We start from the raw sequence: 72,089 nt of genomic DNA on the forward strand, positions 1-72,089 counted from the left end.
CAAATAAAACAGAGTGGGGATCTTGGGTTTAACTTGTGTGGCTCTATTGCATCATTACCTGAGCTGTGGCAGGGCTACAATTATCCCCCAAATACCCTGGCGTAACTAGAATAGCATCTACGAATCCGATTACCCCTCCCCCCTCCCCTTCAACCACACCTCCAACCCCCGCACCCTCTCTTCCTCAGGTGTCTGATGGCACTGGCTGATAATGACGGTGCTCTCATTTGCAGAAAGGACAGTGAGTTGAAATGGGGTCGAGGCTGTCTATGAACAGGATACGGTGGAACAGTACAGAGCTCATACCTGTCACTTTACTGGGCTGTATCAGTTCTTATTATTTATATTCCCAGGAGGCACAAGGGCAGGTGCTATAACTTCTCATTATTTCATCATCTTAACATTTTGACCTGAGTTGTCTTACATGTACAGTATGACAGTTTGTGGCAATTAGTTTGTCTGACCATCCAAGGAAATATCAAAACACCCCCTGAAATGGAAATATAACACAATTGTACTGCAGGTGTGTATAAAATATATTTGTCCACCTCCCTATAGACTTTCCTCATCCAGAGGACTTAAAAATGGATGTTCTCCAATTATAAATGAGAGCTGTGTGTGGGAGAACTAATCCAAGGGTTTTGATAAATGAGTTGTAAAGGCCTCAGTTGTGGCCTGCTGAACTGCATGATCAAGTTTCAAGTCAATTCCTCTTTGTCTGCTCCTAGAACTCAACTAAAAAAAATAGTCATTTTGACTGAAAGACACTCTCTTTCATATAAACACCCATCCGCACGCACGCACGCACGCACGCACGCACGCACGCACGCACGCACGCACGCACACACACACACACACACACACACACACACACACACACACACACACACAAATGTCTCTGGAGAGGCTGTCAAACACTATCAATAAAAATCCAATTTGATATGAGGGAAAATGCTTGATTTGTGGGAGACATTGGATCTCCAAACTATGTGATTTTAGCTCAAATCCTGAACAGAGCTTCCACAATATAATTGAGGGTAGAAATCAATAAAAGCAGCTGGATATGGCAGGCGGTGAGCTGTGGTGTGCACAGGCGCATCCATATTGAGAGTTGTTGGCTGTTCGATCTGTGTCTGGGATAGGCTCAGCTTCACTAGCCTAATCACACATGGCGCCGGTCGATGCCAGGACTTAGCCATTGGCGCTCTCCATTGGCATATGTTAAACACGACTCTCCCTCTCCCTTCCCGGTTTAAAAAGCTACACCTGAGATCCTTGACCATTTAAAGCCAAAAAACAGGGATTATTTTAAACATAGCCCGAGGTGAGGGTGAAATTCTCTGCTCCGGTGACCTGGGTGTGTGCTGGGTCGGGCAGCGTAGGAGAGAGGGACACACAGGATATTTATGGTATTGATTTTTCAAAGTAGATACAATTCTCAAGAAGGGAAGTAGGAGGGAGGTTCAGAGGCATTCATCTGCAAAGCTGTGCTATGTTGTGGAATGAGGCCTCAATGTATATCAGAAGAATCATTAAGCCAGGGTCAAGATGGAGCTGCTGCTCCTCAGCTTAGCCTCTGCTATCTAGGTGGTCGTAGTCTGTGTCAGATAGGAAAGTGGAGGTGAGAACTGACAAGAGTTCTCAGTGATGTAGAGATGGTGATTTCTCCTTTTTCGTTTGGCGTGAGCAAATAGAATGAGCATCTTGCAGCCTGATCGTGGAATATTGTTGTGTACTAACTCATATTTCATGTCCAGACAGTGCTCATACTCATTCACCGGATTGACCTGCTATCCTCTCTGTGAATGTAAGCTTACAAAGGATGCACTTATTTATTGATAGAAGAAATGATGCGCTGTTCAGGTTAGACATAATTCAAATCTTTTCACCTTCTATCTGTATCCCTAGTCCACTGGATACAGTAGGACTATTTGTCCTACCTCCACCGAGCAACACAGTCCCTGCTCCCCAGCTGGTTGAGGTGTGGCAGACAACCATCGGGGTCGATTCCCTGCCATGACTCCTCACCCTCCAGTCACGACTCATGACTCAGGAGCCATATTTAGAAATGATGGGTGATCTCATAGGCGCTGGGCGGTGCCATTGTAATTGTCCTTTGGAGTGCCCCAATTATGCCATTAAGGGCCCCTCAGTGATGAGGCTAATGGCGGGAGACCTCGTTTGCATAGCATTCTCTTAATTGAGCCTGAGGCCTGGCGTGAAAACAAGACTCCGATTATGTTACTGATGGAAAGGGAGGACGTTGGTCTGACCTCCGGCAATAATTTCCCTGACAGCTATATTAATTAACAGCTATTCCGTTACATGGGCTTTAGGAGGGATAAATAAGTGGGCATGGTGACGAGGTGTGTGTGTGTGCCCTTGTGTAAGGCCCTGAACTAGGGCTGTGTCTGAAATGGCATCCTATTCCCTATAGAGTGCACCATAGTGGCCATAAGCCTCTGGTCTAAAGTAGGACGCTATATAGGGAATAGGATGCCATTTTCGAGCCAGCCAGTTGTTCTAATGGAGAAGCCACAGTCCTATATGAGGGATTGAAGGCCAAAGAGGGCTTGACACATAGGATGGATCCTCTTACCCATCATTCCCTAAAGGAGGTAACCCGGCCTGTGCCAGCCGGTTAATAAATCACCACACAAAGCCTCCACTAATACTTTTAATTGTGAATGAATTAGACTGTTTTATCTGGAGAAGCTACTGTATCAATGTATTGGTATGACCCAACAACCGGGTCTTAGTTTACTCGTGCCCGCGCTGTGCCCTTTCCATACAAAGCAGTTTTGATATTAGATTGAGATACTGTTAGCTATTGTACAGGAACCATATAGTTATTGTTTAGAATACATATGTAGATTTCCTATTTAATTAAGACAGCCTCTCTCTCTCTCTCTCTCTCTCACACACACACACACCTCTTGTCTCTCTCTGTGTGTGTGTGTGTGTGTGTGTGTGTGTGTGTGTGTGTGTGTGTGTGTGTGTGTGTGTGTGTGTGTGTGTGTGTGTGTGTGTGTGTGTGTGTGTGTGTGTGTGTGTGTGTGTGTGTGTGTGTGTGTGTGTGTGTGTGTGTGTGTGTGTGTGTGTGTGTGTGTGTGTGTGTGTGTGTGTGTGTGTGTGTGTGTCAGGATGTAGCTTATCTGAAACAGGTGAGCCAGGCAGCTCTTTTGTTATGTAAAGAGGTGCCATGTGATCCTGTAGTATAAAATAGGAGAGGAAAAGAAACCGTTCAGATACACTTCTCTCATCAGATAATTAACCATGCCTTTGCTCCATTTTCCCATCCTTTACATAAGTGTCTGATCGACCTTCAAAAAGCTGATCGGCCAGAGAGAGAGAAACTCCTCAGAGATGTCCTCCGGGACTCCAGCAGAATGCTAGAATGCTGTTAGCTCACTACAAAGTTACAGTAGGGGGCCGCTGCTGGTGGGTGGCACACATTTACAAATACTTTCAGAAAAATCTATTATGGCATGGAGTTGTTGGAATTGATGTTTCAGAAACTCTTTGTCTTGTACCATATTAAAAATACTCAACTATTGATGTCCACGTGGAAGCCAACGAGAGAAAATATTTTGATAAAATACATTATATGTCCATGTCTAGAGTTTGGAGGCAACACTTTTGTTCAACATGTAGGCCTAATTTTCTGATGCCATCTTGGCATCAAGTGTCTATACTACATTCAAAAAGGCCATTTGACAATGTGTTTTTTTTCTCAAAATCTGCACAAAATTCATGGTCTTCCTTCCATGGTTGCTGTAATTCAGTAAGTTTATGTAATTAAAACTAGTAATGACAGCTGCGTATTTTCCACATGGTTAAGCTGAAGTATGTTTCTCATACATTTGTCCCCTTTCCTCCCTGTCAAAACTTCCCCTGCACCTGTCACAATTCGAGTTTTGTATAGCCCCCATGCTTGCCCCATGCCCCTTCACAGCTCCCCTGCTGCCAGTTTTTAACTACACTCCACTCTGGCCTCTGCTCTACTTGTTACAGACCCAACATGAGTGCAAACAATCAAAGTGTTTGGGAACGCTGAAAAATGCATGGCTATCCGTGACAGACAGATAAAGCAGGGCAATTAGCCACGTAATCCTAGAGCATCGTACTGAATCATCAGCCTCAGCTGTCCCTTCTCTCTCTCTCTCCCTCCGCTCCTCTATCTCTTTCTCTCTATTAGATAAATGTACTCTGTGTCGTCTCCCCATCAAATCAAGTAACACTTCCCCTAATTGGCTTATAAATAATACAGCAGGACCTTCATTATAATTTCATCAGTGGTAAACATTGCGGGGGCAGTTGGTAAAGAACCTATCCCTCATTAATTTCTTAATTTGGGTAGATGGAATGAAGGGGAAGTGATGGAGAGATTGAGAAAGGTAGGAATGAGAGAAAGAATGCGAGAGATGTGGAGATCGGGTGAACAGAGACTCGTATCACCTCAGGCAGAGGAGGAGGGAGTGAGGGAGGGATGGTTGAAAAAACAGGAAGGAAGATGCTATTGCTGCTGCTTTTGTTAATAGATGTCAGATATTCAATCCAAGGGTTTTGTCAGTAGCTCTCTGCTCGATAAGCGATGTGGGCCTACCTCCCCTTTAAAAAAAAAACACACACACACACAACCTCGCTCCCTAGTCTTGGTCCTTGTTCTTTTTATACCAACGTAATGAATATTTCATATAAAAAAACATAAATATTCATTTTAACGGTTTCGCACAGTAGTTATTGCCGGTATTTCTTACAATAAATAAAAAATACTCATTATAAATTCTGCATAACCAATCCCCGAAATAATCTCATACATCCTCAGACACTTAAACACACACACTAACTAACACTGCTAACAAACTAATTTATAATCAGAACAATAGTAAGCCAATGCCTTATCTCCTCTGTTGATTATCTGTCCAGAGCTACTACAGTATCATTACTATGGCGAAGAGAACTCCTCAACCTGTGATGTGAGAGATATAATAGACATCGTTGTGTCTCGTTGTATTTACTTGCATGATAAAAAGACACAGAATTCGCTAACACTGACAATTGCTGTAGAAGTCTGTTTAGCAAAGACGATGACTAAGTTTCCCTTGTCAGATAAAGTCATGGGAAGCAGCCATTATGATTCCATAATACTGTTTAAGGGACTTTTACATGAGGTATGAGGTGGATGAATATGACACGCTCTGATCTCTGAAAGACTGATATTAAAGAAATCGCTCAAATGAGCCATTTCCAGTCCTCTTCCTGTTGAAATGTTGGAATATAAAAAGGCACAATGAGCCCTTCAGCCGTCAAAAAGAGAGGAAAGTATCCTTGGTACGATTCTGGATCCAGTCAGACACCTGAAGGCAATCTCTCTTAGCTGTAACTCAACACTGTCACTATTATCGAAAGCTGCCACCTCAGTGGTGTCATAACTGATAGGTAGAGACATCCTAAAAAGGAGAGTGTCAAGATTTACAACTACAACACATGTACTATGTGTCTCACACAAAGAAGAAACAAGCTGAATAAAGCCAGGTATAAGTTAGACTTCTCTTTTCACTTGACCTCTGACTCATCTGGACTGATCCAGGAAAGGACTCACTGACCAATGACTCCGCCATTCACATCAACTCCATATCATACAAATCCTTTTAGCTAAGAAGGACATTCTGGTCGCTAAGTCGAGCCAACATGAAAACACACAGAGCTGCCCAATGACGTGAACCTACCAGAAGAGCTAAATGCCTTCTATGCTTGCTTTGAGGCAAGCAACACTGAACCATGCATGAGAGCACCAGCTGTTCCGGACGACTGCGTGATCATGCTCTCCGTAGCTGATGTGAGTAAGAGCTTTAAACAGGTTAACATTCACAAGGTCGCATGGCCAGGCGGATTACCAGGACGCGTACTCAGTGGTGGTGAGTGGTCAGACTTCAGCCACCCAAGTCATAGACTGTTCTCTCTGCTACCACACGGCAAGTGGTACCAATGCAACAGGTTTAGAACCAACAGGACCCTGAACAGCTTCTACCCCCAAGCGATAAGACTGCTAAATAGTTAGTTAAATAGTTAACAATAGGGGTCTCATCACATAAACTGCTGCTACTATTTACTATCTATCCTGTTGCCTAGTCACTTTATTCCTAGTTATATGTACATATCTACCTCAATTACCTTGTACCCCTGCACACCGACTCGGTACTGGTACCCCGTGTATATAGCCAAGTTATTGTTACGCATTGTGTATTTATTATTACTTTTCTATTATTTCTCTATTCTTTCTCTCTGCATTGTCGGGAAGGGCCTATAAATAAGCATTTCACTGTTAGTCTACACCTGTTGTTTACGAAGCATATTTACAAATAAAATTGGATTTGACACACCCCCTCAGACTTATTTAACTCTGGCTGAGACTGGCCGACACCATGTTGAGAATGAGCTTAATTAATGTAGCAGTAAAACACAAGCCTCCCTGCTCATGCCCTTTGTACTGCTACTTCTCATTATTAGTTCCACTCCAGCGGCCTCATGCTCAAGAACAAGCAGCGTCTCTAATGATGGACATGTCCCCCTCCTCCTCTCCACACAGCCCCACCACTGGTCTCGGGTCAGTGCCCCAGCCCCTCTGGGGACAGAGAGGAGGAGTCTACACGTTAAAGGACCATGTTAAGTCTGCTTTAAAACAAACCCCCCAGACTCACTTCATTAGCAGGAACAAGTTAGTTAGAGGATGTGCCTCAGTTTGGAGTAGTTTAAAACCTGAGGAGAGAAAAGTATTATCTCGGGAGTTGTGAGCGGAGTGAAGTGACTTCAGAAAAACCATATGTTCTCCCTAATGTTTCTTGTGTGTTTATTTTTGGGGTGCAAACATTGCAGACAGTCGTGTTTACCTTAGGGAGTTAGGGAACTGTCTGTTACCTACGTAAACAAACAATGTTTAGGGTAATAAAATGACTATGGAAGATTCACTTTTCCATATTAGACTAATTCAATGGAAAAATACTCAAAAATGTACAAAGACTTAAAAAAGTTTATTTACACATCAGGAAAATATCATCCAATGAACTCTTGTTTACAGATCAGGGTCATGGAAAAGTCCTGATGACCCAATGAAATACGATAGAGACACGAAAGTTGTGAAACAGCACAGTGACAAGGACAAAAAGGATTTACAGCACTTGATAAAGGAGGTGTGAGTGCTGTCATATTTGGGTACTATAGGGATCAGCATCTCTGGCTTTACAGCACTCTGTTAGTTGACATGAGATTGCCAAATAGGACAGAAGATTGGGTAGTCCAGGTGAGACAGAGGTAAGAAGTCAACATGAACACAAAAAAACACTTAAACACCAGATGATCCCATAAGACTTTCCAGTGTAATGAAGCAGCTGCAGTGTACATGGATGGAGAGATATTTGGGTTCTGCAAAGTGCATCTGTATCAGAGGCTAATGGGAGGAGCTATAGGATGATAGGCTCGTTGTAATGGCTGGAATGGAATGAAAGGAACAGGGTCAAATACGTGGTTTCTATATGTTTGATACCGTTCCATTTATTCCATTACAATGAGCCTATCCTCCTATAGCTCCTCCCACCAGCCTCCACTGAGTTCTGTATACATAAGAGCATAGGACATATCAAATTCTAACTAGATAAACAAACAAAAGGAATAGCATATTAAATAAAAGCGTGAAAAGGTGTTTTGAAGGTTTTACGCGATCCAGCCATTGACATGAAGGCTATAAATATTGTATGCATAGAGAAGAATCCTCCTTTTGAAGTCTTTTGAGAGCTAAGACAGAGGAAGAAAGGGAGGGGAGACGGTAATTACTGGTGGAAATGCTCTTTGACAGATTATTCTATTAAAGTAGGAGGTTGTTCAAACAAACACAGCTAACCTCCAACAGCACTGGTCTCCACCTATCAATGACAAGAACATTCTCACCTGTAGAAACACTTCCCCTTGACAAACAAGACACTTACTGGGAGCCAATCACATGATGGGAAAACCTGTATGCTCCTTATAATGCAAGTTTGTCTATGAAAACGTTTATGCTCCGTATAACGCTACAGAGTTGGTCTAAGAAAAAGACTGGTCATTTTGAACGAGAGAATATTGAATGGTAATAATTCGCAAAGTGCTAGTTTCTAATGAATGATTCAAAACCTGAAGACGTATTTTCAGTGTGGATCGTCAAAATAGCGCCACAGAAAACAGGCAAATTATCCAAATTTACTCAACTACTAATCTCTGAACATGTCTACTGATGACAATGGGCTGAGGATTCTGGGTAAAACTCTGGCTCTCTCATCAAGTGTTGAGAGCTGCGAGCCGGGCAGCTTCCTCACGCAGGGCTAGCCCCAGGGCAGCCTATCATCTCCAGTGACACCAGAGGGAGGGTGGAACCTCACCCCTCTGCCTGGCCAGGGCTGTGCATGGGGATGTAAGGGATGAGACGACAAGATGGAGAGCAGTGCTGTTACTAGCCCAGTCTACTAGGTCCAACTCCATCTTTGATCACTGGCCACTGACCTCCATGTTTCCGAGATATGGGGAAGGAGTGGGAGGGGGGGAGCGGGGAGAGCACATCAAGTACACATCCTTCCCAAAGTAAAACAGGGTTAATTGTATTTAACAATATGCACTCTTAACCCCCCCTGATTAGAACGAGCATCACATCTGCCTGCCGCCCGGCTCTGTTCCTCATTACTGTGGAATCTCATTACAATCAGCACCCATGGGAGACACAGCTTCAGTTTTAAACACTTTCTATCCCTCTCTTCCTACCTCACACTCCTCTCTCTTTCTCTCAGTCTACAATATCGGAAGTCCTCATCTAAGAGTCATTTTTTTCTCCCACATGCAGCATGGAAATTGCTTTACACTGCCAATTAAAATAACATACATTTAGATCGTTTCCCCTCAGTCAGTGAGGATATGTATGTGTTGCTCTCTAATGGCAGAAGTAGACCTAAAATAAGGCTGACAGAATAACACACACGTGTTTGGAAATGTAGTAAAAAATGAGGAAAATAAGGAGGTTAACTTATGGGTCTGTGAACTCAGAGAAAAGGTTAGATCCATCTCCACACACTCAACTTTCTCTCTTAATAAACCATATTCATATCAGTGGGGTTTCAAATGTATATTCAAAACCTTTATTTTTTTTAATTAAAAGGTTGTGGTATAATTCATTTAAACATATAAATAATGCTTGGCAATAAGTAACAAGTAAAAATAAAGAAAATTGTCCATCTAGTCCAAGCAGGCGCACAAGTGTTGCAGGCAATGTAACCCCGGCTCTCCACAAGCCTGTCCTATAGTCCTAAAGGAGGGGGGAGTCGCAGAATGTACAAGGACCCTGCAGTATCCTCTTGATCCAGTCTGGGTCTGCAGTGAGGAGGGTGGAGGGACACAGGGGAGGGGGCACACTAAATAATGAAGCTAACATTGAGTATTTTATCAGATTCATCTGTTCAACCACAAATCACCTGCTCCACTATTTGAGCAGTAAACAGACAACAGATTGATCACTCAGCAATGTTAGGCTTATTTAAAATCATATATGCTGACAGTCTGACAACTAGTAAAAACTAAGCCTGAGAAAAATGTAAGTACATTCTCAAGTACTTTCTTATATTGTGTCAACGCTGAATAAGAAGATATGCTGATCAGAGAGCAGGATGAGAGTGAGCTGCCAGTTAATACCAGCCCTGGAGAGAGAAAGAGGAGGACGGAGTGAGTGTCAGAGAGGTAGAGAGATGGAAAGTGACTAGCTGCTTACCCTCAGGCACTGGCAGTCTGGCGATGCTATCCTGCAGCAGGCAGCGTCTGTACGCGAGTGTCTGGCACGCCTGGTAGGACAACACACACCTAAAAGAAACGGGCATACTTGAGCACTAACACTGTAGGAGGGATATCTAAATAGTGGTTTCCTCTCCTTGTCTCCTTCCCTTCATTTGCAATGACTGGGAGGGAAAAAAACAGAATAGGTGAACGCAAATTCCTGGCTGACATCCTTACTCAACACATCCCTAGGAGATGGGGAGAGGAAACCACTTTAGACTATTGAAATGTGCTGTGGGACATGGAGGCTGCAGACTGTCCCAAACTGTCCACCAGGGGCAGCATATCCCATCCAACTACTGAGAGGTATGGTGGGATAGAGGAGGACAGGAGCATATCAAAAGGTGGTTCTGTGATAATAAACAAACAGTCAAAAAAAAGCATTTAGCTGCTGTGTGTGGAGTCACTCGTCAGTGTCAGCCCAGTGTCTGTGGACCTTTGGAGACTTCTCCTTCTGCTTAGTATTGTTCAGAATTCAGAGGCTTATGCACCCTAGTTTATACCGAGGAAATCTCAGAAACTGTGATACGGTGGCATTCATCAGTAAATGCAATTGACTAATGACTAATTTTTAATTATGAAAATAATATGGAATGTCTAAGAATTAGAAACCCTGGATTTAGATGACAGGAATCAGGTGATTGGTGGTTGAAATATTGAAGAAAGGGTTGATGGCAATTACCTGAGCCACATATGTCCGTTGGAGCAGACAGCCTGCTTGCGGTCTGTGAAAGGCAGCACCTCCTTACACAGACTACAGTACTCAGGGAATGTCTGCTTGTTCATCTTCTTCTGGATGTGACCTATCAGGACCTGGGGGTGCAGAGAGCAAGACGTGTTGAATCATGCACAACAACAGGGTACGGCGAATGTTCAAACAGTCGTCTATTGCTCAGGCTTATAGCTCTGGAACAGGACAACTGAAGAGCTAACCTGGGCAGCCCTGTCCTCATACGTGGGGTCGCTGGTGAGGAAGTCACAGACACCCCGCGTGGGGATGCTGGTGTTCTCAGTGATCCAGGTGTGAAGGTACACCTCCCCCAGAACCCTCTTCATGTGCTCCCTGGTCAGGTGGGCCTCCACTGCCTCGATCCAAGCTATCACCTCCCCCGTCTGCTCCTCCAACGCCCGGGCCTCTGGGTCCTGCAGCTTCGACACCACCTCCTCTTCCCCTCCTCCACCCTCTCCCACGACACCCCCCTCCTCATCCTTCACAAACACCTTGGAATCCTCATGTGTGGGGCGCCAACGTGCCTCCACAGGGGCCTTCTGCAGGGACTGGTAGAGCACGCGCACCAGGAAGAGTTTTAACCTCCACAAGTAGGGGGAGCCTGTGTTGTGTACCTTGTCGTCCAACTCCTCCTGCAGCAGGGCCGGGATGCGTTTGTCCCTCAGCACCCTCCAGCGCACCAGGTCCAGCAGGTCAGTCTGTTTGAACAGGCTCTGGACCGGGGACTCCAGCAACTCTGCCGCCGCGTCATTGGGTGTCTTCAGGGTCACAAACTGGACCTGGTAGGGCCTAGAGACCGGGTGCTGACCGTTGGTCATCCCCTCAGTACTGACCAGGGCCAAGTATGCCCCGTGGGGGCTGACCGCGATGCCGTGTATCCTCCGACCTGCCAAACCCTCTGGCAGCACGATCTCCTCCTGCTTAAAGGCCACGGCCATATCGGTAAAGATGGGCGTGAGCTTCTTGACTGTCCCGTCCATGGAACAGGTGTAGATGGAGCTGCCCTGGCGGCTGGCTGTCATGGAGACGATTGGGGTGGAGTGCAGGCCCGTGACGTGTGAGTTGTGCACGTTGAGGCCTGCCTTAGAGATGAGCAGCAGGCACCAGAAGAGGTAGGAGCCCCTGGCCGCCACCACCAGGCTACAGTTACAGTTCTGTTTGGGGTGGAACAGGGAGATACACTTGATGTTGTGTACAGGGATCTGGTCTGACTCCTGCCAGAGGACCACTGGCTGGCGCAGGGTGAAGTAGCCCTTCACCGCCTTCAAGTTGACGGGCAGGATCTTGACGGGCCCTAACTTGCTGCCCACGATCAGGCCGCTCATCTTGCGCCCGCTGTGCTCGTACTCCCACCAAGCCAGCACGCTGGGGGACAACACCCCAGACTGGATGGTGTTACAGGACAACACAGAGTCCTTCCCCAGAATGGGCAGGCAAAACTGCCACACCACCAGGTCTCCGTTCTCCATCAGCACGGCCAGCAGCACCGTTCCCACGTCTTTACACTCGTTGTTGGTCTGGACGTGCTGCGTGGTGCACACACTGGACCACTCCATCCGTACAGGGGTCTGCATGCGGTAGCGCCTCTGAAGCTCAGCCAGGTCCAGGAGGTTAGCCTTGGAGGGCTGCCCACCCGGCACGGAGTAGCCTCTGATCTCCAGGCTCTCTCCATACAGCTGGGTCAGGTCAGCCACCACAGTCCACTGTAGACGCTTGGTGCTGCTGTGGATGGTCAGCCGGTGGTCCAGGGTGAGGGAGGCTAGGAGGCACCGGCCATTGGCGTCACAGCCCAGGGGGGACCAGCTGGTGTACAGGATGCCCTTGTGGACGCCCACGGTGGGGTTGAGCACTCTGTCCAGCATGAAGGACTGGCTCATCGCAGGGTCACTGGAGCTGGAGAACTTGTCTTTGGCCCTCAACAGCTCTTCTGCTGGACCTACCTGGTGGACAAACAAATGTTAGTCATAAGTAATCTCATTTGATGGGGAGAAAATAAAAGCAACTTCTAGATAATATCTAAAATCCAAAACTTTTTGCATCAACATCAACCTAGATTGCTAGCTTAGATTGCTAGCCTGTCCAATATATAGTATGTTTGGCAATGGGATAAATTGTTAATTGCAGGCATCAGTCAAAAAGTAAACACATCAGGCAGATGCTAGATACTTTTGGTCATGTAGTGCATGTGGACACCTGCTCGTCAAATATCTCATTCCAAAATCATTGGCATGAATATGGAGTTGGTCCCCCTTTGCTACTATAACAGCTTCTGTATGGACCTCAGTTTGTGCATGTGTAACAGTATAAGTTTAGATCGTCCCCTCGCCCATACCCGGGCGCGAACTAGGGACCTTCTGCACACATCGACAACTGACACCCTCGAAGCATCGTTACCCATCGCTCCACAAAAGCCACGGCCCTTGCAGAGCAAGGGGAACTACTACTTCAAGGTCTCAGAGCAAGTGACGTCACCGATTGAAACGCTATTTAGCGCACACTGCTAACTAAGCTAGCCGTTTCACATCCGTTACACTCACCCCCCTTTTGACCTTCCTCCTTTTTTTCCGCAGCAACCAGTAATCCGGGTCACGGCACCAATGTAACAGTATAAGTTTAGACCGTCCCCTCGCCCATACCCGGGCGCGAACTAGGGACCTTCTGCACACATCAACAACTGACACCCTCGAAGCATCGTTACCCATCGCTCCACAAAAGCAAGGGGAACTACTACTTCAAGGTCTCAGAGCAAGTGACGTCACCGATTGAAACGCTATTTAGCGCACACTGCTAACTAAGCTAGCCGTTTCACATCCGTTACACATGGGGGCATTGTCATGCTGAAACAGGAAAGGGCCTTCCCCAACTGGTGCCACAAAGTTGGAAGCACAGAATCGTCTAGAATGTCATTCCATGCTAGCGTTAAGATTTCCCTTCACTGGAATTAAGGGACCTAGCCCGAACCATGAAAAACAGCCCAAGACCATTATTCCTCATCCACCAAACTTTACAGTTGGGCAGGTAGCGTTCTCCTGGCATCCTCCAAACCCAGACTGCCAGATGGTGAAGAGCAATTCATCACTACAGAGAACGCGTTTCTACTGCTTCAGAATCCAATGGCGGTGAGCTTTACACCACACCAGCCGACACTTGGCATTGCGCTTGGTGATCTTATGTGCAGCTGCTCGGCCATGGAAACCCATTACATGAAGCTCCTGACAGTTATTGTGCCGACGTTGCTTCCTGATGCAGTTTGGAACTCGGTAATGAGTTTTGCAACCGATGACAAACTATTTTTACGCACTACATGCTTCAGTACTCGGCAGTCTCGTTCTGTGAGCTTGTGTGGCCTACCACTTCGCGGCTGAGACGTTGTTGCTCCAAGATGTTTCCACTTCACAATAACAGCACTTACAGTTGACAGTTCTAGTCGGGCAGAAATTTGACGAAATTATTTGTAAAAAACAACAGAAAGGTGACATCCTATGACGGTGCCACGTTGAAAGTCACTGAGCTATTCAGTAAGGCCATTCTACTGCCAATGTTTGTCTATGGAGATTGGCTGTGTGTTTAATTTATACACCTGTCAGCAACTGGTGTGACTGAAATTGCCAAATCCACTAATTTGAAGGGGTGTCCACATACTTTTGTATATGTAGTGTGTATATTCTGACTCTGTCCCTGTGATAGAGAACTAAACTCCACTGAAGTGAAGGAAGTTTCTATTGACTCCACGAACGGAGTGGAGAAGAGACTAGGCTTTGTGGAATCTAGCTCAGACTACATCGATTCGCATATGTTTGTCGTCTGTGTTTGTGCCTTTATTTGTTTGGTATTTTGACGATCACACTATTTAATGTACATCCCACCACCTACAGGATTTCCCAAATTATATATAATATATTTTAATAAACTAAATCAAACAACGTTCCTGTTAAAAAACAGATCTGATCCCTAATTTATTTTTTAAATGATACAGTTGGATAAACACTCCAAAATAGCCCTACCCGACCACTCAGACGTTGCCACATTTTGAATGTGTCCACAGTCCAATGATAAAACTGGGGGGGGGGTCAAATGCAATTTCAGAATCCCCAGTGAAAGTTGCACCCCTTTTAGGAGATAGATTCCACAAAGCCTGGTCTCTGCTCCACTCCGTTGGTGAAGTCATCAGAAACGTCATTCACCAAGGAGTGGAGTTCAGTCCTCTACCCCTGTGAATGAACTCAGCTGGAGGCCCTCCTATGAGACAGGTAAAAACAACTTCACAACAAATTTTGGTAATGCACGGTTTTGAGGTATGGAATGAACGCAAAGGCAAGCTTGCTAGCTAGCTACATGGGTGAAAGATTCACCTTCAGTTCACAGACTTGGTCCGGCACGGGAATGGAGGTCCGGTGCAACACCAAGTCTTGCTTATTGCCGTGAACATCGCACACTACCTCCATCAAAGAAATACCACTTGTGCTAGAGGCCGAGATTCGGTGGTCCTCAGACCACGTGAGCGGCTCCAGGCCGCTGACCGGACTCAGTAGCTTTATCACCGGATCCCTCTTCACGACTGGCCCGAGTGCTGCCCAGGGATCATTCTCCCGTTCGGCTTCGGTAAGTTGTCCTACCTCTACCCTATCCGGAGCGCGATTTGGGCTGCAAGCCGCCATTTTCCATGTGAAACATAAAACAACGCGTCACCACAGAGTTTCTGAACCGTCACTACGGCGAGGAGGAGGGACATCTCATACCACTAGGAAAAAGATCCGCAAAGCTTCAGTGTAGAGATCGGTTGCAGTGCAGAGATCACTAATGTATTATGCCTAAATTAAGGTAGAGTAAGCTAGATAACATCAGCAAGTTTGATATCCAGCCATGAGTATGTATCTGTCTTCATTTAGTTAACGAGGAAGGAATATTGTTTATGGTAGAATATGAAGTATTACAATGTATCATACAACACAGTGATAAAGGTTGAGATAACCGCATGACTGTCTCTGGATGGTATTTGGTATTTATTAGGATCCCCGTTAGAAAAATAAATAAACATTTTTTATTACCCTACCAACTAACCCTATACTCATTAAAAACCCACCACCTTATTCCATTACTAACCCAATCTGATTCTACCCCAGGCCAACAGCCTGAGAGGAATTTGTGCATTTTTATTAGGATCCCTATTAGCTAACGCCGTAACGTTAGCTAATCTTCCTGGAGTCCAACACTAATTAGTAAGACATTACAAACAATTACAAATTAAGACTTTACAAACATTTAACAAGTAGACAATACAGACAATTAAAATACCTGACAGGGAAACACATTTAACATTCAGTTGATGCGTTCTATTTCCTGTCCAGTCATTTGGTCTATCACATTAGATGCGCTTTTATTTTTTTCTTGAAGGTGGATTTACTTTTTGCCTGAGAAATATGGATTGGTAAAGAGTTCCATTCAGCTATGACTCTATATAAAACTGTAGATATAAGGCGATTTGTCCTTGTCTTGGGTTGTCTTAGATGCCCTGAATGTACCTGTCTGGTTTGGTGGTTATGCGTGTTGCTAGTATGAACTAACTGGCCTGAAAAATACTGTGGTTTTTTGATAGATATAACATCCCTAAAGAAAATCAGAAGAATGGATAGTCATTTGTTTTCAACGTGAAGCCATGAGAGATTCTGATGCATTTGAATAATATTCATACGGTTAGAGCAATGAAGAGATAATCTGACTGCCCTGTTTTGAGCTTTTTTAAATATCTTTCTTTGCTGCAGATGACCATATAACTGGACAGTACTCTAAGTGTGATAGGACCAGGGATTGACCATATAACTGGGCAGTACTCTAAGTGTGATAGGACCAGGGATTGAATCACCTGATTCAGAGTGCTAGATGTTACATACTCTGAACATTTTCTTGTAACAGCAATTAATTAATCAAATCAAATGTATTTGTCACATGCGCCGAATACAAGAGGTGTAGATCTTACAGTGAAATGCTTACTTACAACCCCTTAACCATGCAGTTTTAAGAAAATACCACAAAAAAAGTGATAGATAAGAATAACATCTATGTGTTCTGACCATGATACAGCTGTGTCCAACATTTTTTTTTACCTTTATTTAACTAGGCAAGTCAGTTAAGAACAAATTCTTATTTTCAATGATGGCCTAGGAACAGCGGGTTAACTGCCTGTTCAGGGGCAGAACGACAGATTTGTACCTTGTCAGCTCAGGGATTTGAACTTGCAACCTTCCGGCAACTCTCTAACCACTAGGCTACCCTGCCGCCCCGACATGACACCTAGTAGTTTTGTTTTTTTCACTTGCTCTACATGCGTTCTATTCATCAACAAATTACATTGGGTATCATCAGCAAGCAACCTGGGGCGGCAGGTAATATAGTGGTTAGAACGTTGCAAGATCGAATCCCCAAGCTGACAAGGTAAAACATCTGTCGTTCTGCCCCTGAACAAGGCAGTTAACCCACTGTTCCTAGGCCGTCATTGAAAATAAGAATTTGTTCTTAACTGACTTGCCTAGTTAAATAAAGGTAAAATAAATAAAAATAGATGTATCTTGAACCAAATACAATACATTTCATTTTAGAAATGTTCAACACCATTTTGTTCATATCAACCCATTCAGACACCATTCTCAGTTCACTACTCAGTACATCTGTCAGCTCATTACATTCTGATGCTGCGCTATACATTGTAGAGTCATCAACATACATTGCCACTCTTGCTTTGTTCATAACTGAAGGTAAATCATTAGTAAAGATAGAGTACAGCAGTGGGCCTAGGCAGCTTCCTTGAGGAACACCAAAGTGTATATCTTTACTGTTTGAAAAGCTGCCATTAAAGAACACATTTTGCCTTCTCCTGGATAGATAGCTTTCCATCCAGGATAGAGCTGCAGACTTAAAACCATAACATTTGAGTTGACCTAGTAACAGTTCATGATCAATTACATCAAAAACAGCACTGAAGAGACACTACCACTCAACACACCCTGTAACTCTTCTGAAGTCAAATATTGTACCCACAAGTACTTCTCTGCAGCTGCCACCACAACATCTATTTTCTGTGACTTGCATACCATCTCTGCAGTACAGTTGATAACCATTGCTATGAATGCTAAGAAGCCAACCTTACTGAAAAATACTGTATATCACTCATTGGCATATCCCTCTGTTCTGGAACAGATCTACTATTCACAGGGATCCTCTCAGAATCCCTCACCCTTGATCCACCCTCCTACTTTCTTCACTGCCTCAGAATACGACACCTGCCTCTCTGACCCTGGCCACCTCAACCTGCCTCTCTGACCCTGGCCACCTCAACCTGCCTCTCTGACCCTGGCCACCTCAACCTGCCTCTCTGACCCTGGCCACCTCAACCTGCCTCTCTGACCCTGGCCACCTCAACCTGCCTCTCTGACCCTGGCCACCTCAACCTGCCTCTCTGACCCTGGCCACCTCAACCTGCCTCTCTGACCCTGGCCACCTCAATCTGCCTCTCTGACCCTGGCCACCTCAACCTGCCTGTCTGACCCTGGCCACCTCAACCTGCCTCTCTGACCCTGGCCACCTCAACCTGCCTCTCTGACCCTGGCCACCTCAACCTGCCTCTCTGACCCTGGCCACCTCAACCTGCCTCTCTGACCCTGGCCACCTGAACCTGCCGCCTCTTTTACTGGGCAACTCAGATCCCCAGAAACTTGGGCACCCCTGCAGTTGACAATGTTTTCCACCAAAATTACACATTCCTCTGTTCCGTGTGTTCCTGCACACTTCCCACATCTTGGAATCTCCCTCCTACACACTGCTGCAACATGCCCATAAACGTGACACCTGTAACTCTGCAGTGGATTCGGCACAAAACCTCTAACAGAATAACTCATATATCTTAACATTACTTTGTCAGGTAAAGACCCTGAATCAAAGCTCAAAAGAACAGACTGTGTCACCTCTGTTTCACCACACTACTGTAGAAATGTGCTGTATCACTTGCAAAGATAAAACACTGGGCCCGATGGCAGGCATTCTAGTGACATACTCTTAATAAATAATGAGTTATTCCTTACCTGACAAGCGAGACATCAGTCATTTAATCTGCCTAGTGGGCTTTGCGAAGGACACCTAGTGGGATCATTAATTGTGAAAATATGAAAACTCTCCTGTACTCTGCTGTAGATGTGGACTCTGGTTCATGTTTCTCTGAGACCACTCAGTATGTGTTGTGAGATGAGACACTGAACACTCCTGGACAGGGCAAAGGGCAAACTGCTGTGGTCTCCTGAAGTGCAGAGAGCTACAGAGACAGACCGTGATTTGTTGCAGCCCTACAGTCTCTCATCAGAGCCACAGCCTAACTCTCACTGAGGTGACAGTGGGATTTCACCAAGCACAGTTATTTGTCACAAAACAAATTGTTACAAATCTGTGAGACAAATATAGAATAGCGCACCGACCGTGTCTTAATCTCAATTTTTCTGTCTTTTGTTTCGATAATCGAAATTAATAAATAAATTCACGGACCTTGGTATGTTTCATTCGTAATAAAGCGTGTAGCATATGAATATTGCAGACACCTGCTGTGTGTCTTTGGTGGGTTTTGACTTGGGATGATCCCAGCTAGGGATGTATGCGAATGTCGAATTAAACATTTATCGAACGCTGTCACATTAACTCACTTCACTTTCTGTCATCACATGTGGCGGAAGCCTGGTCCAGATGGGACAAAGCCCTCATCCTTCCTTCCTTTTTTGTTTGATAGTGAGTTTATTCCAAAGACTATATGGTATTCATTTACTGTATATGTTATATATAGTGTGAGGCTTAAGGTTACGGACATGGATGGGGTCAGCAAAGGTCAATTCACACCATTGCCAATTTCCACCTGCTGTTATTGTATCCTGTAGTTTTTACCTTTAAACCCCCCAAACCCTCAGTAGACTACAATCCCGTGTTATGTGGTTGTGTACAGCATCAGTGGAGGTGGTTGCCTGTACGTTGTCGGAACCCCACAGGGATGTTTTGACGCATGGTTCATCATACGTGTTTTAATCATTCAGTCTCACAGTCACCTCCCAGGGGGGAGCTGCTGCAGCGCATTACCAGCTACACACAATCACGGCTGTAATCATCATGACGATAATGAAACATATTTAGAGCACATCAGCGTGGGTCATTCGGCTCAGGAGACCGAGGAGATGTTAGTTAGTGGGACGGCAGCCGTGAGGCGGCTCGATCGGGTGCTCAGGACCCTGCCGGTATCCCAGTGGAGACTGGCACGTCGGAGATTAGCGGTCATAGCGGTGGGCTTTGCTCACCTTGAGTGCCGTCAACTGTGAACGTCTTACCTGACAGGTGTTGCTCTCAATCAGTGCTCCTCTGCCCCCCATGCTGTCCTTGGGGGGAAGTTGGGGACCAGGCAAGCCACCCCATCCTTTCCCTGACGTCATGGTAGGTAGGCCACTGAAACACACTGGGAGACCCTTGGTACCTACTATAAATCCCCTTTCAATGAGAAGTCAAGGATTTCTCATCTGTGGGGACCAGAACCACAACACTCAGTCTGGTTATTTTGAGTTGTTAAGTCACCCCAAAAGAGGGCAAGGTGACACAGTGTCATGATTTGTTGTAGGCCTATTTCACCTGTGAGCCTGATTTTGAATGAGTGTGTAAAATGTGAAAAACCTTCATGATAAAGTTGTTGGCTGTAACAATAATATTTTGTCTGCTATGCATGACTTCTCTCATTCAGCCAGCAGGTTTCATATTCCCTTACCTTACATCTAGAAACAATGTACACCTAGAAACTTTACAGCTAGCCATGGATTAGGCCTAGTTGCAGTTGATATTTGTGTCGTTTGGGAATGTATCTTTGAAGCATACAGTACCAGTCAAAAGTTTGGACACACCTACTCAAGGGTTTTTCTTTATTTTTTACTATTTTCTAGTCATTTTTTTTCTAGTAGTGAAGACATAAAAATGATCAAATAACACATATGGAATCATGTAGTAATCCAAAAAGTGTTAAAAGCAGCCAACAAGTGCTCAGCATATGTGGGAACTCCTTCAAGACTGTTGGAAAGGCATACCTCACAAAACTGGTTGAGAGAATGCCAAGAGTGTGCAAAGTAGTCATCAAGGCAAACTGTGGCTACTTTGATGTATCTCAAATATAAAATATATTTTGATTTGTTTCACACTTTTTTGGTTACTTCATGATTCCATATGTGTTATTTTATAGTTTTGATGTCTTCACTATAATTCTACAATGTAGAAAATAGTAAAAATAAAGAAAAATCCTTGAATGAGTAGGTGTGTCTAAACGTTTGACTGGTACTGTAGATAACTATAGACGTTTGATGATGAGTTATATATGCTCTGCAAGAGCTATTATTGTGTAGTGTGTTTGTATCTCTCACTAGAAACTGTAGCTTAAAGGAAACATGAAAATTGATTGGAAAAATAGTTCCTGGGAGACTAACGAGCAATTCTATATATCCACAGTGATAATGGCTGAATTATTCATTGTGTGTAATGATTAATTAAAAAAGGCCTCAGGTCTTGTGGCAGGTACAGGCTGCTGAGGCACACACTGGCATTCCCAGACAATGTGCTAAACATCTCTCTCCTCTCTGTCTCCCCTTCTCCTTCTCTCCCTCTCTCTCTCTGTTCTCCCTCTTGGTTCTCTACCCCTCATGCCTTCCTTCAGTGACTGCAGACCTAAATTCAAATCATTGCACCCTTACTGCAAAACATGAGTCATTTTAATTGCAATAATCTACTTAATCGTCTCACTTTTAATCGTCTGTCTATTATAATTCCTTTATAGGCTTCCAAGTAAATTAACACTGTTAACTCCAATCATTTTTCTTACATGCTGGACAGCATGAATTTGGGCCAGTGTCTTTATTGTCATGTTTATCACATCTCTATGACTGCACACATTGTTCAGTTTCTTTTTTGTCTGTCCAATAATCCTATCTCAATTGTGTCCCAGTGTTTTCAGAGCCTGGTGGCTTGTTGTTCGTTGCTGACAGGGCCAGGCGTGACGTGGCTGTGGCTGTCCTGTGGCCTTTCCCCTGCCCTGGTCTTGGCAGCTGGTGGTAGGCAGGCCATGCCCAGTGGCTATGCAAGGGGAGGGCCAGGAGGGCCGGGGTCCAGGCCTCTGTTTGGGCCCTGCTAATGGAATGGGACTGTACCGCCCATATGGCACTTGTGGGAACACTGGGGCTCTGGAGGTTGGCACACAGAGCCACCAGTCTCCCGTTAGATATTGAACAGGACAAGGCCAGACCCGTGGGCTCGCCCATTACCCGCCCAGCATTATGGATCTGTTTGGTGATGGAGAGTAGAGATAACAAAGATAGAGGCCTGTGCATGCCTACTCTAAGAACCCTCTGAAGAAGTCAATATACTTGTACAGAAGCTGCTACAAGCACAATTAAAGGACAAATGTCGTCATTTGTTTGCCATTTTTGTAATGCGTTCACTGACCATGCTCCTCTAACTTACAATTTAGTTGGGAATCCATGTAAACCCAAACCATCAGGTTCAGTGAAACAACAACTGAGAGGATGACCTTTAGTTGGAGGTCAAGGAAAAGTTGGTCTGCCAGGATCCATGAGAGGCTAACCTAATGTACAGACTAGAGAACAGCCAGGCTCTGTGATGGGAAGGCAATGAGATGGACAGGAGGAGAGCAGTACCCCACCACCATCCCACTCTGGCACGGGCCCTTTCTGGCTCTGATCTGTGCATCGTATGACTAGGCCGGGTTGGGGGGAGAAAAGCCACATGGGATGGGAGGAAAGAGGAAGGAGGGACGGTGTGTGTGTGACGGGGCTACAGTACAGTCAGAATGACTGCCCCGAGCTAATGCTTACCCTCTAGATGACCTTTGTGCTCCTTACTGTACCACACATGCAGTTGAAAACAGATCTAAAATGATCTCTTCAGGGTGACACCTGCAATTTGCAACGCAGACCTAAAACAGAGAACTAGAAGAGGTAATTCATATGAAGTCAGCAGAAGCATACAGCTTGACCCAATCCTGCCCTTGTTTCCTCCTAATATATACCATTAAAAAGTGAGGCCAGACTTTTAAACACTTCACTCACTGAACTCTTCTCCTCCTCCTCCTCCTGCACCAACCACCTCCCTGGAACTGGAACAAAAGCCACCGCCACCTCCCCATCTCCCGCTTTTCCGTTTTATTGGTGACAGCTGCCGCGAAACAAACTGGGGAGAGAGAGAAATGATGTGTCAGTGGAAGGTCCTTTAGCCCGCGCTGCTAATCTGTCACATGCCGTTTGTTGTTTACCATTCCTCACTGCTCGCTCGCCGACTGGCCGGCAGTGCGCACGCCGCCGTAATGGCGACAGATGCTGACCCGCAGAAGTGTGAATCTTGCCGATTTCTCCCTGCTGTCAACCTGTAAATTACAGCTATCGGGAGTAATTAGACCCAATAAAAGCCTTCCAAGGTTCACCCCCCTAGCCCTGCCACACACACACACACACATCTGACACACCACACCACACACACACTGTTGGCCTGACAGTGACCTGAGAGTGAGGGATTATGGGATGGACTGCAGGCACTGACCAGTCACTAAATGACACACCATGTGTCACTCCTCTGATTTTTCTAGACATTTGTCTGGCAAAATGGTTAGGAAGGTCAATGCCCTTGTATAAATAGTAGCCAACAGTGTTTACGATACAATCATTCCAAAAGATTTGAAAGATTGTGCTTAAAACCTAGTACTGTACTGTAAGTCGATGTTGAAATGATGAAGTTCCATGGATCTTGTAAGTAGCCTCTTAGCAGGGATCTTCAGTAGAACTCTGTCTGGTCTTCCAGTGCCTTAGTACCAGTAATAGCAGACCTGACAACTAAAAAGTTTTACCTAACCTTGCAGAGGTGAATCTGACTTTGTCTACAGTTTGAACCTCTACCAACACTCTGTGCTTGTTGATCTGAGTGAGGCCTGTATACACAGATCAGTCCATGGACAGTGACTGTTCCTCTCAAGTCCATCCTCTCAGACTGTAGTTCCCAGTGCCCTCTCCTTGCCCTGGCATCCATGTACAAGCCGGCCTCACCACAGTTCCCACCACTACCAAGCATGCTCTTAAAAGCAGGGGCGGTGCCCCTTTAAGTAAAACACCTAATATGAAAGGTCACACAGCCAGGTCTTGTCATCCTCTCCCTGCTTCTCTGTCCTCCTTCTCCTCTTCCCCCTCCTCCCTTTGCTATCCCTCAGCGCCCACTTCCTGACCATCAGAGCCAATCGCTTTCCAGCCTCACCTCCTCCGCTACCAATCTGTCACCCGGGCACGGGGGGATGCCACCCCGCCGGCCGCCTTCCGTACACTGCAGTAATGGCTTCTGGCAGCCCCAGAAAGATAAGTAACCGGCAGAAAAACGACAGAGAGAGAGGGAGGGAAAGGGAGGGATGGGTAAGGGGCAGTTAGTTGAAGACCCACTCTCACTTTCAAACGGCCCCCTCCTCCTCTGCCATTATTCGACCCCCGTCCCCCTCGTCTCACCCTGCTTTGGCCCAGTCGCTTTGCGCGATACTTCAGTGAATAAATGAGTCGTTTTAATCCGACTGACAAGCTGGCATTCCCCAGCCCTGGCCTCCATCTGTACTGGCGGCCAGCACAGCAGCAGGCCCCAGGCAGCCCGGTGTGCCAATCCAACACACAGCTTATCCTGGCTGTAGCTTCAGGGACAGAAGGGTTGGAGCTCCATGCGGCAGCTACACTCTCCACCAAAGAGCTATTTATATAAGAAAGGGATTAGCCGCCACAAGCTTTGATAGACTGGAAAATAGAAATACCATTAGAGCTGTTTACTCATTGTCTCCTGCAAAGCTTCTGTTATCGTTACAGTAAAGATACTGTAAAAGTCAAGGTTATATATTTTTCTAAAGGAAGCACATACATTCAAAAGGGCTGTTTGTCTGATGTATTTCACAAGGTCACAAATTCATTGTGGTATGTAAATGTCCTAAGTCAATAATATGTCAGTGATGCATTCGACTTTGTTAAATGTGAAAATCCTTCTCAGGTCATAGTCTTTGGCAAGTCCACCGACGCGAACTGTGGCAACACCATGGAGAGTTTCATATCATTTTTTGTTGTTGTTGACCCTGACATTATGGATTCGGCTAATCAACTGATATATTAGAGATTATCATATATTATGATAATTATATAATGCCTCAACCCCGGATTCCATTCTTCCCAGCACTGAGGGGTTAATTTTGCCCTGTCATCTTTGGCACAGCTTCAGACCACATGTACCATCGTTCCCTCCATCCTTCATCCTCCCAGAAACCCAGAGAGAAGGGAAAAAAACTGGCCATAGGAGGTGCTAAACCCTGTTTCCATTTCCTCTCTCCTCACACACTGCTCTATTCCCTCCATGGGACTTCTCTCTCTCTTTCCCTCTGCCATGTGTCACCTCGAGAATCGTTGGGAAGGGACCGATAGCATTTGAGTGCCCAATTAAGCGCAGGAGCTTAGCTCGCCACCCTCCCGTGGCCCGTTCAGGCACGTCACAGGTGAGAGGTGTGCCATCTCCACTCGGAGGCATCGCTGCAGCCTCCCCCTCACACTCCTGCCACCTCACTCCTCTCTGCTGACTTCCCGTTGTCTGTTTTCCCCCTTCTCTCTTCCCTGTTTAAAGGTCCCCCATAGATTTGATTGCAGCTTATCCCTGGAACAGGAGGTGATGACTGTTTGATCCATAGCTGCTGAAGCCTGTGCCAGTGATACACTGGGGTTGGGATGGATACAGATTATTAGTAGGAGAGATACTCTGACAGTCTTTTGCTGCCTTTGGTGAAAGATTTAACACTGTTGCCTTATATTAGCCTGGTAAATACATAAATTAAATATTGTTTGTAAGCAAGGTCAACATGTACTCAATATCACTAGGATTCAATAATGGCTTGGTTTAAGATAAAATTACAAGACTGACTTCATGAAACAGCGAGGAACGTTTGAAGTATAAAAGGAGTAGTTTATTCCCTTTACAGTGGCATCCAACCAAAGTCCTTAGAACGAAGGAACGCTATAGTGGATTATTTAGGTTAGCTAGACCGTGACAGCTGGGCAGCATTGAACACCAACCAAATTGACTTAAATCACACTTTTTTTTAAGTATATTTTGTGTAAGTAAGTTAATATCTCAGAATGGTGTTTCATGTATTATTGAACACCAGGGCAGAGACAGTGTAAAGGGACGGCAAATGTTTTGAATGTGGATTGGAGGGGGGGGGTAGAAGGGGACTAGGGGTGGGCAGGGTTTGGCATCTCCCTGTGGCCACAGAGGAGCATGGGCCCTGTTAAGGACTTTGTGAACGATACCCGCCTCTCGAGCCATTCCATATTAACCAAGTGCTTTGTAAGTGTGCCATCATTACTATTCATCACAAATAAATACTTTAGCACAGAGCTTAGCGTCCCGCTGTTTTACAGTTATCCATTATTTCTGTCGACCGGCTGTCTGGTCTGGTCTGGTCTGGTCTGGTCCCTTCCCTCTCACGGCTTGCTGCCTCCTCTGTCACTGTTCGTTCCCATGCCCTTCAGCCCAGTGGCCAAGCTTCCCTCCCTGCCCAGTGGCCAAGCTTCTCTCCCAGCCCAGTGGCCAAGCTTCCCTCCCTGCCCAGTGGCCAAGCTTCTCTCCCAGCCCAGTGGCCAAGCTTCCCTCCCTGCCCAGTGGCCAAGCTTCCCTCCCTGCCCAGTGGCCAAGCTTCCCTCCCTGCCCAGTGGCCAAGCTTCCCTCCCTGCCCAGTGGCCCACATTCTCTGCCCTCAACTGAGCTCTAGTGCCCACAGGACAAGGGGGACAATGGCCTGCCCTGCCTGCCCTGCTGTCTGCATGCTCACCAGATATTGTCCTTCACTATCCCTGTTTCAGTCTTCTTTCTCTCTGCTTTCTCTCTATCTATCCTTCTCAAGCTATTTCATTTCCCTCGTTATCTTTCTACTATTTCTCTCTCTCTCTCTCTCTCTCTCTCTCTCTCTCTCTCTCTCTCTCTCTCTCTCTCTCTCTCTCTCTCTCTCTCTCTCTCTCTCTCTCTCTCTCTCTCTCTCTCTCTCTCTCTCTCTCTCTCTCTCTCTCTCTCTCTCTCTCTCTCTCTCTCTCTCTCTCTCTCTCTCTCTCTCTCTCTCTCTCTCTCTCTCACACACACACACTTAACACGTGATCTCAGACACTGGGGAAGAATTCCACTGAACCCCGTCCTCTGTTAGCGCCGGTGTTGTTTTGGAAGGTGATCCGTCTCTTTCTCCTGCCATCCGCTGGTTGGTTCCAGCGCTGCGCGGCGTGTGTGCTGGCTTGGACTGAGCCTGGGCCAGTGTGTTCCGGAGCTGATGAATTGCAGGCGAGATGCGGGACGGCAGGCGGCGAGGAGCGGCGGCGAGCGGCCGTCATGCAGCATCAGCGTCTGCCTGTGTGATGGGGGAAATCGGAGAGACAGCGCTGACAACTTAATTTAACACAGAGCTGGGGGAAGCCAGAGTGCCACTGTGCTCTGGATAATTGATAACTCTGTCATATTGCCACCACACCACACCTGATTAGAGAGAGGGACAGGATGGACAACATTAATGCAAAAAGTTGCACCTGACCAATACACTCCTACTGCATTACAGATAGATTTCAGGATATTTGTGTACCTCTGTGTGTAATATGCATGCCAATTGTGTCCTATGTGCTTGCAAGTACATGTGCAAGTGCTCATAAGCACTACGTGTGTACATGAATAGGCCTATGTGCTTACCTGTGCCATGTTCCTATCTTTTTGAATGTGTGTGCTTGCATTTGAGTTGTGAGACGTCCGCACAGTATATACAATACTAACCATCTTCACTCTCTGGCACCTGTCTGATGCTCCTGGATACTGTCACCCCTCACTGAGCCTTTGTGGGCCTCTGAGGAGAGAGACAGCTTCCTGGTTCCCCCTGACGTCCCAGGCTGGAGACCCTGTTGTGCTGGAAACTGGTTGACTGCTAATGTCTATTAATTACACATAGGCACTCTAATATCAGCATCTGGCTCCTCCATGCTCCTTGCAGTGATGCTGATACTGTGTGGTAACACCTTGTAGATGCGACAATGTGCTACAGCCCTGCTACTATATGTCTACAGTATTACCTAATAAAATACAAACATGCAATTAAGTGAAATGGAATAAAATTGTATTTTTCAATCTGTTCTTCTACAGTGGACCAGACCATGCATCCGCCCTCTCTTAGGTCAAGGAAAAGGAGACCAGGTAAGAGTAGCAGCATGTAAACACAAAGACCTCTTGGGTGCTTATACTATTGACAATGAGCTAATAATAATACCTAGAGGTCCATCCTCCCAGACCAACCCTCTTCTCGTGGTCATAACAGGACACAGCAGTGCCCTACCCTGCACTACACACCAGAATAAATGAGCAATTGACCACAAAGTGTCAGCCAGTCATAATCCCCTTTTAATTTTCTTTTGGGGCCTGAGCCAGGCCACTCCTTCATCCCTCCAACCTGGTTACTGGCTGATGACAGTATGGCCTGAGTGACAGCGGAGGGCTGTGGGGGTCTTTACCAGGATTCAAGGGAAGGAAATACAATAACCAGGCAAGGCTGTCTCAGCCCTCACACAGCCACCGCTCTGTTTGTCTTACACTTGAGAGGGATTTATGTCCCCACACACATGTGCACGCACACGTTCACACACACATCCATGCACACGCACGCATACTCTCACAAACACACACGTTCACACAGTCGCACAAACACACACAGGAACACACAAATGTGCATGCACACACACACGCACAGATACATGTATATGCATGCACACTCAAACACAAACCCACTAATACTACTCTATATGAGGTTATTTATGTCTTCATTTATACAGCTTGGTCTCAATGTGCGGGTCACAGTGCCACAGCTGTCCAATCCTCTACAATCCCACAATGCCAAGAGTGATACCTCCTTTTGAACAGCAATAAATTTTCCTCCCTCAGTGCTGTTATTCAAGAGTAAAGGTCTCGTCATTAGAATGTATGCTTTCACAACGCGTAGGAAAAGGGCAGGCGCTGAATGGGATTCACTCTCCATTTACGTAATGAAACAGAGATGAACAGCAGATGCAGGCTAGAACTCTGTCTGGGAGAGAAAAACCCAAAAAGTGCACATCTTTTGTAGCATATTTGCCCGAGAGGTTAACGTTATCCCAGCAGATGAAGGAATACTTCATGACGTTCACTCACTGCAGGAATCTTCTTGCCAGCAGCATTCATTATTACAGTGTTATACCAGTGTACTGGCTGGCGGTGGCTGTAATGCCGTCATTGTGTATAGTCACACAGACAAAGGAGTTCTCTCACCTCAGATAATGTATGCTATTTATATATTTATTAAGCAAAAAAAACACACCAAAAACTTTTTCCCCTCAAGTGAAGGTCCTTATTGGTAACATAAGGGGTAAGCATATTTTTCCAGTCCGGTCTCATTTAAGGTAATTCCTATGTGAGTCTGGCTGTTTGATCCCGTTGCCCATCTGAAGTAATTAAAGGGTTATTAGTGAAGAGCTATTCATGCTCACTCTCTCCTGCCAACTGTTTCATGCCATCTGCTGCCTGTGCACGTGCTTTGACATTGGAAATATGCTGTGGAACCAGCGCTGGTTGGTGTTCAACGTATAGGACATGAACAGTACGGTAATCATGATCTGAATGTAGAGGCATCCGTGTCACCTCAACATACAGTATGTGTTTCTTTGTGTAAATGTGTGTGTGTGTGTGTGTGTGTGTGTGCAAAACAGAATTGTTTTTGAAAACCTAATTGTTATTTGTGGACTCATTAACCTGTTTTATCTCTCAGCCTATGCTAGCCAGTTGCATCATAGCAACAGCTTTACATTAAATCTGTAGATAATGGTATTCTACATTTAATATCTCTCTCTCTCTGTCCCCACCTCCTCCCTCCTCTTCTCACTCTAGCTCTCCACTCTTTATTTTCAGTAATATTGAGGGGATTAGCCCTGCTGGCCCTTTGGTGGTTACTGTTTCATTTTATTCTTATTCAAATCTTAAGAAGCTTTATTATTCCCGCTTGATACTACCTCAATAATCCAGCCCACCCTGGTTCTGTGTGTGTTTGGTTTTCACTGTCCTTGTGGGGACCAGAAATTCTCACAAGGATAGTAAAACAAGTGGGGACATTTCACTGTTTTTCATTTCACATTTCACAAGGAAAAAGGCTATTTTAGCCTTTAGGGTTAGGTTTATAATTAGGGTTAGAATTAGGGGTAAGGGTTAAGGGTTAGATTTACGTTTAGTGGTAATGGAAAATAGGACATTGAAGGGGAATCAATGGTTTGGCCTCCACAAGGAAAATAAAACAAACGTGTGTGTGTGTGTGTGTTTGAGTGTGAGTTGTTCAATGGGGACATGCAATCTGTTCTGCTCATCAACATAAACATTTTGCAATGTGGGTTTGTGCTGCGTTGATGAATTAAGGAAACCATCTTCGTGTTGGATGTTAGTGTTTACACAGACACAATCTGAAGGCTTTATTATATTGGATGACAGTTCTGTTGCTGCCATTTAAGTAAGCTCTTGTTTTGTTTACCACTTCAGACAAACACCTGAGTTTCTGAGCCTCCCATGAACTCACTCAGTGGTTATTATCACTGATGGGCCTCCAGACAGTGCTTGTTCTGGTAGATATGTGTGTGCTATATACCTGTACTTGCTTACAGCAAACACCATTGATTTTCTGATATCTCCTCATCTAACAGGAACACGAGCAGTGTTGTCACAGCAAAGCTTCATAGATCAGACACTCAGTGATTTCTCCTGCAGTTTCAGTGACCTGGGGCAGTTTATTTAGCAACACAATGCAGCGCTGTGCACAAAGACATGTCGCTCCGCATGGTTTAGACTTTACATTCTATTTTTAACTTTTCATATGGCATCTGTTGTGGTCTGTGTTGATCTAATGTGCTGCCTTTGGTACCCTCTCCCGGTAGTTGTATATGCAATGCAGTCCTACATGTATTATGTGATGCAGAATTTTTTGGTAAGCAAGACAAAAAGTTAAATATTTATTTTAGTTTCATTGACATGATCAAATTAATAGTACGTGTGATGTAAATGCATACATACATATATATATCTTGCCACGTTCATCGTTTGATGGATTGGACCAAGGTGCAGCGTGGTAGGCGTACATTTTTCCTTTATTTTAAATGACACCGAAAAACCAACAAAATACAAAAACGACCGTAAAGCTACATGCAGTGCAGAAAGCAACTACACACAAACATAGTCAGGATCCCACAACTAAAGGTGGAAAAAAGGCTGCCTAAGTATGATCCCCAATCAGAGACAACGATAGACAGCTGCCTCTGATTGGGAACCATACCCGGCCAACAAAGAAATAGAAAAACTAGAATGCCCACCCAAATCACACCCCGACCTAACCAAATAGAGAAGTAAAAAGGCTCTCTAAGGTCAGGGCATTTCCAATTTCTATAGTTTATTATATATTTAAATGAATGGGATTATTTTAATCAAGTTAATCTGGGGGCTGTAAAGTGACTTCATTAAACTGTTGTCTGGCTGCTTAGAGAACACAGAGGTGTTATAGCCCTCCATCTCTCTCCCTCTCTCTGTCTCTCTCCCTCTCTCCATATTTCTCTGTCTGTCCTCTCTCTCTCCCTCTCCCATTCTCACTCTCTCCCTTTTCTGTCTCTCGGAGATCTGCTCTGAGCTTCCTTGCAAACAGAGACATAACCAAATCCCCCCTGCCACAGCACCGGGGTCATGCCATCAAAATGACTCTTTTTATTACAGTTCATAAACACCGGCTCCCCTGGTGGCCCCGGGAAATTTCACATAAACTTTGATCAAACAGACGTTAGCCTCCCTTGTCCTGAACCACCTCTCTCCACGTGTGAAAAGAGCCCTGCTCAATCACAGGCACAGAAAACACAGCAAAAACAGTGCAAATAGCAAGGCAGTCACTGATATATCAAGTCATTATTGACCGGACCACTGGGGGAATATATCTCATAAAAACAATACGTTTCTCTTTTCTCTCTATTTTTATAGCTCTTGTTGAAGGGGAGTGCTGTGTCACCAGTAAACTTTGTGGCTCAAAGGTTTCTAACCTGTATAGAGTTAAATCAGTTTTATATGGATTGCTTTGAATTAAAGTTCATTTTCAGGGTCTGGCTCACCAGTTCTATACATAGTATGTATCCATCCAGTTTTACAGGCCTGTTGAACCAGTGTTGTAGAGAGGAAGTGAAGTCATATCCTGTTGGTAGAACCATGGCGGAGGGGAACTGTAATGGCTTTTTTGGACAATATCTTACAGTAATAGTATGTGCTATTACCATTAAACACTATGTTCATTGTTACTTTAATGTGATTTGATGACAATGGGAAAGGTTTGTTACATTATATTGTCTAATTTTCTATTATTTAAACTTGATAGTCCTTGTAAATACAGAAAAAGTACAGACGGGAACTGTTTTTAAGTCTGACTAAACAGTGTGCTGCATGTCTCTGGGTACAGCAGGGTAACCTTAGAACCAGAGAGATAGGGTGGCCTGTGCAGGATGTACCTGGCAGGGTTATTGGAGAACCTCTGCCCCCTACCCACACACCTTTCTTCCTCTTTGATCCTCTGTGATTTTCCAGTCTGTTCCTGGACCAGCAGAAACCCTCACAGTAGCGCTGCAACACGGTGTGTGTCCTCAGGAGCTCCTTGGTGTCTTCGGGGAGGTAGAATGAATCTATAGTGTCTGTGAGGACGTGTGTGTTTGAACACCGCACGGTGCAGACCTAGGTTCCCTATCTACTGGGACTAGTTTTTCAAAAGGTATCTATCTGGATTTTGCTTATCGAATACGATTAAATGCATAGAAATTGAATGAATAGAACGGAAGTCCCCATTAAAGTCAATGATTTGTCCGTTCATTTTATTTCTATGCATTTAATTATATCTGATAGGCGAAATACAGACAACTTTTGAAAAACTGGGCCCTGGTTTATCTCAGATTTTCCTCCTCCTCGGCCTTCCCCTTACTTTCCCTCTCCGCCTTCATTAGCTACCCTAACTACTGTACATCTTGTCTGTTCTATCTCGTCTCCTCCATTGCATTATTTTACCCGTCTCCCCATGTCTCTTTCACTCAACCATCAGGTAATCCACAGCTTAATTACTGTGTATCTGCCCCATGGGTCAGGTACTGATGGTCAGCCCAGCGGTATGTGTCCTTTAAACCTGATGAGCATGTTATACTCCCTACACCACCCCATCTCCCTCTCTAGCTCTCTCTCTCTCTCTCTCACTCCCTCCCTCTCTCTCTCTCTCTCTCTCTCTCTATCACTCTCTTTCTATGTTTTGCAGTATAGGATGGGCAGATACATTCCTTGTGCACATAAAGACAGCAATGGTCCTCCCCCTGAAAATGAAATCCTATGTTTCTTTGTCTACCAGAATTCGTATAGCCTGTCAGAGTGAGAGAGACAGAATGTGCAAGGTTTACACTGTGTGTACGTGCGTGCATGCATTCATGTGTGTGTGTGTGTGTGTTCATGCTAGTATGTGTGTCTGCATGTATCTGTACCGAAGCTGAGGGTTCTAGGTTTGGAGCATCCACTCTTGGCACTCCTAGGTCTGTGGAGACCTGCATCTGTGCTGGATCAAGGGGTGCAGAGCTGCTAGCACAGAGAGCCAGCCTAATCACATGCCAGCTGCAGTCCATAATGCCTCTGCCACATCCTTGGCAGCCTAGGCCTCTGCCCTTCTCTCTCTGCTCATCTTGGCACTATAAGAAGGTTTTGCTTGTGTATTTATTCCTCTTCTGTTCAGGCCTCAGGATATATCAGTGTTACAAACTTTACCATGGCTGAATGATTAGAGAACGTGTTGTTTGACTGAAGGACACGTGATTAAACAGGTTGGTTGATATTAAGTGTCATTAAGCCATGTAGTTACCTGGCTATTACATATATATCTATCTTTTTTACCTTTATTTAACTAGGCAAGTCAGTTAAGAACAAATTCTTATTTTCCAATGACGGCCAAGGAACAGTGGGTTAAGTGCCTTGTTCAGGGGCGGAACGACATATTTTAACCCTGCCAGCTCTGGGATTCGATCTAACAACCTTTCAGTTACTAGTTCACCTCTCTAACCACTAGGCTACCTTCCGCCCCGATATAATGTAATGGTGTGAATATCTTGCGTGTTAAAATATTTACAGATAAACTCAGTGAGATGAGATGTATTTAACACTTCTTTTTATAAACATACTCAATACAAAGTGTTATGAGAGAAGTCAGGAAAAGTTTCTTCCCATGCACGAAAATGTCTGCCTTGAGACGTCTGCGATAAGCAGGCTTTAAAGTACCGTTCTGAGAGTACCGTCTTTTTTTCACCTTGTGTGTATATATTTGTTGTTTTCACTGCGACAATATAGTGGTTCAGTCTGGGGACTGTTAAAGGAACTGTACAGAGTTAAACTGGGACTCTCGGTACCCATCATCCTCCAGTGTTGTGAGGCTCTATGAAGACTGTGGCGCCGTGGCGAGGAGGCGTCACATCCAGTTAGCAGAAGTGCGACGCGCTAAAGAGGTTAAACTGCTGCATCTGGCACAGACAATTGTATTGATAACCGTTTGAAGATGCTTCTCTCCTCTACCTGGCATCACACTCCTCAGGCTTTATTTGTCTTGCCACTCCAGACTAACTTCAAACCCCCGGTGTGTGTATCCCTGTTCAGCTGTGTGGAACAGGGTGAGGAAGCCCTGTGCTCTGTTTGCTGGTGTTGCTAGCTATCTCCATTATAGAAATCCGCCCTCTGATCTACTAAGCTATATGGCATTGTTGTCACGCCCTGTCCATAGAGAGGCTTTTATTCTCTATTTGGGTTAGGCCAGGGTGTGACTAGAGTGGGCATTCTAGTTTCTTTATTTCTATGTTTTCTATTTCTTTGTTTTTGGCCCAGTGTAGTACCCAATCAGAGGCAGCTGTCTATCGTTGTCTCTGATTGGGAGTCATACTTAGGTAGCCTTTTCCCCACCTGTGTTTTGTGGGAAGTTGTTTTCTGTATACGTTATTTGCCTTACAGAACTGTTCGTTTTTTCTCTTTGCTATTTTGTTTGAGTGTTTTGATCAATAAATAGCATGAACACTTACCACGCTGCGCTTTGGTCCGATCCTCATTCCGACGAGAGACGTAACAATTGTTTTAAAAAGGACATAACAAGGATCATTTTGCTATTTGATTTTCAGACAAAAATAAACAAAAATGATTTGATGCAAAATTGAATTTGGCATTACTGCTATTAGTCAATAGAAACAGACTCATGACCTGGAACAAAAAGAATGGAAGTTTGTTGTGAAGTGTCTGTCCTATATCTGAGAGATAGAAGACATATCAGGAAACGGTTGTATTTATTCCCTTAGTTTATGCACTAAACCCTATCCGTATATACTTCCATTAACTTTTTAAATGGTCCCAGGGACCTTCAGACGAGTCTTGCAAGGCTTGTGGGCGTCCTAGAGCAAAACGGAGTCTAGTCTTTCACTAGAGTGGTCATAATAGTTTGTAGGCCAAACCGTTCGGATGCTGCAGAGGTTTTCGTGAGAAGACTGATTTTTGGGGTGTCTCATGGTCTGACAAACACCGCTCAAGCTCTGCTACCTTTCACCGCAGATGTGGAGGGCGATATCGGCGGATGCGATGTATTGAGACGCACGCACCCCAGATATCTCTAGCTTAAACAGACAGATTTTGATGGGGATTTTTGCATTATGTTAATTAGATTTCCACAGGGCCACTGAAATTGTAGGCTAAGGGTTAAGCACAAATGTCATAGCCTATCTCTGTGTCTCTCTTGACTTATTAGTTTATTTACCTTCTTGTTTTTTTACTCCTCTCTGCTATCTTGTCTTCTCTCTTCTCTTTCACCTTCCTCCTCCCAGCTCTCTATCTTTGGCTTGTTAGCCTGGGGTCTTTGCCTTGGCCTGGAGCTATAGCTCAGTCGGGCAGCTGCTTGGCCAGCCCTGGGGGTCCACAGAGGCAAATGGGAAGTCAAGGAGTGGTCGTTGGAGGTAGAACATCTCCCCCAGCAGTCAGCCTCACTGCTGCTACTGGCCTCACATGTCCAATTCACCAGCCTATACCCAACACACATGCACACGCGTGCACGCACACACACACACACACACACACACTCAATGAGACATTGTTGCTCGCTGTCCACACTGCACTTACTATAGTTGTAGTAAAACTGGTGAGAATTGCCACCGTGACCCAGTAAGGGTCCTTAGGTCTGTTTGCCTGTTAATGGTTGGTGACAGCAAAGGTGCAATGGGGCAAGCGGAACAACGATGTCTTCATCATGTTCTTTATCATGTTCTCCTTCATGTTCTTCATTATGTTCTCCTTCATGTTCTCCTTCATGTTCTTCATCATGTTCTTTATCATGTTCTCCTTCATGTTCTTCATCATGTTCTTTATCATGTTCTCCTTCATGTTCTTCATCATGTTCTTTATCATGTTCTCCTTCATGTTCTTCATCATGTTCTTTATCATGTTCTCCTTCATGTTCTTGATCATGTTCTTCATCATGTTCTCCTTCATGTTCTCCTTCATGTTCTTTATCATGTTCTCCTTCATGTTCTTCGTCATGTTCTTTATCATGTTCTCCTTCATGTTCTTTATCATGTTCTCCTTCATGTTCTCCATCATGTTCTCCATGTTCTCCTTCATGTTCTTCATCATGTTCTTCTTCATGTTCTTCATCATGTTCTTCATCATGTTCTCCTTCATGTTCTTCATCATGTTCTTCATCATGTTCTCCTTCATGTTCTTCATCATGTTCTTCATCATGTTCTCCATCATGTTCTCCATCATGTTCTCCTTCATGTTCTCCTTCATGTTCTTTATCATGTTCTCCTTCATGTTCTTTATCATGTTCTCCTTCATGTTCTTCATCATGTTCTCCTTCATGTTCTTCATTATGTTCTCCTTCCTGTTCTTTATCATGTTCTTCATTATGTTCTCCTTCCTGTTCTTTATCATGTTCTCCTTCATGTTCTCCTTCATGTTCTTCATCATGTTCTCCTTCCTGTTCTTCATCATGTTCTCCTTCCTGTTCTTCATCATGTTCTCCTTCATGTTCTTTATCATGTTCTCCTTCATGTTCTTTATCATGTTCTCCTTCATGTTCTTCATTATGTTCTCCTTCATGTTCTTCATCATGTTCTCCTTCCTATTCTACATCATGTTCTCCTTCATGTTCTTTATCATGTTCTCCTTCATGTTCTTCATTATGTTCTCCTTCATGTTCTCCTTCATGTTCTTCATTATGTTCTCCTTCATGTTCTTCATCATGTTCTCCTTCCTATTCTACATCATGTTCTCCATCATGTTCTTCTTCATGTTCTTCATCATGTTCTCCTTCATGTTCTTCATCATGTTCTCCTTCATGTTCTTCATCATGTTCTCCTTCCTGTTCTCCATCATGTTCTTTATCATGTTCTCCTTCATGTTCTTCATTATGTTCTTCATCATGTTCTCCTTCATGTTCTTCATTATGTTCTCCTTCCTGTTCTTCATCATGTTCTCCTTCCTGTTCTTCATCATGTTCTCCTTCATGTTCTTTATCATGTTCTCCTTCATGTTCTTTATCATGTTCTCCTTCATGTTCTTCATTATGTTCTCCTTCATGTTCTTCATTATGTTCTCCTTCATGTTCTTCATCATGTTCTCCTTCATGTTCTTCATCATGTTCTCCTTCCTGTTCTCCATCATGTTCTTTATCATGTTCTCCTTCCTGTTCTTCATCATGTTCTTCATCATGTTCTCCTTCCTGTTCTTCATCATGTTCTCCTTCATGTTCTTCATCATGTTCTCCTTCCTGTTCTTCATTGGGTTCTCCTTCCTGTTCTTCATCGTATTCTCCCCACCATGGCTTTACGTCTGCGTCTCAAACCCCTGTCTAAAGCAAGAGAGCATGTGGCCATTTCCTTAGCTTGGTAGTTCCCTCTAATCAGTAACACCTCTAGCCTTTTGGGGGTCCTATGTGAGATTTGGTGGGGTGGCTCCCCCATCTCACGGGTAAACTAATTTCATGCAATTCTACTCATGCCATGGGGCAGAGAAAAGAGAAAATGTTGCAGTTTCAATGATAATATCCTGTATTCTACATCATGTTCTCCTTCATGTTCTTTATCATGTTCTCCTTCATGTTCTTCATCATGTTCTCCTTCATGTTCTTCATTATGTTCTTCATCATGCTCTTCATTATGTTCTCCTTCATGTTCTTCATCATGTTCTCCTTCCTATTCTACATCATGTTCTCCTTCATGTTCTTTATCATGTTCTCCTTCATGTTCTTCATCATGTTTTCCTTCATGTTCTTCATTATGTTCTCCTTCATGTTCTTCATCATGTTCTCCTTCATGTTCTTCATCATGTTCTCCTTCCTGTTCTCCATCATGTTCTTTATCATGTTCTTCATCATGTTCTCCTTCCTGTTCTTCATTGGGTTCTCCTTCCTGTTCTTCATCGTATTCTCCCCACCATGGCTTTACGTCTGCGTCTCAAACCCCTGTCTAAAGCAAGAGAGCATGTGGCCATTTCCTTAGCTTGGTAGTTCCCTCTAATCAGTAACACCTCTAGCCTTTTGGGGGTCCTATGTGAGATTTGGTGGGGTGGCTCCCCCATCTCACGGGTAAACTAATTTCATGCAATTCTACTCATGCCATGGGGCAGAGAAAAGAGAAAATGTTGCAGTTTCAATGATAATATCCTGTAATTCTACACATTTTATCGTGAGGTGGAGAGAAACATTTGCAGTTTAAAAGCTCATTTACTGCAATTCTACACATTTTGCCATGACTTATTGTATGTTCACATGATATCTGTGTGAGAGTGACTAAAAAAATCCATGGGGGCCCATTGGAGATCAGGGCCTCTGGGCATTTGGTGATGATTAGGCCTACTACAAGGTGTAGATAGCTGGCTAGACTACCTTACCTAGCAATCTAAAAAATGTTAGCTGACATGGCTAATTGAGTGACTGTCAGTGACTGACATGACAAGTGGAAAACTGCTGATGCACTATCACATTTTGAAATTGCACCTTGTGTTTTCTACTTTTCTAACTATTTTCTAAAACATTATTTTTTTGGGGGGGGGGGGGGGGGGGGGTTACAGCTCGTAGTCTGCCTATAGAAAGATGCAGCTCTACCTGTAGTGTGATGTTTGCATTTTTGTCTTCAGTTGAACTTATGTTCTTAGCCCCTACAACTTTTACTTGTCTTTTTCAACTCTAATTTCCAAACACTCCCTCCGCCCCGACCCCCACTCTCAAACACATTGAACAGTGAGACAACTGTAAGACAAAAGCACACATGGTCCTCTCTTGCTTTCTGCCAGCTAGCAGCAGACAGGGTATGAGCGCCTGCCAGACTTCACACGGAAGGGTGTTAAATATACATGTATACCACACCTCATGACTTATTGATGCTTCTCTCCTCTCTTTATGTTTATGAGGTGAGAGGCCTCCCTGTGGTCCTGTACACTGACCCAGGGGTCCACCGGGGTGTCCAAGACACTGCCTGTTCCTTATTATTTAGTCCACTTAAATTAGACCGTAACATGTGGACTCTCCTCCATATATGCATGCTGTACACAGGGATCACATAAATAGTAATGCTACCTTGGAAGAGGAGCTTCTCCATTGTCTAGGAGCTGCATTTATCATCACTGGGAATCATATTTAAGTAGGGTGATGTTTGGGTAGAAATTGACATTATATGGTGGATCAAGATTACCGCTCTTACTGTAGAAGACAAAGACATAGATAAGAAATCCATTATACAGTTTCTGAATTCAGTAGAGATTTAGGGAATTTCACCATCCTCAGGCTTAGGTATTTTTTGTTCAGGCCAAATGGTAACTAGGTAGCTAGATAATTAGTTTTGCTAATGGCACCAGGTCTGCAGTGTATACGGAGATTTGGAGGCAGCAGAATGCCCCCATCCAGCAGGAGGTGCTATAGTGTGATGTGGAGACTGGTGGGCACTTATGGTCTTTGAGGCTGCTGTCCCCTCACTCTACTGTAGGCCTCTGTTGTGGTCAGGGTCAGTCCTGTGTGAGACATTGTTATTGCTCGGGGGTGTATTATCCCAGAAACATTGCTCTGTTCGGTAGTGGGGGTTCAGGGGAGGGGTGGACATTGCCTTGAGAGGCTGCTTAGGGATCTCTGCGGTAGACAGGAGCTCAGGCCGGCCCTAACACCACAATTTATTGATTAGATAATCTCTGTGTCATGTGATGCCTGTGTGGCTTACACTGCCTCCCTGCTGGGGGTACATGGCAGTAATCACTGACTGGGGGGCATGCCTTGAACAGGAGGCGCCACCTCTTCATCTGTTAGTCCTGATTTCATTCATCTTCCCTTCTCTCTTCTCTTCTCCTTCAGCTCTGAGAGGGAAGCGGGAAGCTTAAGCTTTCATTATTTGCTGAGATTGGTATGTCAATCTCTGCGCCCCTGACCCATGTTTGTAGTTCTCCCAGTTTTATCAGGGAAATTATTAGCGGGGTTATCTCCTCTCTGCATGGCAAAGCTTTTCTTCCTCCTCTCTCTGCCTCATAACTTGGGCCACAAGAGGATTTGCTAACCCTGACTTTGCCACAGGAATGACTTACTGTTTTTTCCCCTGACTCCTTCACTCTCGCCAGTTTCGACTGATATTTCAATCTTCTCTACTAAATGTTTATCTTTCAATGTGCCAGAATACAAATTCTTGGTATTTTTCTCTTTTCTGTCCCCTCTCCCATCCTACCCAATGATATGGTAGAATAACGTGTGTTGTTCTTGACTTTGTTTGTGTGAGAGAGAATGACGGGCCTACAGAATGATGGGGTGAGAGAGCCATGGTTAGGGGCTGTTTTTCCTTGGTTCACCCCCACCCATGAAGTGATGACCAACCTGGTTGAACCTGTCATTTTTCCCCCTAACCCACCATACTGAATGGATATACGGTGAGTTCCAACAGTATTGGGACAGGAACACATAATGATACAGTGCAGACTGTCAGCTTTAATATTCATCCAAATTGGGTGAACCGTTTTAGAAATTATAGCACTCTCCCATAGTCCCATCATTTTAGGGGGCCAAAAGTATTTGGACAAATTAATTTATGTGTAATAAAGTAGTCCAATGTTTAATATTTGGTCTCATATTCCTAGCATGCAATGTTTACATCAAGCTTGTGACTCTACAAACTTGTTGGAGGTGGGGGTCAATGTAAATAGTCCGGGTGGCCATTTGATTAATTGGTCCTAGACGTGGCGCTTCGGTACAGAGAGAACATTCTATAACTTGGGTGACTGGAATCTTTTGCACTTTTTTGGGCCTTCCTCTGACACCACCTAGTATATAGGTCCTGGATGTCAGGAAGCTTGGCCCCAGTGATGTACTGGGCCGTACGCACTACCCGCTGTAGTGCATTGCGGTCGGAGGCGGAGCAGTTGTCATACCAGGCGGTGATGCAACCGATCAGGATTGTGTATTGTGTCATTTTGGAGTCTCTTTTTTATTGTAAATAAGAATATATTTCTAAGCACTTCTACGTTAATGCGGATGCTACCATGATTACGGATAGTCCTGAATGAATCGTGAATAATGAGAAAGTTACAGATGCGTGAATATCATACCCCCAAGACATGCTAACCTCTCACTATTACAATAACGTGGGAGGTTAGCATTTTTCGGTGGGTATGATATTTATGCCTCTGTACATGTCTCACTCATCATTATTCATGATTCATTTCGGATTATCCGTAATCGTGGTAAAATTGTATAATTTAAAATCTAAAGTTCCGTTGGGCCAAAATAACAAAAACGTTTCACTACCCCAATAATTTTGCAGCTCACTGTATGTGTTCACCTTTACACTTCATACACAGCTTAGTTGCAAATGTTCAATAGTATCCAGTGTGATATTGTCATGCAGTATTACTGGTTGTCGGTCTTTTTTTATATCAAATAGTAATGACAAATGCTTACGTATTATCTTTAACTCCATTATTATAAGTCTATGGGTATAGTGGGAATTTATTTTTCACTGCAACAGTACAGCCTATGTTCATGGCCTACATGTAAGCTTAATTTGGTTCAATCACTATTGCAAGTAGCCTATTATTTTCGTTTTCTAACAAATATGGGAAACTTAACTTGATTTTTTAAAGGTTGTGGATATTAAGTTACAATAAGACTTTATAATTATTCACTATTAAATAAATACATCACAAAATAGTTCATAATTTGAAATTCAATTGGATATGCAGTTGCTAAATAGGAGAAACAGCCTCAAGTATTTTATTAGAACTGTTTGTAAGAAAAGCTAAATATGCTATTCTGTATCATTTGGTATTTATCGATTTTTCCATTCTCTGAGGATTCCTCTGGATTAAATAACGTTGCCTGTTGATTTTAAAAGTCTGCAGTAGTAACCAAATCTACAGATAAAATACTGATTGAAAAGGCACTGTGAAAAAAGACTATCGCCCACTCTACAACGCAAATTGCGCTTTGATTGACTCTTAATTTCCTCTGAAGGTTGTTTTGTTTGGTTTTTATTCTGAGTCAATGAGTTTAATCAGAGTCACTGATCCTCTGAGTCTAAGCCTCCTCGTGTTGTGTTTTTGTTTGTCGGGAGCTCAACGAGACTCTATCCGCACTTCATTAACCCTGAGCCGGGGACAAACCGCGGCAAGAGCCGAGGGATTTGCACGTATCCTTTCACATGCAAAAATATCAGCGTCATCCAGCAAGACAGGGAGCTTTCCCTGTAATCAGCTGCGCACTTCGCAAGAATAACCCTTTTCATAAATGTTGAGGGGGGTCATCGTTATTTGAATCAGTCATGGATCCTTATGATATACTTCTAATTAGATTTTTTGGTGGGAAGGTGGGAATTTGCTACAGGTTTTCCTCTCCCTTTTTTTCAAGTCCCAACCAACCACGGTGTGATGTGTAGCCTTTAAAGGCTACTATTTCTCAGTTAGGCTATAGCAAATGTACGCACTATAAATGTGTCAATTAGTCAAAGTCAGTCAGTGTGATGTTTTATGGAGTGATTCGCTGGTGGTCAATGGGAGAAGGGAGAACATGTGCCATGCGAGCAGTGACTATTATCGACTTTCAATCAAAAGCTAATAAAGTATTTGGTCTAATCGTTAATATCCTATTGGCCAACTCTGTCAGACTAAACTCCCTAACCCTGTGCTTTATAGTCTGATATTTTGGTTGGTTTAAAGTTAGACTCCTATTGGGAGTGAGGTTGGGGTGGAGGGTGGGGTTGGTGGAGCAGAGGCACTGCCGAGCCGCTGACCAGATGTCCCAACGCTGATCCGGCCCACAGTCAGCGTCGCCCGGTCACCAGCTGTTGGAGCCGTTTGGCAAAGAGCACATCACAAACACTCTCAAGAAAGAGGCATGGAAGCAATCAATTTCCAAATGGGATCATTTAAGGCACTTAAACAATTGCACACTTAGCCTTACATTAATATTTCGTCTTCATATTGTTTATGGAAAACTAATGAAATTGAATTATTAATGTAGTGTAGGGTATAGGTCTAGTGTATTAGCCTATTTGCAACATGTGCTAGCCTAGCTGAATAAATTGACCTCTTTTGCCAATGATTGACGCTCGATGCAATTGCTCGAATCCGTAGCAGCATATTTCCATGATTTATTAGACCTATGTTAGATTTAACCGACTCAACGTTTGAGGCATGGCGTGTGTGTTTTAATTGTCGTTGTGTGTTTTATTATATACATATTCCCATTAATGTAACGTTTGGCAGAACTATGAGCCTAAGCCAAGGTGGATGAACGTTGAAATCCATCTGTATTTATTCATATCAAATATATAGCCTACCAAAATACATTTCTAGTCATAACTTATAAGATAGGCAAACGTTTTAGATATCAAGGCAGAATAAAATGTCTCAAATTGAACTCTCACCACTCCAAAGCGTTGGATAAATATCTAGGCGTGTTTTAAAGGTTAAGTTGGTTAATGTTCCTTGCTCTGGCGGTGACATTCTTTATGAACATTTTTAGGTTCGACAAATTAAATACATGACATTAAACAAATAGTGAGGGGGGTTGAGGGAGTGTTTGACAGACATGTTAAAAAGTATTCAAACACGGTGTTTCTAATATAATTATACGAACCTTAATTCGATTTTATCAGGCATATTTATCACAGGTTAGTTATACCTTGACTCTCCTTTGTCTCAACATAACACGTTTTGTTGTTTTATGATGAAATATACCAAATTATAATCTTTGTTTGTAATTACATTCTGGCATTATATATATGAAACGATGTCACCGTGTCATTTTGCTGTACAGTTTGGCTAAACATGAGGTTGTCATTAATGATAAATGTCATGAATTAATCTATTGATAAATTGGAAAGTGAGCCGTTGACTCGAGCAATGATTGCAGGACCAAATCCATTTGTCCATTTCTACTTCCGGGAGAAAACGCCACTTACCAGACCTTGAATAACCCCAAAACAACAACTAATCAGATATTAGATTGCTTATAAAATATAGCCTTGATAAAATAATATAGAGGACTAAAAGTATATGCCTACAGCCAAAGTCTTATGCTCATTTCAAAAGTTTACTTTGTGTATCAAACGAGTGCATTGCTCTTTGGTTGAACTCGAAGGTGAGGATGGTGATGAAGAAGACGATTAGCCTACATGTATTCCATTTGCAATAAAAATCGATGTGGGCCCTGTATTTGTCATGCGTGGGTTTTGAAAGATATAACGTAGTCACGTTATTAAATGAAATACCTTTATTTACACGTATATAAAAGTAGATCCCCCTCTAGCGCCGACTTAAGATGTTTGAACAGTTTGACAAAAGGTTCGTTTAGCTAACACATGGGGAGGGGAACAAAAACCGATCCAGAAATAAGAGAACCAATCCACAAATGAATATCTGCAATATACATTTTCACTAAAGAGAGTAAGTAGCCTAACAAGGTTTCCACCGGTTTCGTATGAAATAAACGTAAGTAAGTAATGCACAACGTCTGTTTAATACACCTAGCAAATCAACAGGCACACGACCCAAATTGGCAACCGACTCAGTCTTCAATCATTATTTGTTTATCAAAAATGAAGGGTTTGCAAGGATACATTGCGCCTTCGTAAATTGATTTAGGCCTACCTCTTACTTTGACTCCGTATTTGATATCATTCGGCCTTGAGGTAAAAACCTTATGATTAGACATTTTTAAATACATTCATCTCATGGACTTTCATTGTTCCCCCCCTGATTATCTCTGAAATGATAGGGAATAAACCTTGAGCTCTTGCTAATCTATAGTTTTTGTACAGAATCTTTGTCATCTGAAGGAAATAAAAAAATGAGTGAAATAAAAATATCTTCAAATCAAGATACTTTAAAAAATAGAATTCAAAATATTCGTTTTTACATGTCTACGTCTGCTGATTCTTATGTTGTGCCTTTGTAAAAAAGTGAATGAAAGTCAACTGGTCTTTGTAAAGAGAAAGAGAAAGAAAGAATAACTGTTATGAAATACCTTTGGCTCTCCTCTAATTATTCAACTCAATTTGGAATGCCATTTCAGTTTACAGACCAATACATTGGTTTGTTATGCATGTTTTTTTCTCTCCATTGTATCCTGACAACATAGCCTAATAATCAAAATAATAGTAATTTTATGATTTCTTAAGTCTGAGTAAAAGTGACATTGCCATAAGACTTGGTGCCAGCAACTAGTATCTGTAAAACGATCGTGTCCTTTCTGATGTAGCCCACGCTAAAGATTTTTATGGTAAACAAAAATATAAATATATAAGTTAAATACATAGAGAAAAATAAATAGGCCTAAGTTATAAATAAATAACTTCAGTATGGTAAAAACCTGTCCACTTTAGTGAGTTGGAAATCTTTTGTCACCAGTTTGAATCGTTTTTTTCTCTCTCGTTTAGAGTCCCAGACTGACAGGTATGGCATATATCCGGAGAGGCCGTCTCACCGCTGCTGTGTTGGCCGGGGAAGCACACCGGAGAGAAGGGGGAGTGGGGGTGGTTCACTACCCCCCTGCAGACCGTGGAGAAGAATCCGCGGAACGAGAGGTCGTTGCAGAGCGGGAGGAGGCGCCGAGGGTCCTCTGTATAGGTAGAGCGCCGCTCCGGGGTCCAGGTTGGACATCAGGCTTTGGGGGTAGAAATAGGGCGACGGAAACATTCTCTGAAGAGCAGAGTAATTTCCAGCCTCCGCTAACAGTTCCAGTCCAACCGCTGTCTGCCTCTTCCACTTTGTTCTATTCGGACAAGAAACAGTAGATATTAGTAAGGGAACTCTTATCGTAAAGTTCTAAATAAGTTTGAAAAGTACAATTCAAATCTTTTTATTAAAGGATTCGGATCATATAGTTTAGAATTCAATCACATCTGCATGCGTAAAAAAAAACATATTTGGGGAAACCCCGTTGAAAATGCATGCACAAATAAGATATGTGGTTCAATTTCAACGAAATTAAATTGTTCTTACTGGATGTAGGCCTTCCTTGTTAGTAAAAACGTTAACAAAACATGTAGCATATTCTCTTACCACAAGGTACATTTTCTTTTCCATTGTGGGGTTTGAAATGCACATTTTAATTTCAGTCATTAAAGTTCAGTAAATTGGAAACATCTGTATTCAATGGGTGAATTTTCGGTTTGGGATTGTATTGGTGTCATCATGGCGTCGGAAATGTGTTTTCCACTATTTTTAAAATAAAGATTCAAAGTGTGGCTACTCTCAGTGACGGACTTCGGTTATTCTGTTAAATCATTCCCCCGTCACGCGTATTCACGCGGAAGGGTAATCTGTCAGATTTAGATTGTCAATTGAAAAGCACTCCTCTATTAGGTAAATTATTTATAATTATAATAATTGAGTAATTGTAGTAGCGTGGGTGAATTATTGATATGGCATTGACATGCAACGATAGATTATTAATGCACCAAAGTGTTGTGTTTTTATATTTATTAATGTCGTTTTGCTGTCTGAATGTCAAAGCTTCATTAGGAAACCATTTGTTTTTCCCCTCCAAAAATTATTAAAAACAACAAATATTTCTACCGTCCTGGTATTTGAATCACATTGTTCAAAGTTTTAATGCAGTGCCCAATTGCCAATATTTAAAGATGTTTTTTCTGTTATAATTTTCTCCTTTATCGTGAAGAAATTGATGCAGTTTGCAAGTTTTGAGAAATAAAATCGATCTATGTGACCTGGATGCATATGTGACAAATACATTTGTCTGACTGACATGAGAAAATCATTCTGTCTATAGGTGAAGAGTTGACAGGTGCACGCGCGCACACATATTCTATTTTGGCATGAGCTCACTGCATTCATCCATTAAGCCTGTATCCCACTATCAAAATACTTATCGTCCTTTTAAATAGGTTATAATTCGTGTAATTAAACTAAAGGCAACCAAGTGTGGCAGTGCTTACCTCCTGTTCTGGTACCAGGTTTTGACCTGTGTGTCTGTGAGGTTGAGGGAAGCAGCCAGCTCCATTCGGTCTTGCACGCTCAGGTACTTCTGCCGTTCGAAGCTGCGCTCGAGCTGGGCCAGCTGGTGGTCGGTGAAGGCTGTTCGCGCCTTCCTGGGTTTCTTCAGCCGAATGTGATGCGGACTGTCCCTACTGCTCGAGATCTCTCGGCCTCCTTCCTCTTTCACTGCTCACAAGAATAGGACAAATATTTTAATTAACCTTTATTTTAACAGGGAGTCACTCTGAGACCACGGCTTCTTTCGTCTGTAAACTATACACAATTATAAACTGGCAGGTGCAAGCCCTGAATGCTGATTGGCTGACAGCTGTGGAATATCTGATCGTATACCACTGGTATGAAAAAACATGTATTTTTACTGCTCTAATTATGTTGGTAACCACTTTATAATAGCAATAAGGTACCTCGGACTTGTGATATATGGCCAATATACCACGGCTAAGGGCTGTGTCCAGGCACTCCGCATTGCGTCGTGTTAAGAACAACCCTTAGCCATGGTATATTTGCCATATACCACACCTCATCGGGCCTTATTTCTTAAACATGAAACACTCAACAACAAGAACATACATATATTTCAAATGTTCATAAAGCCTATCAAATTGATGGGCAAGAACATTAAACCAACTTTGTCTCAGCATTTCGTATTATTCTGTAAGTAAATGCAAACACTCCATTTAGGATGATTTGTTACTTTTGGTATGGTTACATAAGACAGATGGTTTTAAGGCAAATTAAAGTAGGGTGGATGGGTGGGCATATAGGTTACGAGTTCGAATCTCATAACAGACAAATAACATTTGAGCTAATAAGCAACTTTTCAACTAATGACTGCTTTTTAGCTACTTTGCGACTACTTAGCATGTTAGCTAACCCTAACCCTTCCCTTAACCCCTAGCCTAGCTAACTTTAGCGAGCTAGCTAGCTAACGTTCGTGAGCTAGCTAAAATTCATAATATATCCAATGTTTTGCATATTCGTAACATATTGTACGTTTTGAAAATTCTGACAATATTGTATATTTAGCAAATTCGGAACATATAACATGAATTTTAATTCGTAACATATCATACGAAATGCGTGCTGGACATTAACAAATTAATACCAACCATACGAAACGTAACATAGGAAACGTAACACACCATACTAAATGGAGTGTCTATGATTTAAGTACAGAATAATGCGAAACAGGCAGCAGGTAGCCCAGTTGTTAGAGCGTTGGACTAGTAACCGAAAGGTTGCAAGATCGAATCCCGAGCTGACAAGGTAAAAATCTGTTCCTAGGCTGTCATTGAAAATAATAATTTGTTCTTAACTGACTTGCCTAGTTTAAAAAAGGTTTTAAAAAATGCCCTGAGACCAGGTTGATTAAACAGGCACGTAGGCCTATAAACCCATGACAGACTTGGATTTCATCAAAATATAGGCCTAGCTACATTTACAAATGGACATATTTCAAAGTTTAACGTTTTTCAACATTCATATAGCCTAGTTTTGGTGATCCAATGTTGGAGGACTTTAGGACACTCTCCATTGCGCCTAGAGATTTTATGAAGATGTAGCCTATCTAAAAAATGTATGTCCCTTATTGTTTGCACATTTTAAAACATTGTTTCTGCAATGTACTGTGTGTAAGATTCCCATTTGTTATATTCTTTACTTTGCTGTTGTGTTGGGTCTTGAACTGTAATAAACCATGTTCAGTTCATTCTCCCCCATCCCACGCTTCTCTCCAAAAAGAGGCTACACGACGTGAGAGCTCTTGCTAGCTGAATAGTTGAGTCGTCTCTCAAGAACCACAATAATCCGGCTAATTGAGCCACAAGGGAAGGGAGTCTTTCAACCGCGACCGGAGAAACTTCACAGGGCTGCGGTTAAGAGCGAAATAAAGAGCCGGCCGGCCTCGCGCGTTACAAATCTGATTAGCACTGGGACAAATTGCATCAAATCCCCAAAATATTAGGAGGCGGATTCGCTGAAATCAAAGCAGCGTACCAGTCCCTACAAGGTTTATGGAGCAGAATTGACTGCGTTGATATCAATGAGAATCTGTCACACACACACACACACACACACACACTGTATCCAAAGTAGAATGATGTGTTATTCATGTTCATGTTTCTTTTTGTAAACTGGGGTGAAGTCATTGACCTGCAGGAAAACGTTAAACTCTTGCTATAAAAGATGGATGTAATAACATTGTTCACTATAGTATAAATAACATGTGGGCTTAAATAATATGACTAATATTAACCAATAGTCTAATGAATAATAACAATAAGAATAAGAATTTGAATACTAATAATATATCCTTATTATAATCTGTTTTTGTCACGGCAATCTACCATTTTCTTAAGGGGTGGATATATTTTGTGTTTTGGTTGTATAAGTTAATCAGATAAATGTTTCTGCTTTGCTTTGTCTTGGCCAGGACGCAGTTGTAAATGAGAGCTTGTTCTCAACTGGCCTACCTGGTTAAATAAAGAACAAATGTATTGTATGTATTGACTAATTCCTGCAAGAAGGAATTGACCTCGCCTATCAACGGATGACTTAGTTGTATCCAGGTGCTGCATCATTCAACTGACAATCGAGGTGACATGTATGTTGCGGCTGACATGAAACCGCCAGATCTTTGATGGCATTTATCTGGAGGCGACCCTGTCATATTTTCCCCAGCTTTTCTCTTGCCTCCCTGACATCAACAGATGCTTTTAAGACGTCTGCTAATGCAAGCAAATGCGTTTGAAAGGAAAAACGGGTTGACACCAAATCATTGGAGAATATCAACAGTGTGGACGTAATACTTAAAGAAAAGGCTAGTGTATTATTTTTCAATTAACCTATATAAACTGTAACTATAGCCGATAGAGCTCCTGTTGTCCAAGATAATATTGTTGGTAAACTTTCACCAAGCGATTCATCTCTATAGGGTTTACAGTCCATAAGTGTACATATCATATTCCATATCATTTTATATTTGATTAGATACATATTAGATGGGATTCATTTTGTGCAAGCATAGATACAATACTTTCTCCCTAGTCTTCCGAGTCAAAATGTAAAACCTTTAAAACTTCTAGAGTTAAAATCAGTGATATAGCAAATCAACTGCTACTGCAGGCTAGCCTAATATCTGCATGAAGCTAACACACAAATGCAGAACAGCAGGCCTACAAAAATTCAATTTGAAATTATGTGATAAATAGACCTAAGTGTAATTTATTTTAAAACATTATGTTTGTTTACATCAGTCTTTTACCTTTGTATTCGCTGTCTGACGACGAGTTGCTATGGATTTTGTCCATGAAGTCCTCTGCGAGCTTGGAGGCAAGTCGCCCTGTTTCTTGAGTTGGCAAGCCATTACTGGAGTATGGGGCGCAGGCGGCCAGCGGTTTGCAGTCAGCTAGAATATCTCTGATCAGAAAGGAAGAGGTGACGGTCCGCGGCTGTGACCCGGCGGAGATCTGTCCTTGTTGGAGATGAAGCGGCAGCCCGATAGCGTGACCTTGCCTCTGCGATGCCTCATCCACACACTCCCTCCTCGGCGACCGGGGAGAGGAGCAGCCGCTCTCTAGGTCTGACCTCGGGCTGAACTCCAACGGTGACCGGCACTCTCCCACCAAACTGTCCCCTTTCGACATGACCGGACTTCCAGGTCTGTGGGAAAGTAAAGAGTCGATCCCAAAGCTGGACCCATTGGTGGATGCCTCCATTGTTTACCGGCGCAACTGAGTTCTTCGAGGCCTCAACTCAAACTATCATTGGTATTCGAGGCAAGTTCAGGTTGAGCGGCGATTGCTGAGATGAGACTGCCTCAATTTATCCAGCTGGAAAATCCAAAGATGTTACGGAAATCACAAATATTCATCCACGATGTTTTCTCCTCTTCTTGATTGAATTTTATAGCTGGCAAAATGGCAAAATCTCCAGGTTATCGATGTTACATCAACCCTGCATCCAACTATTTTGTCCTAAGTACAGCACTCTTCATAAAATCGATGCAGCTTGGTGCTATTCTCTGTTGGGAAGTTTGATTGATTTTTCTGGATCCAATTTTTTACAACATTTTTTAGAAATTAAAACTCGTCGGTAAGATTTCTCAGTTATTTCTCAATTTATTTCAAATATTGACAAAAAACTGCATTGATTAGAGGCAGTGGAGCGGCATTAGCGCAGGGTAAATAGGCTGGCGATTCAGCACCACGTTTCAGCACCACGGACAGAGACAGCAGCGAGTGTTGCAGGTATAATTCAAGACCTGGAAATGACGCAGCGCGAGGACACAATTGCTGAAATGTTAGTCACTTAAAAAGTGTTTCGCTTGTGTGACCCGTGCGGCGCTCGATGGCAGAGGAAGGTAAAGGCATCCTGAGCCAGCATAGAGATGCAACAAGAGACTCGAAACCGGTGGGCAGCTGCAGTCGAGAAGACGTGCACAGAGGTAACGCGGGTTAAATAGACATAACTGTGAACGAAAGCACAGAGATGAAACTTGAGGAAAACTCAGGAGCTAGGTTTTTAAGGACGCCCCGTTCACGTGAGTCCCCAGTGACAAGACTTCATTGGTTGAGGGGACTTTTTGGGTGCTGACGGGCTTGTGGAGAGGAAAGTGGACCCCCCACATTCTCACTCATCCCTCCTCCTCGCTCCCGTTCTTTGATTAAAAGAGACATTGAATTCACCAGGATACTCAGATCCAACTGTTTACATATTTTTTTCCCACTATTTGCTTTCATTACATCATTGATGAGGCTTATAATGAATGGGGTTATTATGTGGAGCTGGTAGGACTTTTCTCTCGCATCTCGTTCAGTCAAAACTTAACAGGCTTTTTTTTTTAAAAGCATTATGGACAATTTTTTACCTTTGCATTTATTGAGTCAGAATTTAGGTTAATTGTTTTTCCATCTATGTTAGAGTTGTTTTATAAATATCAAAATACTTTTCTAACAAAATATTAAGGGTGTATTTGATAACTTTTTTTCTGATTCAAAATTAATTCCGAAACGATTTGTATAGTATTATTATTATTATCAGCAGCATCAGTATCAGCATCAGCATCAGTATCATCTCCATCATGTTGTTGTTGTTGTTTTGTTACTGGTATGAGAAATGCATATCATTGTAATATTTCTTCCTATAGCCTAGATTTAACGTAGCCTGCATTAATTTCTAATGCGTTGAGGACACAGCCAGTGCTGTGAACTCATTGTTAAAAAAATTATTATGACACAAATAATATTTTTATCTTATCGGACAACAAATGTTTTGTTGTTGCATAGGCATATGCACCGAGAGCAAGAATTTCATACATGCATAATTAGGCCACAACATACTACTCCATACACTTCTTTTCTGGGGGAGAACAAAGCTCCAGCATCGAATAGTCAACTTTAGCTCATAATAAGTAGCCTATCTAATAGTAATACAATGCTAATGAGGAATAATAGTCCGAACAGCATGTGCTGAAAGGATGGCGTGACGCAAACTTTAATGTGCATGAAATGCCATTGTCTCCACTTTCGTTTTTTTCCTCCAAAACAGTTAGCCCCACATGACTCCCCGACAGGCCCTAATAATCGAACCCCCCATGTGACCGACAGATTGGAGGCGAGCGTTAGTCTCGACACCGGCAGGTTAGTGAATCCGCTCCCCGCTTCCATAGTGTCCTATCGCGGCTGCAAGCTGTCACATTAAGGCGGGGACAGAGATGGAAAAGAGTAGCCTACATACTCATCCTAACGTTGTCTTTCTTTCCAATTTAGTCTACTTGGGATCCGGAGGTGGGTTATGGAGATTTCATTTGAACAACTCCTGTTCCTTGCCATTTAAAAAATAAATAAACTAAATAGCTTTTTTTTATAGGTCCATCTATTTCACAACTCAAATCTGGCCTGAGTTTACAATTATCAGATTAACAATTACATGGCTAAAATATAAGGTACATAATATAGTAAGTAACAACTGTATGCAAAATAATTCAAGTGGAAACACATTGCTTTGGGTCCGTCTTTTGTAAAATAGTTGTCGTGATTACCTTTGCACATTTATATTTCTGAGCTACCCTTGCAAGAGTAATCTAAAGTAATTTTCTGTACACTTTCCCACTTTATCGAACAATTCCACCAGGGAATGAGACTGTAGACTTGCTTATGGTGTGCTGATCTCTTTGTCAATATGTTCCACTGCTACCACTTGTCTCTTGCAAGTGTATGGATGGTCAGGTGTACACTTCCTTTGTGTGTGTGTGTGTGTGTGTGTGTGCGTGTGTGTGTGAAGGTGAGAGATGTAATGCAGTGTAATGACTTGGCTTGTCAAAGGAAGCAGAGATTTTCTGTGTGTGTTAATGTTTGAGAGACCTAAAGCATACAATCACTTTCTATCACATTTCTGTCTTAAAGGGTAATACCACTCAAAACGATATTTTGGTATTTGTTTCATTAGTCTGCTGTTGATATAGTCCCATAATGTTTTGCATGTCAGCAATCAAGTTTTCAAGATATAGTACTTTCAACATACAGAAACTGTCACATTATGATGCATTTTGTAAATATGACATAATGGATGAAACCAAATGTATTTTTATTTTATGTCTTGCACACACATTTTGGGTGTTAGTCAGTTTTTATAGTCCAAGGGTGGTGTCACAGTTGTAAGTATTGGTCAATATACTCTGTCAATTTTCAAAACTGATTAGGTTTATGTAACTAATAATTGTGTATCTGAATAATATGTGCATAACACATGGTTTCCTCACACTGTAGAAAGTGCAGCTGAAATTAAGAATATTTATATCTAGACTGGCAACGTGGTCTCATGACAATTCGTATTATTCTGTACGTAAATATGTGACAGTCCATTTAGTATGATATATTACGTTACATTAGGTTATATGAATGGAATAGCAATTGTACAATATCATACAAATTATAGGATGTATAGTATCATACCTCTTACCCTGTCGTGCAATAGCATACAAATTGGATGACCTAACTTTATATCTTTCTCTGAGAACAGGTTGCTTGTTAAGCATAACAACAAAGGAGAATTACTGGGAGAATTTAATTTGGCGGTTAAGGGAACTAATGACAAAGGTTAGGATAATCAACAAACGTAAAAGGTTAGGAAAACTAAAAGAACAAAGGTTAGGAGAATTTACATAGCAGGTTAAGTGAATTGGGTTAAGTTTAGAATAACAGTTAGGGGAAGAGTTAGCTAATATATGACTCAAACACTCAACCTTTGGATTGCTAGATGGTCAAGGATTACACCCATCCATCCTCCCTGACCAACCTCCCTACTTTAGTTTCTTTATAAAGTAAACTAGTAGGTATCATAGGTCTTGGAGTTTCTCAGAAATACATAAAGTATGTTTCATATGGCTCTGAGGCCAGGTTGTCACTTATGTTAATATTTTCTTTCTGGACACTGACTAATTTCTGCTGCTAGAAATCCCTTTCCAGGCCTCCCATGTGGCGCAGTGGTCTAAGGCACTGCATCGCAGTGCTAGATGTGCCACTAGAGATCCTGGTTCGAGATCCTGGTTCGGCCACGACTGGGAGTCCCATGGGGCGATGCACAATTGGCTTAGTGTCGTCTGGGTTAGGGGAGAGTTTGGCCGTCAGGGATGTCCTTGTCCCATCACGGTGATCACGCTCTAGCGACTCCTGTGGCGGTCCGGGTGCATGCACACTGACACTGTTGACAGGGGTACGGTGTTTCCTCCTACACATTGGTGCGGCTGGCTTCCGGGTTAAGCAGACATTGTGTCAAGAAGCAGTGCGGCTTGGTTGGGTTGTGTTTCGAGGATGCACGGCTCTCGACCTTTGCCTCTCCCGAGTCCGTACAGGAGTTGCAGCGATGGGACAAGACTGTAACTACCAATTGGATACCACGAAATTGGGGAGAAAAATGGGTAAAATAAAAAAACAAAAAAAAACAACAATAAGAAATCCCTGTCCACTGTGAGTAATAACACCTACAGGGGCTCCCATTCACTCTGGGCAATGTGTGAAAACAATATGGTGATTTTAATTTATTCATTCGATTGGATGTGTGTTAAATATATATCTAGATTTGTTTTGTAAAATGCGTGTCGTCTTTGTATAAACTTTGGCATCTCTATCGTTTTGGGACATTGAGTATAACATGGCTTTCGATAGGAGATATGTAAAAAAGATGACTTCACACAAACAAACAGCATAAAAAAACATCAGGATTGGCACATCCAGACCAGTCAGGGATGCAAATGATGCACCTTAAAAAGCCATCAGGTATGGGACTTGACAGACAATAATGAGAATCGCTGAATCTTTTATAAGGTTAACACTCAAATTTTCCAGTCAGCTGTCACACAAGAAACAATTTAGCACAAGCATGCGGGGGAAATAAACCTTCATCATCTCATTAAAGTTGACAGGGCCCAGGACCGGCAGCTCTCAGCGCCAGGCAGCGCCACCTCATTTTGTGTTGGTAATTTGCAGCAGAGACAGACCTCTCTCCACCAGAAAGAGAGAGGCAGAGAGAGGGGAGGTAGAAATTATGAGGAAAGCAATAGCGAAGGGGAATGGCAGAGGCTCTTGGAGTGAGTGCAGAAGAAAGGGGAGGAAGGATGGAAGGAGGTAGGGAAGGTGGGAATATGGCTAGCTCACCAGGAGTCTGATTCTCCTTTAATTGGAAGCATTGGGCATTGTCAACTGAGGATTCTCAGCCACTCATGACAGGTAGAGCCGTCAGAATGATAACCCACTTGTCAGTGCAAAAGACCAATAAAAACAAACCACTTTTGATTTAATTGGAGAGGCCTAGTCTGTGTGTGTGTGTCAGAGAGAGTGAGTGACTGAGTGGATCGCTGGAGGGCAGGGGTAAGGGGTGCATGTGTGTGTGTGTGCGTGTATGTGTGTACAGTTTGGTGTCTGTAAAATAAATCATCACTCTAGCCTTCAGTAGCACTCCCTTCATCACCTCGCTGCCCCTCTCTCATCCTTGGCCAGGCAGGAGCCAGGGAAGAGCGAGGGGAGAGCCAGGGGAGAGCCAGGGGAGAACGAGGTGAGAGCCAGGGGGATTAGCCAGGGGAGAGCCAGGACCAGTAGCGGTGCGTGGGTGAGGATGTAGTTTTGAGGTTTTGATGTTGGTGTGCTGTGCCTTTTTTTCTCCACACATAGTGTTGTGTTCCTTCCAAACAACTCAACTGTAGTTTCATCTGTCCACAGAATATTTTGCCAGTAGCGCTGTGAAACATCCAGGTGCACTTTTGCAAACTTCAGATGTGCAGCAATGTTTTTTTTGGACAGCAGTGGCTTCTTCCGTGTTGTCCTCCCATGAACACCATTCTTGTTTAGTGTTTTACGTATAGTAGACTCGCCAACAGAGATGTTAGAATGTTCCAGAGATTTCTCGAAGTCTTTAGCTGACAGTCTAGGATTCTTCTTAACCTCATTGAGCATTCTGCGCTGTGCTTTTGCAGTCATCTTTGCAGGACGGCCACTCCTAGGGAGAGTAGCAACAGTGCTGAACTTTCTCCATTTATAGACACTTTGTCTTACCATGGAGTGATGAACATCAAGGCTTTTAGAGATACTTTTGTAAACCTTTCCAGTTTTATGTAAGTCAACAATTCTTAATCTTATGTCTTCTGAGATCTCTTTAGTTCAAGGCATGGTTCACATCAGGCAGTGATTCTTGTGAATAGCAAACTCAAATTTTGTGACTGTTTTTATAGGGCAAGGCAGCTTTAACCAACACCTCTAATCTGGTCTCATTGATTGGACTCCAGGTTAGCTGACTCCTGACTCCAATTAGCTTTTGGAAAAGTCATTAGCCTTGGGGTTCAACCTACACTTTGAATGTTTAAATGATGTATTCAATATAGACAAGAAAAATGCAATCATTTGTGTGTTATTGGTTTAAGCACACTATGTTTGTCTGTTGTTGTGACTTAGATGAAGATCAGTTCAAATTTGATGACTAATTTATGCAGAAATCCAGGTAATTCCAAAGGGTTAACATACTTTTTCTTGCCACTGTATGTGTTGTGATAATTGTGTTGTTTGCTCTATAACTTGTTAGTTCATATGCCTTGCCACTGTGATACAGTGCCTTGCGAAAGTATTCGGCCCCCTTGAACTTTGCGACCTTTTGCCACATTTCAGGCTTCAAACATAAAGATATAAAACTGTATTTTTTTGTGAAGAATCAACAACAAGTGGGACACAATCATGAAGTGGAACGACATTTATTGGATATTTCAAACTTTTTTAACAAATCAAAAACAGAAAAATTGGGCGTGCAAAATTATTCAGCCCCCTTAAGTTAATACTTTGTAGCGCCACCTTTTGCTGTGGTTACAGCTGTAAGTCGCTTGGGGTATGTCTCTATCAGTTTTGCACATCGAGAGACTGAATTTTTTTCCCATTCCTCCTTGCAAAACAGCTCGAGCTCAGTGAGGTTGGATGGAGAGCATTTGTGAACAGCAGTTTTCAGTTCTTTCCACAGATTCTCGATTGGATTCAGGTCTGGACTTTGACACCTGGATATGTTTATTTTTGAACCATTCCATTGTAGATTTTGCTTTATGTTTTGGATCATTGTCTTGTTGGAAGACAAATCTCCGTCCCAGTCTCAGGTCTTTTGCAGACTCCATCAGGTTTTCTTCCAGAATGGTCCTGTATTTGGCTCCATCCATCTTCCCATCAATTGTAACCATCTTCCCTGTCCCTGCTGAAGAAAAGCAGGCCCAAACCATGATGCTGCCACCACCATGTTTGACAGTGGGGATGGTGTGTTCAGCTGTGTTGCTTTTACGCCAAACATAACGTTTTGCATTGTTGCCAAAAAGTTCAATTTTGGTTTCATCTGACCAGAGCACCTTCTTCCACATGTTTGGTGTGTCTCCCAGGTGGCTTGTGGCAAACTTTAAACGACACTTTTTATGGATATCTTTAAGAAATGGCTTTCTTCTTGCCCCTCTTCCATAAAGGCCAGATTTGTGCAATATACGACTGATTGTTGTCCTATGGACAGAGTCTCCCACCTCAGCTGTAGATCTCTGCAGTTCATCCAGAGTGATCATGGGCCTCTTGGCTGCATCTCTGATCAGTCTTCTCCTTGTATGAGCTGAAAGTTTAGAGGGACGGCCAGGTCTTGGTAGATTTGCAGTGGTCTGATGCTCCTTCCATTTCAATATTATCGCTTGCACAGTGCTCCTTGGGATGTTTAAAGCTTGGGAAATCTTTTTGTATCCAAATCCGGCTTTAAACTTCTTCACAACAGTATCTCGGACCTGCCTGGTGTGTTCCTTGTTCTTCATGATGCTCTCTGCGCTTTTAACAGACCTCTGAGACTATCACAGTGCAGGTGCATTTATACGGAGACTTGATTACACACAGGTGGATTGTATTTATCATCATTAGTCATTTAGGTCAACATTGGATCATTCAGAGATCCTCACTGAACTTCTGGAGAGAGTTTGCTGCATTGAAAGTAAAGGGGCTGAATAATTTTGCACGCCCAATTTTTCAGTTTTTGATTTGTTAAAAAACTTTGAAATATCCAATAAATGTCGTTCCACTTCATGATTGTGTCCCACTTGTTGTTGATTCTTCACAAAAAATACAGTTTTATATCTTTATGTTTGAAGCTTGAAATGTGGCAAAAGGTTGAAAAGTTCAAGGGGGCCGAATACTTTCGCAAGGCACTGTATACAGTATATGCCTAAGACTGAGACAATAAGAAGACACAGTGGCAGAATAAATTCAACTACACCTGTTTCATCATTAAACCGGAGAGCAACATCTTTCCGGTGAAGTCCACAAAACATATTGTATGTAACAAATAGTTACATGACCTACAGCATGACCAAGCAAGTTAATGTTTCAGACATTTTCAGACTACTTAAGAACTATTGATTTAGAAGCACAGAGAGTTACCGCAAGTTGCAAAAGAAAACAGGCGCTGCCTCCACTATTCCAGCAGGGGAGAGCCAGGGGAGAGCCAGGGGAGAGCCAGGGGAGAGCCAGGTGGTCAGTAGCCGCTGGCCTCCCAGGGCGTCAGAGTTAAAGTAGGAGAGACAGGAGAGACAGGGTTTGATTCAGTCCCAGGGGACTCCTGGCCCGGGGTTGTTCCATCAGAGCAGAACTCCATGAGTGGTTCCTTTCTACCATAGTTCCATATCAACACTCCTATCTCATGAGACCACGGAAAGGCTGATGACAAAATAGTGTGTACAGTATATCTATAGTGTAGTATAGTCTATGTGAGGTCACTTGATAGAGTGAGTGAGATGAATACATGTAAATGTGCAGTATGTGCCTGTGGATTACCTTCTGATATGGACTTCCATCTGTGATTCTGAGTACATTCTTATTAGTTGTGTTTGTGGGAGTCTGTGTATATGTTAATTTAACATACATTTAATTCAGTGGGCCAATCTTGGCATACTGTCTTAATCAAATAGTCAATGTACTGTATGTCTCATGACTGAGGGCCCATCCTTGTTCCAGAACACAGACCCTCCTGCTCTGTATGCACAGTGTGCCTCTACAAGCCAGTGGTTTATTATTCTTGACAGAGTTCAATGAACACATCTGGTCCGAGGCAGCGAGGAGATGGAGAGAAGTTGCCAACAGGGAAGAGAGGAGCGAGAGAATGGAGGCCAATGGATGAGTGTCTGGAGAAGCAGAGGACGAGGTGCTCCAACCATCCATCATATCCAGCCCCTGGTAAAAGAAAGCCAACTCCCCTAAACCAACCCTGACCCTCTTCTCCATGACCCCCGATCCACAGTCATGAGGCCAAGGTCTGAGCCAGGCACTGTCACAGAGCCCATTATCACACTTGGCGCTGGAACTGAGGAACTCCGGCTTTTACTTTGAGGAGAAGTCATCAGTTGGCTGGCTTTTGTGTGTTTTTGCTCTTTTCTTTAAATGGACTGCAGCAGTTTTGATTATATTTCAGTCTAAATAAAATACATTGTTGAGATAGTTCACTATCTTCAGCCTCAAAGAATGGTGTTGGAATATGGGGAACGATTTTAGTAGGGGACATTATTGCATACAATTTTTACAATTAATCTAACACCAATGAGTACCTCTCCTGTAATTAGTTATCCCACATTAGAGTGGAAATGAAAGCTGATGGGATGTGGGGTTAAAGACTGAGAGAAAGTATATTTTTCTTCTGTAAGGTGCCATAGTTCAATGCTAGTGTGTTGTCCTGAGTGATGGTGGGTCGGTGCGGTGGGCTCAGGTTGGGCCGAGGGTCCCTTCCAGCTGCCAAAGGGAGACACACACAAGCTGGTGGACAGTCCCCAGGACTCCAGGGGGTAGAGAACCAGTGTTGCCCCCTTACCCGTTTCACTCCATGTGTGGGGTTAGGGTTAGGAAAGCTACGATGGTGTCAATGAATCACTGCATTCGTGTCAGCAGACAGGACATATTCTACTCACAAGACTAATTACTTCTGTGTCCACTGTCCAGCTAGTTGGGTGAATGGATATGTTGGAAGTCTGTACAGTATGTTGAATGTTAGATGGATACCCTTGTTAGATGGATAACATTGGCTTAATGTCAACACAGTACTGTAGTCTTCATTCTCAAGTTCAACATCTTACTTTTAGATTGTTCTAGTCTTGACAGAATGGTTGATCCCAATCTTATTGTAGGCCACAGTCTTGCTCTTTGACACACACACACACACACACACACAGGGAGTTCCAGCATCCATCTCCCAGCCTTTCTCTCTGGCTCATAATGTGGCCAATATGCAGGTAATATGTGGGGTCGCAACATCTCAATTATCACACCTCCTATCTGTGGTTAGACTGGGCTCCCAATCCTCCAGTCAGAACCAACCCCCCCTCACACCCCACCCTCGCCTCACCCGCCGTGACTTTTATTGCTTCATTAGTAGGCTCCACATGCTCCAGTGCACACCCACGCTCCACAAGCCCACAAACCCTAACAAGTCTGGGCAGACGTGGGGATGATGAGCAGACCCTAGGCCACCGCTCCACACCGTGCCATCCAGGCCCACATCGGCTTCCTACTCCTGGGATAGAGATGATGGGAGTAGTGGGGCGCATGGAGCTCATTAACCGAGCGGTAGAACAGTCTATATAAGTCAGTACTGTATAAGTCAGTATGTACTGTAAGTCATTTATAAACAGTACTCAGGCTACACTTTACACATGAGTAGAGCTCGATGGATTACTTTTCAATATATTCATGTTTTACGTTGCTACATACATTGCATTGTAGGAGCTGTTTTGGCCTGTGTTTGTGTCATTTTGTGTGTTATGTATACACTGAGTGTACAAAACATTACGAACACCTTCATAATATTGAGTTGCAGCACCCCCCTTTGCCCTCAGAACAGCCATAATTCATCACAAATGGAAATACTGGGACCTGAAACTGGTGCTGGTTCGAGAAGACCATTGGTACTGCTGCTGCTTCCTGTTTTTCCTCCTCCTTCATAGACAACTCAACATGAAGGATTCACATCTTCATATCATGCTCTTCTTTTAAATACATTAGTAGTGCTCATGAAATTTAGGCCCCACTCTGTTGTGTTGCCCAAAAAAACGAACATTTCAAAGCGACTCTGATTTGTAAAAGTGGGCCAACAATGAAAACAGTATCTTGCCTTAAGTTGTTGAAGCGTCACTTTGTTTACTTTTTCATTTGAGTTGAATTCATTACAAATTTTTGTCCAGGCATTCTTCTTCTTGTTTTCTGTTGATCAATCACGCTGTTTGTTCTCGATAATTGGGTGGTTTGACACAATTCACATCAAAAGGGCTAGCTTCAAGAAGTCACTGAAATTCTTTGAACATTTAGTTTTTACCTCCGTCCATTGTTTGGTTTAGGTGACTTGTTCCAATTCCACACAATGCTTATGTATTAGTGTCCCATCTCTGGTTTTGAATGCATCCTCAGGTCAGCACATCGTTAATCTAATCAGGCTTCACACTCTCTAGTCTAGAACCGTGTTTCCCAACCCTGGTCCTCCAGTACCCCCACCCTGGTCCTCCAGTACCCCAACCCTGGTCCTCCAGTACCCCAACCCTGGTCCTCCAGTACCCCAACCCTGGTCCTCCAGTACCCCAACCCTGGTCCTCCAGTACCCCAACCCTGGTCCTCCAGTAACCCAACCCTGGTCCTCCAGTACCCCAACCCTGGTCCTCCAGTACCCCACCCTGGTCCTCCAGTACCCCCAACCCTGGTCCTCCAGTACCCCAACCCTGGTCCTCCAGTACCCCAACCCTGGTCCTCCAGTACCCCAACCCTGGTCCTCCAATACCCCAACCCTGGTCCTCCAGTACCCCAACCCTGGTCCTCCAGTACCCCCAACCCTGGTCCTCCAGTACCCCAACCCTGGTCCTCCAGTACCCCAACCCTGGTCCCCCAGTACCCCCACCAGTACACATTTTCATTGTAGCCCTGGTCAAACACACCTCATTCAACTCATTGAGGGCTTGATGATTAGTTGACAAGTTGAATCAGGTGTGATTGTCCAGGGTTACAATACAATGTGTAATGTTGGGGGTACTGGAGGACCGGAGTTGGGAAACACTGGTCTAGAACAAATGAATCTGAAACTAAGATACGTCTCAGAAAGACAAATCTGGATAAATTTGAGTAGAATTAGCCTAGTCCTGATTTAAATTAAACTCTACCTGTGAAACCGCCCCTCAGTGTAAATTGTATGTCAAGGATTATTTAAACTTTTTTGTACACTAGAGGGCACTATATGCTGGGGTCATGGGTCACTGGTCACATGTGTATATAAGTAATACAGGTGACCAGGAAGGGGTAGTTCAGGTGACCGGGAAGGGGTAGTACAGGTAACCAGGAAGGGTTAGTACAGGTGACCAGGAAGGGTTAGCACAGGTGACCAGGAAGGGGTAGTACAGGTGACCAGGAAGGGTTAGTACAGGTGACCAGGAAGGGGTAGTACAGGTGACCAGGAAGGGTTAGCACAGGTGACCAGGAAGGAGTAGTACAGGTGACCAGGAAGGGTTAGTACAGGTGACCAGGAAGGGTTAGCACAGGTGACCAGGAAGGGGTAGTACAGGTGACCAGGAAGGGGTAGTACAGGTGACCAGGAAGGGGTAGTACAGGTGACCAGGAAAGGTTAGGACAGGTGACCAGGAAGGGGTAGTACAGGTGACCAGGAAGAGGTAGTACAGGTGACCAGGAAGAGGTAGTACAGGTGACCAGGAAGGGTTAGCACAGGTGACCAGGAAGAGGTAATACAGGTGACCAGGAAGGGGTAGTACAGGTGACCAGGAAGGGGTACTACAGGTGACCAGGAAGGGTTAGCACAGGTGACCAGGAAGAGGTAGTACAGGTGACCAGGAAGAGGTAGTACAGGTGACCAGGAAGGGTTAGCACAGGTGACCAGGAAGAGGTAGTACAGGTGACCAGGAAGAGGTAGTACAGGTGACCAGGAAGGGTTAGCACAGGTGACCAGGAAGAGGTAGTACAGGTGACCAGGAAGGGGGTAGTACAGGTGACCAGGAAGGGGTAGTACAGGTGACCAGGAAGAGGTAGTAAAGGTGACCAGGAAGGGTTAGCACAGGTGACCAGGAAGGGTTAGCACAGGTGACCAGGAAGGGTTAGCACAGGTGACCAGGAAGGGTTAGCACAGGTGACCAGGAAGAGGTAATACAGGTGACCAGGAAGGGGTAGTACAGGTGACCAGGAAGGGGTACTACAGGTGACCAGGAAGGGTTAGCACAGGTGACCAGGAAGAGGTAGTACAGGTGACCAGGAAGAGGTAGTACAGGTGACCAGGAAGGGTTAGCACAGGTGACCAGGAAGAGGTAGTACAGGTGACCAGGAAGAGGTAGTACAGGTGACCAGGAAGGGTTAGCACAGGTGACCAGGAAGAGGTAGTACAGGTGACCAGGAAGGGGGTAGTACAGGTGACCAGGAAGGGGTAGTACAGGTGACCAGGAAGAGGTAGTAAAGGTGACCAGGAAGGGTTAGCACAGGTGACCAGGAAGGGTTAGCACAGGTGACCAGGAAGGGTTAGCACAGGTGACCAGGAAGAGGTAGTACAGGTGACCAGGAAAGGTTAGCACAGGTGACCAGGAAGAGGTAGTACAGGTGACCAGGAAGGGTTAGTACAGGTGACCAGGAAGGGGTAGTACAGGTGACCAGGAAGGGGTAGTACAGGTGACCAGGAAAGGTTAGGACAGGTGACCAGGAAGGGGTAGTACAGGTGACCAGGAAGGGTTAGCACAGGTGACCAGGAAAGGTTAGAACAGGTGACCAGGAAGGGGTAGTACAGGTGACAATGAAGGGTTAGCACAGGTGACCAGGAAAGGTTAGGACAGGTGACCAGGAAGGGTTAGCACAGGTGACCAGGAAGGGGTAGTACAGGTGACCAGGAAGGGGTAGTACAGGTGACCAGGAAGGGTTAGCACAGGTGACCAGGAAGGGGTAGTACAGGTGACCAGGAAGGGTTAGCACAGGTGACCAGGAAGGGGTAGTACAGGTGACCAGGAAAGGTTAGGACAGGTGACCAGGAAGGGGTGGTACAGGTGACCAGGAAAGGGCATACAGTTCTTACCGTAATCTCATAGATTTGACCTCTACACCTTTTATATGCTAATATTTGTATTGGAATTAAACTAGTTATCTTTTGTATGCGCAATATATTCGAACTTCACCCGAAAATAGTTACATCTGGAAAGCAATTTCTGTGGATGTGTTATGGACGTCTCTCTCCTGTGCCAGAGGCTTTTTATAGGCAATCGCTTTTTATATAAAAATCGCCTACCTGCACTGAGCAGGTACATGTATGCCATGCGTGTTCGTATGTGTGCACACATGTACCTGTGTGCTTGTGTTGGGGGTGTAATAAGACCCCAGAAAATGCCCATTAGGATTGACCTTGGCACTTCTGGTCGGTGTTTGATGGATGGGGTACAGGGCCAAACAAGCCCCTGGGGAGACATGATCTTATCTTTTATTGTACAAACACCTCCCTCCTTCTGACCCCTTCCCCCTGTCCCCACTCACTCACACTGCATTGCTCTACACGCATCACAGGCAGAATAAATCTGTATCTGACACACCGAGCAGAGAGAGCGAGAAAGAGGAAGGTGGAAAGGTGGGAGGCCGGAGGGAATACGGTGAGATTGGAGGGAGGTGTATTGGCGAGAGATGGAGGATGGGAGGGAGAGAGAGAGAGAGAGAGAGAGGAAGAGGGAGGGAGCAAGAGAGAGAGAGGAAGAGGGGGGAGCAAGAGAGAGAGAGAGAGGAAGAGGGAGGGAGCGAGAGAGAGAGAGAGGAAGGAAGAGGGATGGAGGGATGGAGAGAGAGAGGAAGGCGGAAAGGAGGGAGGCCGGAGGGAATACGGTGAGATTGGAGGGAGGGGTTTTGTAGAGAGATGGAGGATGGGAGGGAGAGAGAGAGTAAGAGGGAGGGCGGGAGAGAGAGAGAGAGAAAGGAGGAGGGAGGGAGAGAGAGAGAGGAAGAGGGAGGGAGAGAGAGAGAGAGAGAAAGGAGGAGGGAGGGAGAGAGAGAGAGAGAGGAAGAGGGAGGGAGAGAGAGAGAGAGAAAAGAGGAGGGAGGGAGGGAGAGAGTAAGAGGGAGGGAGAGAGAGAGAGAGAGCGAGGGAGAGAGAGAGAGGAAGAGGGAGGGAGAGAGAGAGAGAGAGAAAGGAGGAGGGAGGGAGAGAGAGAGAGAGAGGAAGAGGGAGGGAGAGAGAGAGAGAGAAAAGAGGAGGGAGGGAGGGAGAGAGTAAGAGGGAGGGAGAGAGAGAGAGAGCGAGGGAGAGAGAGAGAGGAAGAGGGAGGGAGAGAGAGAGAGCAAGAGGGAGGGAGGGAGAGAGAGAGAGAAAGAGGGAGGGAGGGAGAGAGCAAGAGGGAGGGAGAGAGAGAGAGAGGAAGAGGGAGGGAGAGAGAGAGGAAGAGCGAGGGAGAGAGAGAGTAAGAGGGAGGGAGGGAGAGAGAGAAAGAGCGAGGGAGGGAGGGAGAGAGAGAGAGAAAGAGCGTGGGAGGGAGGTTAGAGAAGAAGACAGAAGGAGAAAAAACACACATAGGGCTATGAAAACCCAATATCTCACTGAGGTGTCATTAGCTACATAAGTCAGCTGTGGTTTTCCAGTGTAAATGTCTGCAAGGCACAATGAGTGTAAAAGGGAAACTGAGGAAATTGGCTGGGTGGGGAGGGAGGGATGGAGGGGAAAGAGGGAGAGGGGGATCTGTGCTGGAGCAGCTATGATGATGAGCCTGAGATGAAAGACATTCGCTCTTAGTGGTGTGTATGGGTTTGTTCTCTCCTACCTACCTGTCTCCCCCGCCTCACACACACACACACACACAAACACACACACACACACACACACACACAGCTATGTCTTACTATACTTGTGACTTTTCGGGGACCAACAATGGGCTCCTGAGTGGTGCAGCGGTCTAAGGTACTGCATCTCAGTGCAAGAGGCGTCACTACAGTCCCTGGTTTGAATCCAGTCTGTATCACATCCAGCTGTAATTGGGAGTCCCAAAGGGCGGTGCACAATTGGCCCAGCATCGTCCGGGTTTGGCCGGTGTAGGCCGTCATTGTAAATAAACATTTGTTCTTAACTGACTTGCCTAGTAAATAAAAATAAATGAAATAAATTCCCATTCAAAATCCTATTTTCCCTAACCCCTCACCCTAAACCTAACCTTAACTGCTAACCCTCAACCTAACCACTAACCCCTAACCCTAACTTTAAACCTAAACCCTGAGCCTAAAATACACTTTTTAGAAGTGAGGATCGGCAAAATGTCCTCACTTCTCTGAATTTTAGTTGGTTTACAATTCTTATGAGGACTTTTGGTACTCATAAGCAGGGTTGGGGAGTAACGAATACTGTTACATGTAAGGGATTACCAAAAAACGGTAACTGTAATCCTTTACGTAACGTTGTAATCAGATTACAGATACTTTTGAAAAACTAGATGATTACTTTGAGGATTACTTTTAAATTCAGAAAGGATGTTGGCGAAAACATCTTTGACACTTCTCTGTTTTCTCAATGACATTCCAATCAGCATTGAAAAAAGGCCCAAGTTCAAGTTTGTTCCACCTGAGGCAGTCTGACCACAAGTCAGAGAACACTATGATGATACACCAAATGTGTTTGATGAATCGTGGCAAAAGAGCAGGAACAGGCTTCCCAAAGATTATCCAACTTGAATAAACTCTTGGAGGTAAGGAGGACAGCAGTGGTGTAGTCTACGGCGATACAGATATCACTTATTATTGATATCTACATAGCGTATTGATGTGAATCACACTGCTGCTCTCTTATTTAGCTATTTGCGCCTTACGGACTGTTGTTGTTGTGAATGGCTGTTCCCAAATCATTGTTTTTTAAACTAGTGGACAGCCAGTGAAACTCTTGCAACATGCACTCTTGCAACAGCTGCATATTGCAGATCCCAGCCTATGGAATAAAAGTAAGGCTTTTACTGCTCAATCTAATTCTGCTGATAACAACAACAAAAAATCCATAGGCCTAATGGACACATGCTCAAACTCACACACTTTTGATAAACTTAAAGGGGCAATCTGTAGTTGCTACATCCATTTTTGGATTTATAAATGATATATATATATATATGTATGTGCATTGATTCTTGAAGAGTATAACTTAAAAATGCCTCATGAGCTTAGTTCAACTGTCATACTCCATGAGAACCCAAAATACAGTATAAGCTTGTTTACTTCAATGTTTGTAAACATTCTAAATGTAAACAAACACAGTAGTGCTCAAAGCATGCCATTCCATGAGCGCAGCATTTATTTTTCAACTCGAATCAATGAGCCCAATCAGTCCTCCATGACAACAAAATCATAACCAACAGAGCAGGGCTGGTTAATAAGTCCTTAGTTTTGGGGTCATGCTCAGGTAAAATACTTTAGCTAATCTATACTTCCATATTTCCAAGTCTTATTCTTGAAGATAAAGGTGTATAACATGTATTGGAGTGACTGGGATTCTGATAGACTTAGATTTTTAATGGTCAAATATAATTGAATCGTATTATTAGCACAAAGCGGTGGATTAGAAGAAGCCTACATAACCAACCCATGAAGTACAATGTAACATCCTTATATGGCCGGCTATGTACATTTTAGCATTCATTTATTCTGCAATAGAGGTCGTTCAATTGGTAACATACTTTTAAAGTCTTCTTCTAATGCCTCTTAAGTGGAAAGTAAAAGTTTGGGTAATTCAAAAGTTACGTTACCGATTACTATTTTGGACAGGTAACTAGTAACTGTAACGGATTACATTTAGAAAGTAACTTACTCAACCCTGCTCATAAGTATAGTAAAATGTGTCCACACACACACACACACACACACACACACACACACACACACACACACACACACACACACACACACACACACACACACACACACACACACACACACACACACACGTACACTGTCTTGTATTCCACTGGTCCCAGCTGGGGGACCCACCAAACACAGAGGCATGAGGCAACCTCCACTCCAGGATGGAAAGTTTCTCCCCTGTCTGGAAGCTCTATCCACAGGGAGGACTTCACACACTTCTGACTCTTTGAGTTACACTTTCAATTTTAGAATACATTAGCTGTACGGGGTCATAGGTCTAAAGTAAGTGTTCTACTTGAGGTATTGATAGCTTCAAACAATCACTGTTGACTTTTCAGCTAAACAATTGAATATCAATGAATCTACAAACATATCATTCTTAATGTCAGTCAACAACCTGAAACCAAACCCCTAGATGGAAATACAACTGTTCACTCTGAAACCAAACCTCTAGATGGAAATACAACTGTTCACTCTGAAACCAAACCCCTAGATGGAAATAAAACTGTTCACTCTGAAACCAAACCTCTAGATGGAAATAAAACTGTTCACTCTGAAACCAAACCCCTAGATGGGAATAAAACTGTTCACTCTGAAACCAAACCTCTAGAGGGGAAGAAAACTGTTCACTCTGAAACCAAACCTCTAGAGGGGAAGAAAACTGTTCACTCTGAAACCAAACCTCTAGATGGAAATAAAACTGTTCACTCTGAAACCAAACCCCTAGATGGAAATACAACTGTTCACTCTGAAACCAAACCCCTAGATGGAAATACAACTGTTCACTCTGAAACCAAACCTCTAGATGGGAATACAACTGTTCACTCTGAAACCAAACCTCTAGATGGAAATAAAACTGTTCACTCTGAAACCAAACCTCTAGATGGGAATACAACTGTTCACTCTGAAACCAAACCTCTAGATAGGAAGAAAACTGTTCACTCTGAAACCAAACCTCTAGATGGGAATACAACTGTTCACTCTGAAACCAAACCTCTAGAGGGGAAGAAAACTGTGTACTCTGAAACCAAACCTCTAGATGGGAATACAACTGTTCACTCTGAAACCAAACCTCTAGATGGAAATAAAACTGTTCACTCTGAAACCAAACCTCTAGAGGGGAAGAAAACTGTTCACTCTGAAACCAAACCTCTAGATGGGAATACAACTGTTCACTCTGAAACCAAACCTCTAGATGGGAATACAACTGTTCACTCTGAAACCAAATCTCTAGATGGGAAGAAAACTGTTCACTCTGAAACCAAACCCCTAGATGGAAATAAAACTGTTCACTCTGAAACCAAACCTCTAGATGGAAATAAAACTGTTCACTCTGAAACCAAACCTCTAGATGGAAATAAAACTGTTCACTCTGAAACCAAACCTCTAGATGGAAATACAACTGTTCACTCTGAAACCAAACCTCTAGATGGAAATACAACTGTTCACTCTGAAACCAAACCTCTAGATGGAAATAAAACTGTTCACTCTGAAACCAAACCTCTAGATGGAAATACAACTGTTCACTCTGAAACCAAACCTCTAGATGGAAATACAACTGTTCACTCTGAAACCAAACCTCTAGATGGAAATACAACTGTGCACTCTGAAACCAAACCTCTAGATGGAAATACAACTGTGCACTCTGAAACCAAATCTCTAGATGGAAATACAACTGTGCACTCTGAAACCAAATCTCTAGATGGAAATACAACTGTGCACTCTGAAACCAAATCTGTCTGTCTGTCTGTCTGTCTGTGGAGGACTGGGAGGTCTTGATGTCTTACCTGCTGTAGGATCCCGCCCGGAAAGTGTTCTGACAGTTACGGCAGCATACGGTGCAAAGATGTTTCTATAATTGCACCTGGTTGCGTCATGAAAAAGTAATAATTTGCTGTCAAGGACGTCGAGGTGTTGGCGTTCAGCAGGAGCTGATAAGGTATTGTCTGCCTCTAGTGCGCACACACACACACACACAACACGCATGTACACACACTCACTCACTTACACATACTGCTTCTCAAAGTCCCAGAGACAGAGTCCCAGAGACCGAATCAGACAATGGAAGAGGATGGAGGAAGGCAGAACATTTGTGAAGAAGGCTCCATACTCCTGGATATCAATTACATTGTACCACCTCAAAAATCCAAATCATTTATTATACATGTATAGAGACTATACTAAATTATGCATATGATATCAACAAGCTAGAGCAGCATGGCATGCTCTTAGTAAGTTAAATAATATACAATTATCACCTGGCTGCCTGTTCTTTTCACTTTGACTGATGTGGCTGGTGTCATGACTATCCATTGACTGGCAGTCCCAGTCCAGATAAAATTAAGGATGTTCCTGTTCTGAGATTGACCCCTCTGCTCCTGACTGACTCTGAGGATGAACACAGGGCCCCGGGGAAGGGGCCAACCTTCCCTTGTCCCTACTGAAGGAATACTATTTCCTTTGAGAGGCATGGAGCTGTGTGTGCAGGGGGAGCAATATCAAAGGGTGGAGGAAAGAGTAGCACGTATGACAAGGGCACTGGGGAGTGGGGGGAGCACTGCACTCACACATCAGTGGCGCTTGCCTTTGATCCGGAGCAGTTCCTCCAAAGCACGATGGAGTGCCCAGAGAGAAAGCCCCGAGCCTGGGCGTTATTTCCGGGAAACATTCCCCTCTCTCAGCCCTCTCTTTGCACTGTCCAACTGTGTGATTAACTGTGGGAGATTGAATGACGGGTGATGATGTGTATGGTTTTATCAAGACTAGTCAAAGCACCTATAGACTTTTTCACATCTAGCTGTAAAGGGTGGGCGTTGACTTCAAGAAAAAAAACCCCAGATCTATCTGTGGTTTTAGTACTATAAAGACAAGAGAGAATATGACAAGAGGCAAAGGATTACTCTCTCAAATGGGAGATGACGTAGGTTTAAAGCCTCCTGAAGGTAAACTAAAAGCTTTCTATACTCCCATTCAGTGGTTATCTGTTCTCATTGTTGTTTAATGAACCATCAGTAGATCAGGCTGGACCAGCATAGAGGATGGGGATTGGCTCCCAGGGTTGAGTCTCTGTGTAGGGGTCAGAGTTTGTAGAGCTCTAGGCTGGTTCCCTCCGACGGTTCCCAGAGTTCTAAAGGCAGCCATCCTAATCTGCTCTCCTGTCATGATCTCCCTGACTGATCATCTTCTCATGGGCCTTCTCTATCATCCTTTTACCAGCAGCTCCAAGCACTTTTGTTCCATTCTCTGGCCGTGTGTGCGTTAGTTATTGGCCAAGTGGCCCAGATTAGCTGGCCTGACCTCGGGAATGGTCCCACTCTTCTTTTAGATCTTGCACACTCTGCTCTCTAACACTCTTCATTAAATCTCTATTTCTCTCTCCCCCCACACACATACACATGCAGACAAATACTCACACAGACAATGCTTCCTATTTGTCCCCCCTTCAGTAGGCTACCCATCAT

General features: G+C 43.7%; 2 protein-coding genes and 1 long non-coding RNA gene across 4 annotated transcripts; 1 reads left to right on the forward strand and 2 right to left on the reverse strand.

Moving 5' to 3' along the window:
- Positions 1-7,013: 7,013 nt before the first annotated feature.
- On the reverse strand, positions 7,014-15,314 carry LOC110509857 (general transcription factor 3C polypeptide 4). Of its 2 annotated transcripts, XM_036967359.1 has the most exons (6): positions 14,715-14,822; positions 14,584-14,637; positions 10,783-12,519; positions 10,532-10,662; positions 9,788-9,876; positions 7,014-9,393 (listed from the first exon to the last, which is right to left on the reverse strand). In XM_036967359.1, exons 1-6 carry the CDS (start codon positions 14,757-14,759, stop codon positions 9,329-9,331), a joined length of 2,121 nt encoding a protein of 706 aa, XP_036823254.1. In that variant the 5' UTR covers positions 14,760-14,822; the 3' UTR covers positions 7,014-9,328. The 2 variants fall into 2 exon arrangements, with proteins under 2 accessions (XP_036823254.1, XP_021446695.1); XM_021591020.2 differs by lacking the exons at positions 14,584-14,637; positions 14,715-14,822 and adding an exon at positions 14,932-15,314.
- On the forward strand, positions 14,690-46,492 carry LOC110509859. The gene is made up of 4 exons (XR_002471493.2): positions 14,690-14,829; positions 14,938-15,181; positions 27,824-27,874; positions 45,673-46,492. It is a non-coding gene; the product is annotated as an uncharacterized LOC110509859 (long non-coding RNA).
- Positions 44,485-51,778, reverse strand: LOC110509858 (barH-like 1 homeobox protein). The gene is made up of 3 exons (XM_021591021.2): positions 50,517-51,778; positions 47,194-47,419; positions 44,485-46,007 (listed from the first exon to the last, which is right to left on the reverse strand). Exons 1-3 carry the CDS (start codon positions 50,968-50,970, stop codon positions 45,716-45,718), a joined length of 972 nt encoding a protein of 323 aa, XP_021446696.1. The 5' UTR covers positions 50,971-51,778; the 3' UTR covers positions 44,485-45,715.
- Positions 51,779-72,089: the final 20,311 nt, after the last annotated feature.

This window comes from Oncorhynchus mykiss, chromosome Y (genome assembly GCF_013265735.2).
Source record: "Oncorhynchus mykiss isolate Arlee chromosome Y, USDA_OmykA_1.1, whole genome shotgun sequence".
NCBI lineage: Eukaryota > Metazoa > Chordata > Actinopteri > Salmoniformes > Salmonidae > Oncorhynchus > Oncorhynchus mykiss.

Coding starts and splice junctions, on each gene's coding strand:
- LOC110509858 (XM_021591021.2), bottom strand. CDS start 50,970: ATGGAGGCATCCACCAATGGGTCCAGCTTTGGGATCGACTCTTTACTT. Junction 47,420..50,516: donor GTCAGACAGCGAATACAAAG/GTAAAAGACTGA, acceptor TCTTGTGAGCAG/TGAAAGAGGAAGGAGGCCGA. Junction 46,008..47,193: donor ACCTGGTACCAGAACAGGAG/GTAAGCACTGCC, acceptor TTGTCCGAATAG/AACAAAGTGGAAGAGGCAGA.
- LOC110509857 (XM_021591020.2), bottom strand. CDS start 15,237: ATGGCGGCTTGCAGCCCAAATCGCGCTCCGGATAGGGTAGAGGTAGGA. Junction 9,877..10,531: donor AACGGACATATGTGGCTCAG/GTAATTGCCATC, acceptor CGTTTCTTTTAG/GTGTGTGTTGTCCTACCAGG. Junction 9,394..9,787: donor CAGACTGCCAGTGCCTGAGG/GTAAGCAGCTAG, acceptor TCCTCACTGCAG/ACCCAGACTGGATCAAGAGG.